The sequence below is a fragment of the Filicampus tigris genome, chromosome 5 (genome assembly GCF_054856515.1).
Source record: "Filicampus tigris isolate MCC_2025a chromosome 5, RoL_Ftig_1.0, whole genome shotgun sequence".
Classification (NCBI taxonomy): domain Eukaryota; kingdom Metazoa; phylum Chordata; class Actinopteri; order Syngnathiformes; family Syngnathidae; genus Filicampus; species Filicampus tigris.
The window spans coordinates 21,140,535-21,212,156 of record NC_141221.1 but is presented as its reverse complement, the minus strand read 5'-3'; the positions used below and the strand labels follow the sequence as shown (position 1 = coordinate 21,212,156).

Sequence of the window (71,622 nt, the reverse complement as noted above, 5' to 3'; positions counted from 1 at the left end):
CGCTTCAGTCCTTAATGGGTTAAAGGGTGTTTCAAAGCTAAAAGAGCAAATGGGGGTCAGTCTACTAGGATAGTGGTTAGTGTCATGGCAAACCTTTCTCCTTCTTGCCAAGTGAGGCAAGAGTTGGGATGGTGTCCAGCATCATCATTATCCTGTCTTGGCAAAGTGCCTGTCTAAGCCTACCCCTCTACACCAAATACCCCCCAGCATCCTTTAAAGAGGGAGTGTACGCTTGATTGATGGAGAATTGAGACAAGCACACTCCAGTCATTCTTTCTGAAAGCGCTATCTCTGGTGAGAGACACCTCATAATTTATTCAGCTGTAAAGATGCTGTGCTGTCCCAAAAGGGCCCATGACTCACAGAAAGTATAGTGTGTTATCCTTGTTGCTGTTTTTCCCTCCTCCCCTTTAGGTGTTCTTAAAAATAAGAATGAATGACTTTCTTTACAGTTCCATTTTGAAGTGGGACTAACTGAGTCAGCAATGTTGTGGATGAAGCTCTGCTCTTTTGACCTGATGGCACATCACCAATGAGGAAAACCACTGCAAATACATTAAATGAAGTGGATAGTATTTTGTATGTTGTATAATGGAACCTTTAAAGGCATTTTTTTTCTCTATTTGTACAACCCAAAATGTTAGGAAAAGGCGGATCTCCAATTGCAAGACATGTCATGCAAGGGATGCAAATCTCATCAGAATTCTGCAGAGTAAGCATCTGTAATACAAGAAATTTGCACAACCCACGAGTTAGCCATCTATTTCCTCGAATGGGGAAGTCAAGTTATTCAACCCACATTTCACCTGAGGCTTTAACAGAACTTGGAAAGAGCAGGCGAGAGACCGAAGCATTTCTTTGGCTTTGCTGGGCTGAAGCTTTTGAAACATTGGCAGTATTTAGAAACAAGGAAACCAATGCTTGTAGGAAAGCCGCCAGAATTTTAAAGTGAAAAGAAAATAGGCTACAAATGCAGAAATGGCCTTTCTTGCAAAAAATGAAGATTTGTAAAACAGTGTTCCTGACTACATTTCTATTGTGTCTCATGAATTACTGTAGTGCCTCCTTTTTGCTGCTGTAGTGAAGCCTAACTTTAGTTAAACACTTCATTATGAAATACTGAATTTGTTCTGTAGCAGCTTGACTTGTTCTATGAATTGCTAGCGTGTTCGGTATTGTGTCTACTCATGTGCAAGTTTATACACAGTAAATTTCATAGAGTACATTTTACTCTATGCCCTGCGACTGGCTGGCGACCAGTTCGGGGTGTAGTCTGCCTTCGCCCATTGACGGCTGGGATAGGCTCCAGCAACTCCCCGTGACCCTATATAGGATAAGCGGTTTGGAAGATGACATGACATGACATTTTACTCTAAAATGCCTATATTTGGTCCCAGTCTAAACATAGTAAAAATTACACTTGGAAGAGAATAATAATCTGAGTATATTTTACACAGAAAAAAACATTTGGAGAGTTATTTACTTGAAAAAAAACGATTAAAGTTTTTTTCACTCAGAAATTCGAAGTAAATTTGAGTCAATGTAAAATGAGAGTAAAATGTACTCTCCGAAATTTACTGTGTATACAGTGTTATGATAAATGTCAGTGTGACAATCACATTGTAAAATGTAACTTTAATGACAAGATTTTGGCTTGTTAAACTGTAATTACATTTGATTTAGTTATGGGATACTAATCAAACCAGAGTTACAGTAATAAAACCAATAAATTGTAAATATTTGAATGGGCCACACACCAGCACAAGTGGGGTCCCAAAGGTTAAGAGCCCCGATCTAAATATAGTAAACTAAATCATAAATCAAACAGAAATAATGTGTATGTTCTTTGTTTATTGTAAAGTTTTACTGTACATTGTTTGACTTACACTGATGCGCTATAATGGCTAAGAATGTTACAAAGTTTGATCAATGAAGCCAGTTGCCTTCTCAACCCATTCTCCTCTCACTCACCATGTTTCGCTTGTGTCACACATGTTACGATATGTTGATTTGTTTCCCCTTGTTTTCACCCCCTTGCATTTTGTTTCTGGGTTGGATGTGACTGAAGGCCTCTCTTACACTTCCTTCCCTGCTGCAGAACGGCCTAATTGCAATCTACATCCCCTCTGCTGTCCGCCAGATCATTATCTTACCTCAGTATATGAGGTTTATATTAATTCAGAAAAGAAATGCTCAGTTTCCTGCATGTTATTACTGAATTATCTCATCCACCCGACTTCAACCACTTCAAGATCCCTTGTCCTCCTCATGCCTTCCTCCATGATCAACTCCTGATTAATTTCCTTTCTTCCCTTTCCTCCTTTACATGTACTGCTTAAATTAATAAATCAATCTGCCGTTGGTTCCGAGTCTGCATTCAAGGGAAAAACATCTTCAAACGGTATCAAAGGCCTTTTTTTGTCTTGTATGACAGGTGAAAATTGCCTAGCCAGTTATAAAGGATGTATGGTGGAGAATGTTTGAAGACAGGATGAAATAATTCCAACACAATATCAGTGAAATCAGTGGAACAACTTGTTTTGACATTACAACTAAGTGGAAGACTACCAGTGTCACAGAACAGATTGTGATGGACGTTATGAGATTCATGCTTTGAGCTAGTTATTTCTTGTCGGGGTAAGAGGTAATGCTCTGCCTTTTAATGAGAGGTCCTCAGGGACACTTGTGGAATCTTTACAAGAGAATTCTCAAAGCCACAGCTTGCTTTCAAGCCTTCTCACTATATAGTCATGTGTATGCTCTTTAATATCAAGACAAAATACGGTATAAAGGTCATGTGCAATTCAACCAGTCTGAACATGAAACATGACCTTCATGATGTTATTTTTTATTCAGCCTCCTTACAGACAAATACTCTATTTTAAAGTACATAATGTAAAACATCTTGAATAAAGAAAAGAAGAAGGAAAAACATCTGACTGTAACGGGCAGTTAGGACTGTAAAAAAGACCATCGATACCCTACCGACCCACTCTCGCATGACGCAAGAATTAAGACAATGGCTGGCAACATTTTCTCCGACCGTCGACGTCCTGTCACCACCTCTTCCAGATCCTTCCCTCCTTCCCTCAGGTAGGAGCTATCAAACTATGCACACTAAAACCAGCAGACATTCCAATAGCTTCTACCCTCTTGCAAGTAACTCCCTAAACCAGCGATGGGCAACTGGCACCCCGCAATTTCATGTATTTTTATTATTTTTTTTCAATATGCATATATTCCTTTGTTTGTTTGTTCCTTTTTTTGGGGGGGGGGGAACATTTTATTGCTGAATGTGTATTGGAGGTTTATCAGTGTATTGTGTAGAATCATTTTGGTTTACTCAAAAAAATCCCCAATGCATTTTAAAGCAGAAGTCAACCCAAACATATTTTTTTCAAGAATATGTTATATGCAAGCCCACTAGTTGAAACAAGGCATTCTGATAAATATTGCCTTTGTGGAATAAGCGTTAATCCACCCGATTTTAGCCAGCTCTGGGGGCAGCCATTTTGTCACTTCTGTCGACTGAAAATGACATCGAAGTTGCTCAGGACTCTGCTAACGACCAATCACAGCTTTAGAAAACATGCGACCTGTGATTGGTCGTTACCTGAGCTCTGGGTAGTTGTGATGTCATTTTCAATCGACAGAAATGACAAAATGGCCGCCCCCTGAGATGGCTAAAAATGGGTGGATATTGCTGGTTAACTCCTATTCCACAAACACAATATTAATCAGAATGCCGTGTTTCAACTAGTGGGCCTGCTGGGAACATATTCTTGAAAAAAATATGTTTGGGTTGATTTCCATTTGCGGCATGGTGGTCGACTGGTTAGCACATTCGCCTCACAGTTCAGAGGTTGTGGGTTCGAACCCAGCCCCAGCCTCCCTGTGTGGAGTTTGCATGTTCTCCCCGTGCCGGCGTGGGTTTTCTCCGGGTACTCCGGTTTCCTCCCACATTCCAAAAACATGCTTAGTAAGTTGATTGGACTCTCTAAATTGCCCCTAGGTGTGATTGTGAGTGCGGATGTTTGTCTCTGTGTGCCCTGCGACTGGCTGGCAACCAATTCAGGGTGTCCCCCGCCTACTGCCCGAAGACAGCTGGGATAGGCTCCAGCACGCCCCGTGACCCTTGTGAGGATAAGCGGTATCTATAATGGATGGATGGATGATTTCCACTTTAAAGGGCATCATTTTTTTGCAATCAGTCAGGAGTTGTGAACATATTTATTGAAGGATTGAACAATTGCGCATCTGAAAATTTTTTTTGTCGCTTGTGACAAATCTGAAGACAGGTAACACAAAATTACCGGACTGACATTGCCCTAATGGCCACGGCCGGAACCAGGAGCCCGAAAATCTTTTTCCTTGCCCTCCTGAGATCAGGGGATGTCGTTAATATTTGTCAACTATGGGCATGTGAAGCCCTTTGAAACTTTCTTGTGATTAATTAAGGGCTATATAAATAAATTTGATTTGACTAATGTGGAAGCCAGTTGAATTGTAATCAATAAATCAGATTAAAAATGAATGCTAGCCTCATATACTTAGCCATGCAAGTCTAAGTACACATGCCCCCGTAACCTTCCAAGCCTTTGTATGATCGCAAGGACTCAAAACAATTATCGCTCTTCTCCTGGCGATTGAAAGGGATCTGTAATGTCCAATATGTCTGGCTTGCACTAGTACGGCATTTCATTATGTCCTTTTTATCAAAGTAAGTTATCAAATCCCTTGGACAGAATGTTGACTGATAAAAGCCAATTTTATCATTGTGTCATGTTTGGTCTGTTTTGGTTTTTGGTTTTGTTAGTTTCATGTTTTGCTCTGTGTCTCGTCATGATTACTGTGTCCACCTGTGTGCTAACCAATCAGCTCCCTCCTACCCTCTGTGTCTTGTCCAGGAGTTCCTCATTGTATCGTCAACTTGTCTGTATTTAGTGCTGCGCTTTCTTTCAATCCTTGTTGGTTCGTTTTGGTTTGTCTTGTCTTGTCTTGCCCTAGTCAAGTCAAGTCCAGTCCAGTCCAGTCATAGTCATAATAATAGTCATAGTTCTAGTCCTAGTGTTTGCTTAGTTTGTTTTTGGTACTGGTTGGGTTTTTTTGGACTTCAACAATTTTTTGGTTTGGTATTATCCCAGCACCTTGTTTGCCTTTTGTTTTAAATTAAATACTTTATATTGCACACCATTTTGCCTCCTCCTCCTCCTACATATTGCTCTCCATTGTAAATCATCCTGCCAGCGTATACAAATGCACACGGGGATCAGTCACGTGATGTCCGGCACTCTATAGGTCAAAGTTGAGCAATTCTGGTGACGTGTTTCCATATACATTCAATGCCATCTGCTCAAAGCAACCCTAGTGTATATTTATACCCACGAATAAACACACAGGCGAAACAGGCGGTGCATGGTTCCGTCAATGGTCAGTAATGAAGGTTAGATGCTGCCTCATGACATGTTGCGGCACATATGGCAAACTGTATTGATACAGTTGATAAAAAAATGTCTCTGAAGATGGTCATTTTTCTACAGTACAGGATTTTGTCAGATTTTCTAAGAACATCAGAATAGAGTACAGTAAAAAAAGATAGTCCAGAGTGTAGTTCACCGTCAAAAATTTTTGGACCCGTTTCTACAGTGTGCCCCTCTTCATGTAATATCTGTACCTTTTGACAACAGTTAACGTTCTCTGAATAAGATTAACCATTTTCAGCAGTAGCCACTGTGTTAAATCAGCTGTAAAGGACGATAAGGAGGGGTGAAGGCTGCCTGTCAGAGCGAGAGATGATGCTGATCCAAAAGGTTCTAAAACGAAATGCCCCTTGTGACTTCTCAATGGGGTGGGGGGTTGGCTTGGCGTATTGATGCCACTAACCCCAGGCAAAACGAAAGGTGTTTATAGCCAGAGGAGAGCAATCAACCTGTCATTTGTCGGATGATGGAGCATTACAGTCACACATCCACATATATCATACCACTCGAACATCCTACACTTCACCTTGGCACTTGATCCGCTGACGCTTCAAAAGAGAAGAATAACACCAAGGACACTAACAAGGAAGAGAATTTGTGAGGGGATCCGTGGCTACACTCTAAGCACTTCCTCTCCCTGTTCAAGTATTTTTACTTTAATGAAGCATATTTTTCAAGTTTACTTGCAATGACTATTTAGACTATTTAGCAATAGTAAGGCCAGAGAAAGCTGAAACTGAAGGTGAAAGGAACACAGTGATGAAAAGATTATACTGTGAGTTAATATCCCAAAAGTTATAACTCTGTATTGGTTTAAGGAGGTGTTGTTATTATTACAACATCAATAAATTATTTCATGACAACCTACCATCCTATATTTGGCCTAATACCTGGACCACATACCACAAATGCTGCTTTTCCAATATCCCTAAACAGAACTACACCAGAGCACTCCACTTAGCCTATCACTGCACTGCACAGCCTCCTTTGCTTTGCAGGATCAACTGAACTGTGCAACTAGCAGTCTGTGGGGTTCTGCTGTAACATTGAGTGGCGAGTTTCGGCCACTGTTTTCGCAGTGATTCAAAATATGAATTGCTGTTGCAAGATATGTCGATGTCGCAAAGTATTGTCCCATCAAATGCACAGAAACTTTCACATCACAAAAAAATTTCATTTTCATTTCCAGTTTTAAGCCAGCGAGACAGCCGTCCGGATTCTGTCAATACAAAAATACAGTGTACGCAGCACACACATTTTGTGTTTTACATCTACATTGAACCATATTTACATTGTCCTATATACCATGGATGAAATTGTGCGATAGTGAGAGCTCGCCGGGTCCTTTCATTTGAATGATCGATCAGATACAGAGCGGGGCATCACCGCTCACCTGGCCCGACGCTCATGGCTTCCACCTCGCGGATGGCAGCTTCGGGTGGCAGCCGGTGGGCTTCGCACTCCAGAAAGTGAGGACAATGACCAGTTGACTCGGAGAGGCGGTCAAATGAATGAGACTGAGCCCTCCATTCAGTATGAATATGAGCTGGCAGCGAGATGTGCGTGTCGCTTACAAAATGTTTTATCCCAAAGCTTCAAATATTCATTAATCAGTAGATATGGAATTGTAAATATGGTTCAGCATTGTTGTAAAACTCTATTATGCTTTTTATGCCTTTGGCAATGGACAGCAGCGGCTCCCTCTCGCTTGCATAAAAAGCAGGAAATGGGCGTGTGTAGCAAGTTCCTTGCTGCATCACTGTCGGTCAATTAGCTCAGTGGTCGCCAACCTTTTTTCTGCCACGGACCGGTTCATACAACCCTTTTACTAACCCTAACCCTAAGCTAGCTAAGGTAGCCCCACAATTTAGCTCGGCATTAGCTGGTCAAATACTTTGTGTGTGCATTTAATTGAGAAGCCAATAAAGCGGCGTTGAATGTGTTCCCTTCCAACATTTTCAAATAAAGACCTTTTGACTTCAAGGTTGATGCGCTACTCCATTCTTTATTGCTATTGCAATGCGCAAATTGAATAAATTATTTAAGTCACAGTGCATGTTTTTAAAACATTTTACAGTGTAGCTTTCTTTTATAACCACTATATTATCATTCCAAACTCTTATTAAGCAGCTAATGTTATGGTATACATAGTTTATGCTTTGAAAATAAAATTAGGTTAAAGAAGATCCTTGGTGGTTTTAATTTGAAGTTGTGCTCCAGACAGTAGTGCTTTGAAATAGCCTTGGGTGTCCTTTAAAGTCTGGTCCTGATCCCAAATGCCATCTGTTGCTGTGTGAAATTCATTGCATTCAGTTATAAATTCTGTTTAGCTTGAAACTCATTAGAAATGTATCTAAAGCTGATGAAGCCTCAGGGAATGAGCAGCTTGCGGGTTTGAAGAAGTGAACAAACAATCTAGTCTTTCTTATGACAACGCAAGAAGTCATCATCACTACAACTGAGTGCATATGAAATAATCTGTCACTTCTAAAGCAAAAAGAAAACAGCCTAATCCTTCAACCCTCTAATCTTATTAAACAATTTCCCAAATGTCCTTGATGGGTCAAAAAATGTTTGAATTTTCTGGGCTGACATGACAGTCTTGGCTTCCACATGAACCCATTCACAAGAAAAAGGACCTTATGAAAGTGTACTTCTTAAATAACATGCATGATTACGTACAATTGACACCCCGGTGACCTTTGAATGTGTAATCAGTCTGTATGAATGTATTCTTTAAAGCTTAGCACAGTTGGCCAAAGATCACTGGGAGCTAAATCAGTACAAAAGAACAAGTGACCCTGTTATAACCCTAAAAAAAGTGCACCACCATTCCAGAATCCTTTAAACCTGAGAGGTGGCAAAGTGGTTGTCTGGAAAATGTAAAATTAGTGGTTCAACACCGGCATCCTTGAGTAAGATACCAAAAGCACAATAAGAGATGCGCTTGATGCTGCATCATCATTGTGTAATATTGTGTGTGTTACGGGTTACGTGTGTGCGTACGCGAGTATAAGCTCTAGGAGACTTCACTTTGAAAATAGAGAATGGACAAGCTCCTCGACCGGGTGTGGAGACAGCTCATGCAGAGTTGAGATGTGACTGCATTATGTTACTACAATTTACAGCAAAGCCTGTACTCACAGGAATAATATGCCAAACAACATTTATGGAGGGTCACTGATGGTGTAGTGGTACACACGCCTGAGTTCTGTGCTGGCAGCCTGGGAACGGTTCCCGGTGACTGACTGGTGACCAGTTCAGGCTGTTCAGGGTGTAGTCTGCCTTTCGCCCATTGTCAGCTGGGATAGGCTCCAGCACCTCCCCGCGACCCTGTACAGGGCAGGATAAGTGGTTTGGAAGATGACACATGACACACATTTATGGTAAAATGTCATTTATGTGGAAAAGCATGTAGTTGTGTATTGACACTTTTGTTGAGGGAGGGGAAGTGCAGTCCAAATATAATATAATGCTGAATGCAAATTCGAATCAGTTAACAAATGTGGACAGGAAGTGAAACCTCAAAGGTCAAACACAATCCACTCCAAGGCACGTCTCCTTTTGCAACAATTTTCCCAAAGGAAATAGTGGAAGTAAACTTGCGATCAAATTCCAGTTGTATGAACTTACGGAGATTTGGGTTGGTTCATTGTATATTTATATGTATTATTTATTTGTTTAAGTGGAAATCAAACAGATACTTTGCCAACAGGTGTATGGGGCGAAGGTGTTTAATGGTTCTCCTTTGTGTAGTATTTACATATCCAGGTGTGTGTATTGCCAGGAAAAGCCACGTAGAGAGATGTTGAATGTGAGGGTTGAGAGTAGCCCATAATTTGTCACACCAGTGACGCATCATGAGGAGGAGGTGGAAGAGAAAGCTCATCTAGGCTGCCAGCCAACATCCCCAAGGCAACATAGAACGCTGATGGACTCGATAAACTGGGACTTGGGGCTCAACAGCCCACTGACCGAGCTCCAGTTCTTTGGAGGAAAAATAAACCTGGCTGACACCATCTGAGTGCTTTCTGCTCCACAAATTTGTGGAATAAACCGGACTGGCTTAGCTGATGCCCACACCTTTTTTTCACCTTTTGCAATTGTGAGGAAAGCATTTGATTAGTGACACACTATGGTGCGCGTTTTAGTCCAGGGGTACATGGAAAACTGTACCACTTTAAAATAATGGTATTGTTCATTCACAATACAGAGATCCTCTGTTCATTACAGAGTTCCAGTTCCGTTCGACGGCGATGATGTAACCTGAATTTGTAAGTCAATATGCATCATTATTCATCACCAACCAAAGCTAATGCAGTAGGAAAGCCGTAATTATCGAAGAAATTGGTATGAAATATTAACTAAATGAAAAACAGTTAGTAAAACATTAACTGAGTGTGCTGTGTGATGACGTTCTTTACGCCGCTGCTCAAAAATAGTATGTGTGTCGTTTGTAACTTTGAAATCTCTTATTTTGGCAGGTGAAATTCAAAAGCCAAATAAATCTTTTGTGAGCTGAGCTGCCTTCTTAAAATGTGTCTGTGAGCTTGCCATTCAGAATATGTACGGTATACAATTTACATAAAACCACCCTTACTGGTACACTGAGCATCATGTCAAAGCCAAAAGTTAACAAGAGATGCAATGTTGGTGTGAGCCAACAGTGTTATCTGCGATATGTTCTGATAACTCACATCGATTCAAATTTTTGCTTCTACCTTGCCGATGTGTGGGTGGGTGCTATTTATGTTTGGCAATGCGTTTGGTGTGTTCGCCTCATGCATGGATGATGTGGTGGTGGTGGTGATGCCGCCATAGGCCAATTTTTTTTTCAGTACCCACACATACAATCATTCCATTTTGGCATTGAATTTCCTACTTTTTAACCCAGGAGGAGGTAGTAGCAACTCTAGACATTACATTCAATATTTGATGAGACCCTTACACTTGGTTTGGATAGTGTAGCATCTCTCTGTGTATGAACGTTGTCTTCATTTTGACACTTTGACAACTGGCTGGTTGGCCAAACCTTTCATCATGGACATGGATTCATCACCTGACAATTGTTCAGATGTGGTCTTGCAGAGTCTTTGGGCCACCTTCAAAATTACATGGCAGCCATGTTCCCGCAGTGTACTTTCCCTCTCCTCCTGCCCCTCTCCCTCCACCTCACTGCCGACGAAAACTACTCCAAGATCCACTCTCCCATCACCCAACCCAGTCTGCCCACTACGCCCTCTTTTTCCTCAGACCACCCTGATTATTGGCGACTACACCACCCGAAATCTTCTATTCTTTAATTCAACAACACACTGTTTCACCAGAGCCATTTCTTTCGGAATATAGATTCCGCACACAACACAGCACTGAAACCGCCCTACTTAAAATCACTAACGGCCTCCTTCTCTCCTCCAACTCCGGCCAACTCTCCATCTTCATCCTCCTTGACCTTACCTCCGCCTTTGATGGTGTCCATCAACCACTCCATCCTACTCTCTTGCCTGCAATCTGTCAACATCACTAACAATGTCCTCACTTGGCTTCAGTCATTCCTCACAGCAATTCATCCACATCAACAACTGCTCCTCCTCCACTGCCCCCCTGTCCCATGGTGTACCTCAGGGTTCTGTGCTTGGTCCCCTTCTCTTCATCCTCTACCTTCTACCCCCTCGGTCAAATTATCCACCATCACGGTCTCCACTTTCACTGTTATGCTGATGTCCAATTGTACATCTCTACCCTATGTCCATCACCTCTACCATCCACTCCATTCTGTCTAACTGTCTTTCCGATGTTAAATCCTGGATGCAAACAAACTTTCTTTTTCTCAACTGCGTTAAATATTACCTTTTAATTATTCACCCCGAACTCCCTCACCCAAACTGCCTCCAACTTTAACCTCACTCTTGACAACTCCACCCTGTTCCCCTCCTCTCATTGTCGCAACCTTGGTGTCCTTTTTGACAATAATCTCTTTCGACCAACACATCACCCAAATCACCCAAACTGCTTTCTGCCACCTCAGGAACATCTCTCGCCTCCAACCGTGACTTTCTTTCGCTGCCGCTCAAACCCTCATCCACGCCTTCATCACCTCCCGCCTTGACTACTGTAATATCATCCTCTACGGCACAACCTCCAAACTCCTTAATAAATTGCAATACATCCAGATGCCACCCACCTTCCCGTGACCATATCACTCCTGTCCTTAAAAACCTCCACTGGCTCCCCGTTCCCCTGCACATTCAATTTAAACTCCTCCTACTCACCTATAAAGCCCTTCACAATCAGGCCCCCTTCTATCTCTTCAACCTTCTCCACTCATGCAGTCCTTCCCCCACCCTCCGCTCCTCAAATGCAAACATCCCTTGCCATCCCCATGACCAAGCACAAAACCTGGGGGACCGGGCCTTCTCTGTCGCCGTCCCCACCCTCTGGAACTTTCTACCACAACACATCCGCAACTGTGCAGACCTCCCATCCTTCAAAACACTTCTCAAGACTCACCTATTACGTCATGCTTTTAACATCTCTTAATCTTTGTTACTCTTTTCTTGCTTTGTTTTTCTTTTCTTGACTTTAGTGTGCTTTGTAATTTTTGTGGGGGGTTTTTTGTTTTAAACTGTAGGTTTTATTCATTTATTCTTGTTGTAAAGCGTATTTGAGTGCTATGAAAAGCGCTTTCAAATAAAATGTAAATGTATTATGTTGGACTTTACCATGAATCACCTTCTCCACAGAGGGCAGAGATTTTAATCAGCCAAAGCAAATGCGTCTGGTTCTCGAGGGGTCCAGGGAAAAGGAATGTGTGAAGGTGAGAGTGGATGCATAGGTCAGGATGAGGCTTCAGTCAGTGACAGTGATGGGCCTTTTTCTATTTGCCAGGTTGGGTTAAATGGAGGTAATCTTTGCTTGGAATGTCCTGCCATAAACTCTATCACAGTGTCTCCCAATCTGAAATGTGATGAAGAAAATGACCAGTGGGTGATGTAGATTGTTTCAAAATAAACACAAGTGCTAATCAATATGGGCTGCTGTGCTGCCAAAGAAACACAAGTCTGCCTACACTCACCCACTGCTTACTCCACGCTCAAGTTAGCTGCAATCTGCCTGTGTGTAATTTATGATGAAGGTGTCATTTTCAGAATGATACGCCATGGATGAGGGAGCCCAATTCACAAGAAAAATATAAATGTTCATCCCTATAAAGAAAAACACATTATTCTGGGGTTCTGTGCGCTTTCATTTGCAAGTTGAGTGATCTGAGGGATGCCATAAAAGCTAAAACCAGATTGCTGCATTCAAGTGGTTGTGACAGATTAAATGAATACAATATTTTCAGGCCACTGTTATGAATTATGATGAATGATTTATGAAACAGAATTAGAATGCACTACATAAAGGTATTGTTTGGCATTTGGGAAAGTGCAGATATTTGTGTGAAGTACAGTTACACTACAGCGAAATCAACTTCATACTGTGAATTAGAGCTGCAATCCAGCTCTAAGACTGATGTAACAAAGTAGAGAAAACGTCATAGTTCACTTTATTTCAATACACCATTTTATTTTGATAAAATATTTAATTTGGTAAGAGGAAGTGTGCATCTTCTCTGTCTTACTGGATTTCCCTTGGGTAATGTCACTTAGGTGATAATGTAATTTCTAATTACCATATTTCCTGGACTATAAGCCACACCTTTATATGAAATGCCCCGGCTTATATAGAACACCCCGGCGTGTTCTATATTTAGCAACTGTCCCGCATGCGTGACGCTGGAACAGTTTTTAAGATCGGCATGCCTTGTGGTCGCGAAAATACGTTAGTTTTAAAGTTAAGCTCCACAACATGCTGTTTTGATATGCTGCCTTCACAATTTTTCAAAAATGTTTTTGAGTGCATAGCACCAAATGTATTACTCATGGTGAATAATTCTCTTCGATCAGGGTAGTTTCCCCTGGCCTTAAAAACTGCAGTAGTAAAAACACTTATTTTAAAAAAGCCTGTGTCATCAATAAGTGTCTATCACAGCCCATATCAAATCTTCCATTTTGGGGAAAAATCATTGAAAGGGCTGTTTTTCACCAGATTCACACTTTTATGATGTAAAACAATCACTTTAATGCATTTCAGTCTGGATTTCGACCGCACCACAACACTGAGACTGTACTTAATAAAGTCTTAATGACACACCTGAATAATGATGCCTTCAAAAACACCATATTGGTATTGCTTGATCTCAGTGCTGCATTTGACACAGTTGATTATAATATACTGCTCGGCAGGCTAGAACAGTATGTAGGATTTACTGGCATTGTGTTGAATTGGTTCAAATCTTAGTTGCAACATAGGGACTAATTTATCTTGATTGGTGGTCATGAGTCTGAGTGAACAAAGATCACATGCTGGACGTACTGCCATTTTGGGGACGGAGGACGACAATTTTTTTTTTTTTTTCAAGGACGGACTAAGCAAGGACAGAAGTGTGCTTTTGTCCGTCCCTGTAATCGTCCATAACCGGGTCAAGTAGCGACTGACATGCTATGTTGATTTCTTTTATAAAGAAAGACCACTGTTCTCTTCTGCGATACCATGGAGCCGCCTGCCTGCACAACAATGTAGAGTCCTTTTTTTTTCTTTTTGATGTGCGTTTTCTGCAGTAATGTTGTTCTCATGGGCATAGTTTGTCCTCTAGTGGTTCAACACAGGATGCCCATTTCACTGACAAGCAAAAAGATGGACAGGATAGCAAATTTGTTTTGTTAACTGCTAACAATTAGTACATACCTTATCCCTTTGCATGCAAAGTATGTCCTTGTCTGGGAAATCTCTAGAACGTAAAACACTCTCCAAGCCGTCATTCATGCTCATCCAAGTGCCGCCACACACTTAAAGCCCGGAATGACCCGGAAGTGGAAGTCTTCCGTTGTCCTCCTAAAATAATAATAATGTAGCCCAGTTGTACTTTCTGTATTGTGTTCTGTTTGTGCATTCTTGTTTGTACTTTGTTATTCTTCTCTTCGTATTAAGATCTCTGTTTCCGGTGGTTACTTCCGTGTTTGTCGTGCGGTCACGTGTGTAGCACGTTCAAACCGATTGCTTAAATGCGGAAGCGATTGTCCACTGGCCGAGGAGAAAGTGACGTGACATATGTGGGGGATTGTTGCTGCGGGTACATTGCCGTATACAGGTATTATCGATTTAAAATCACAATTAAGTTTCCACTTAAATAAATAAGGGTCTAATCCGTAAAGAAACTACCGTGAACTGTAGGAGCCGACTGTCTAAGACGAATGCTGAGTGGGTGAGGAAGCGGAGTGGAGTGTATGCTCTATTGACGGAATTGGTGAGTGTGTCAACTTAGTTTGTCAACTTGTCTTTCTAGGCATCTGAAAATCAGTTTAGTCTTGCAATTTGATGATATTTTGAATGCCATGTTTCTTAAATATGAAATATGATTGAAACTGGAATGCAATGATGCACTTATGGTTGCCTACTTATATTCAATATAACAAGTATTATATTTATATATTGTACAATATTGGATTAATTGAATTGAATAATTGAATGTTGAGGCTATTTATAACGCAATTGTGTTATTTGAATAAGCTATTTGATTGTGTATACACGGGATCATATGTAGACCTGTTTTATGCAGGCCAGGTCGATGGCGAGCTAGGAGCCAGGATTGAGATTTGGAAATTACCTGGAATAGAACTGGACCAATCGGAATCATCCCCGCTCTGGTCGGGCTGCATAGGAGGCTGCATTTTAGTCAGCCGATTCACTTCATTGAACTGCTATCCTACACAACTTTTTCACAGCTCATCCACTCATTCACGCCATTTCCTGCCCAACTTTGGACTTTCCCCTATACACCTACAGTTGAGCTGTTGGATTCAATTGTCAGACTGAGGAACTGTATATGGATTGATTAGTACACAATATTAGATTAGTAATTTGAATTATTAGATTATTCATTCAAAATATTATATTAATAGATTAATAGTTTATAAGAGAAAATTTAAATCGAAATGCTTATTGTTTTTTTCATTTATCGTTGTCTGTGATTAGTGTTGTCTGTCTTTATAAAATAATAATTCTTGGTGCCAATTCAAATTTCATGGTGTCCAGTTCTTCATCTCCGCTCCGAGAGTAGAACCTGTGTCTTCTGATTCTAAATTCAAAGCCATGTCGCTATTTGTACATGTAAATTTGCTACGTGATACATTCATATAGGATAGCGTGCATGCTACATTGTGTTATTTTGCAATTTTTTTTATTGCAAAATAACGCAATGAAGCTGAAAACGTATTGCGTTATAACGCAAAGGTTTTGCAACAAAACACAATAGTATTGCGTTATGAAGCAATCTTAAATATTCTGCCTGTAGTGATGTAGTGACAGTTCTTTTAAGTGAACTGAATCATTAGAATCAGTTCATCAAAAAGAACCAAAAGATTTGCTAAACCAATCATCCCACCCACCCCGACCCTGAAGTTGCAGTTATTGTAATTTGTGTGTTTTTTCTTATTATTTTTATCAAAAACGTTGCAGCTATAATGTATGAACAAGAATGGCAGTACAGTACGTTCACTCACTGAATCGTTGGTGAACGGGAAATCGCAGCACGTTCACTCACTGAATCGTACATGAACAGGAAACGTAGTACGTTCACTCACTGAATCGATGGCAAATGGGAAATGGCAGCACGTTCACTCAAAGGCTCGTTCATGAACGGGAAGTTACCTCACTTATTCGTTTGTGAACACCAATGGTGTGGCAGCATGTTCATAAAATCCCTCCTCCATCTGACACTGGCTGCTGATTGGTCATTTAAGAAAATTGACGACATGCACGTGACTGAGTTCAAATGAACTGAGATAAAATCACAATCACTCTGTTCTGTCTTTGTTCGTTGCTTGAATAAAAATATATTTAAAAAAAAAAGAAGAACGAATCACTTGAGGAAGTGATCCATTCACTCACGTTCACTGAAAAGATTAGTTTTTGAATGAATCATTCACAGACGACCCAACACTACTCCCCTGGTGGGCTCCGTATTCTGACGACCGACAATGGTTGTGTTGGCAGCTAAATGCTATCTTGGTCGACACTTAAACAGTTGTAAACAATTCAATCCAGTCACGATAGTCTCATTATGAAACCTCAGCCATTAGCATCCCTCCCACGGCGTCATGCACAGACGCTTTTTTTTCGTGAGACAGACTGACGAAATGTAAGGACAAAGAGCTTTAAAAGGACGAGGACAGACAAGGTTGGAGGATGATTATTTTTATGAACAAGGACGGAGCGACAATGACGGAAGGGTGCCAGGTTGGTGACTGAGAACAGACAACGGATCGGCAAAAAAGGGTAAAAAGAGCCCATCTCTGTTTATTTCAACCACAAACGGTATGGGCATACTCATGGAAAAATAAATGTAATCTATAAGTGGTTACCAAGGCAACGCAGCAGCAGCGAAATGTATTGATCAATAATGAATATCTGGCAGATCCTACCTCAACAGGAAGAGAGTCAGGGTGAATCATTTATTTTTCACTTGACAAATATATGTATTTATATACAAATATATTCCTTTGCACTGTGAATGCCAGGAAAGGATTCTGACGAATTGTCAATATTTCAGGTCAATTTTATTTTTGGGGGGGCTTTGGGGGAAGAGGATTGTTAAAATGATATACATTTTATCAAAGAAAGCAGTAAACTGATACATGAGGACTTCCAGTCATATAGGGAATTTTATTTGCGCCAACAATGTAGACAGTCCTCTCGAACAGTGCTGACCCAGCAGGCTCCACTTTACATGTGCACTGAATGTATTCTACTTTATTTATTCATTCATTTCCAAGTGGCCAAGTGCTGTCACTTTGATGAATGGGAGCTGGAAGTAGCCAATTGTTTCACTCGACAGGACAAGTCTCACCTGCTCTGAACTCAAATGTCCTCCTTGCCAGAGGAGCTCTGTCATCATTGTGGTTTTTAGACGCTCATGTCATGGTGCTATTGTCTTCACACACACTCTGCTGTCACAACCCCAACCTCCCCACCCCCATGGGGGAATTGCATTTGCAATTAGAATCTACCAGAGGAATTGGGGCTGTTCACTTCAGTTTGATGTCCATTTCTCTGAATGCTTCGTGCCAGGTGGTGATTATGTAGTCGGCTCCAGTGTTTCAGGAGAGTGGTGAGGACCTAAGAAGCTGCTGTGACTGGCTCTATTTTTGACATTTGATTCAAATGGTCAGATGGTGATACATGAAACTAAAATCGTAAATAGCCCCATTTATTGTTGTTTTTTAGGCCCTAGACTGATCTTGTATTAAAATAACTGTTTTAGAATTAGAATTAGGATGTAGAGTACAAGTAAAAATAGCCCACCCAGCACTGGACGTCTTCTGGACATTGGATTTGGGGATAAATCTGGTCAGTCCGTCTTGGACTTGATTTAGCCCAGAAATAGTCATTGAAAATTGGGCTGTGTTTGGGTCATCCAAATATGTCCAAATTTAGTCCAAAAATAATCATTGAAAACTGGGTTGTGTTATAGCACCTCCAACATAGTCGAAATTTAGCCCAAAAATAGTCGTTTAAATTTGGGTGGTGCTTAGCCCGAACAATGTGGTCCCAATTTAATCCAAAAACAGTTGTTAATAATTGGGGTTTGTTTATCCCCTTCATTGTGGTTCAACTTTAGTCCAAAAATAGTCATTGAAAATTGGCTATTGCTTTAGCCCATCCAATGTGGTCCAAATTTGAATCCAAAAATAGTCGTTGAAAACTGGGTTGTGTTATAGACTGTCCAATGTGGTCCAAATTTAGTCCAAAAATAGTCGTTGAAAACTGGGTTGTGTTATAGCCCGTCCAATATGGTCCAAATTTAGTCCAAAAATAGTTGTTGATAATTGTGTGTTTAGCCCGGTTAATGTGGTCCAAATTTAGCCCAAAAACAGTCATTTAAATTTGGGTTGTGTTTAGCCGTCTGTGTTGTTGTGTTATTGTTTTTTGTGAAGTTGTTTGTTAGAGTTGCAGCTGTTGTGAAATGCGCTATATAAATAAAGTTGTATTGCATTAAATGCTGCATGATGTTAACAAACTATCGTCTCAAAAATGTAATTTGTCTTTGCTATCGTAATTGGCATTTATTAAAGATATTTAAAATATATGTCACTCCCGCGCACCATTTTGAATGGGGATGGACTTCCTGGCTGGCAGCCAATCAGAGTGATTGTCACTGACACACTTTGCAGACTGATGTTGGTGTATCATGCATTCAATTCATATCCAAAAAGTACCATGACACAAAATATATGAATTTGCCACAATTCTAAACACATGCATTCTACTTTATGAAACCATGACTGAGCCACAACAAACAATGACCTCCCTGCCATGTTAACATACGCACATCACCGAGTAGGTTGAGATTGGCTGCCTCGTGACCATGTCACGCGCATGAGGGCCGATTAGTGGGCCGGACTAAAATCCACTTCTGCCCTTACTTAATCGAGCCCTATTTTTCCCCAAATGTGTCCGGTCCGGCCCTGGGACGGACTGCCCAGCTCTGTTTCAATTTTCAACCAAATTTAGACTGTGAAAGGATGTCTTTTTAAAGACGTCTTTTCAACAACATGAAAATGACATCTTTTCACCTTTCACTTTTCAACCCAATTTAGAGTGTAAAAGGATGTCTTCTCAAAGATGTCTTTTCAACCACATGAAAATTACGTCTTTTCACCTTTCACTTTAAACCAAGTTCGGACGTTTTGTGAACGGACACAAGTGACGTATTTTCTACGTCTTTTAAACCAATTTTTGCTGTGTGGGAGTGTCACTGGACCTAAAATTAAATGTGCTCCTGACACACTACTAATAACAAAGGTAATTGCCAGTTATATTACTATACTAAACTTTTTTTTTCTTAATTCTAAGAGGAACTGGCCATTTCAGAAACAACGTAGGCATGGCTGCAGGCTATTAAATGTACGGACCGGAGTGAAGACACCATCAGGAATACCCGCGTTTGCGGTGCTCATTTCATTTTTGATAAGTTGTCGTGGCCATTTGGTTTAATTTAACCTCTCGGTCTTGAAATGTTCAGTAGGCGGTCAGGAATTGTGCAATAATGGCAAGGTGTGTTTGTCACTACTTCTAGCACGTAACTGGTAGCTAACTCATTTACTGTAGCGATGAGCTTCCGTACACACTTGCTCCAAGTAACTAAAGCTCTTAATTCATTATCATTACTGTTTGTGATGCTTATTTTAGCCGTTTTCCCCTTTTGACTTGGCTTATGTGAAAGTATGTGACACTTGACTTGTTTTCTACATTTTCCACGAGGCCATTTTTATGTGATCACGTTGCGCAGGTATGTTTTGCGCTCCTCTCAGAGAAATGCACTCCTCTCCGAAAAATGTGCTCTGGCTTGTTAAAAATGTGTTTTCAGCATCTATTTTTAGGTATGATGTACAGTGCAATCTCTTGTTCGATGCAGAAGAAAATGATACTCTGCCAAAATTTTTGTTGCCTTACTGTGACTGGGGGTAGATGCAGGGGAGCCATCTGTTGTCTTTTACAATTTAATAACTTGCAGAAGGTCTCGGAGCTCAGCTTAAATAAGACCTCAGTTGTGACACGTTTTCAGGTCTTGGCGCCCGCAGTACTTCTTCAATCTTGTCTTGTGATTTGTGTAAACCGTGCTTGTCGATAACGTGGCCACAGTATGAGATCTTGCTCTTGAAAAACTCACACTTGTTTCTCTTTGCACGTAGGCCGTACTCGCTCAGCTTAGCAAGCACTTTGCTTATGTTTTCCAGGTGTGCATCGTTGTTCTTTCCAGTTACGATGATGTCATCAAGATAAAACTGTATACCTGGAATACCTTGAAGCACTTGATCCATTGCTCTTTGCTAGATTGCCGGCGCTGATGCAACACCAAAGACGAGCCTGTTATATTGAAACAGTCCTTTGTGGGTGTTGATGGGGGGGTTTCCTATCTGACTCCTCGACCTCCATTTGCAGGTAGGCTTGGGCTATGTCAATCTTTGAAAACGTTTCTGCTCCGGCCAATGATGTAAGAATGTCATCAATTTGTGGCAGCAGGTACTGGATGGTACATAGCGCAGGATTGACGCTGACCTTGAAGTCTCCACAGATGCGAATAGCTTCAGCCTTTCCTTTCTTGGTCACAGGTACTATAGGTGTTGCCCAGTCACTCCATTCGACCTTGGACAGGATGCCTGCAGCCACCAAGTTCTGAAGTTCAGCTTCCACCTTGGGGCGCAGCGCATATGGCACTGGCCATGCCTTGTGGAATTTTGGAGTTGTGCCTTTGTCCAACTCAATTCTCGCCTTTATCCCTTTTAGTGTTCCAATACCCTGAGTAAATACATTTTTATGTGTGTCAAGCAGCTGCGAGAGTCTTAGCGTGGCCTTGTGTGAGTGGCCATCTTCTTTTCGTGCCACATGTAGAGCCTTGATGGTGTGCCAATCTAGTCTGATCTTCCTCAACCATTCACGTCCAAACAGTGGTGGGCCTCCCTTTTTCAGTACATAGAGCATCAGTTGTCGTGTTTTGACTCTGTAAGTAACTGTTACCTTTAATTTTCCTACAGGGCTCACCCTTTCACCCGTGTAGATCTTGAGTAGGATCAAGGTCCACAATAGCGGTGGGTTGGGGAACAGTCGTTTGTAGTCTGCCTTGGAAATGACAGATAGGGCTGATCCTGTGTCTAGCTCCATCTTTAGTTTAGTGCCAGACACATCTGGTGTGACCCAGATTACTTTCCTGTCGTCTTCCTTAGTTACATCATGTAACTGTAAGCAACTCAATCCATTATTGATTGAGTTCTGATGTTGATTCGCTTTCACATTCGGTTACATTGTGGACATATTTACTTTTGAATTTTTGTTTTCTGCCCTCTTTTCTTTCTTGCTTATTGCCGATTTTCTATCGACACACTCTTTCAATGTGCCCGGGCCTGTCACATTTTCTGCAGTTCTTATCCTTAAACCACCAGTCATTTGCATTATGAGATGTTCTACCACATCTGTAGCACTTTTGCTCTTGTTGTTTAACATCGCTCACTGTCATCTTGCGTATGTCACTGTCCACGGCCTTTTTCTGTAGCTGCAGGGCATCTTTAGCTGCTGTCTCCATTGATACTGCAATAGCCATTGCTTTTTCCAGTGTGAGATCTTTTTCTGACAGAAGTCGTTTGTGTGTGCTTTGGCAGTGCATGCCACAAACTAGTCTGTCACGTAGTGCATCAGATAGTCCTGCTCCAAATTCACAGAACTGAGTCAACTTACGTAGTTCAGCAACATACTCTGCAATGCTTTCATCTTAGGACTGATTTTTGTTGTGAATACGAAATCTCTCTGCTATCACAAGGGGCCTTGGATTCAGGTGTTTTTTTAATGTGTTCACGATGCATCGGAAAGTCTGTGAGGAAGGTTTCTCGGGAGCTAATACGTTTCTGAGGAGGCCATATGTTTTTGAGCCCATCAGGCTGAGGAGTGTAGGGACTTTCTTTTCATCTGTCACATCATTTGCAGTGAAATACAGTTCAATTCTTTTAATATATGAGTCCCAGTCTTCATTTGTACCGTCAAACTCCTCTATCTTCCCGATAAACGACATGTTGTGTCCACTTCCTCACCCCCTCGACAACTTCGACGGCGCTGGTAGCCGTTAGCCTTTAGCTTAGCTCCCGCACTCACGATGCTCCTTCGAACATTCACTGCAGAGCTCCGCCATCACCTCAACATGCAATGCTGCACGCGTACTCTTACAGGTTAGACGGGTCATTCTCGTTGCCAATTCTCGTTGTTGTGTCTTTCACAACTTAACAACTTGGAGAAGGTCTCGGAGCTCAGCTTCTTTTTATAATGTAAACGGCATTCATTCACAATCGAGTTGAATCACTGATCACACTTGAAATTATATCACTCCGCGCATGTCGCGGTGCACTGAGGAAAGCACAGGGCGAATGATTACGCCTGGAAAAGTAGGTCCATACACTACACCGTCCACCGGGATTAGCCAGCCGTCCGTTGCCAGCAATGGTGTGGGAATCCGGTAGCCAAACAAACAAAAGTCAGACGGGGGTTGCCCTGCCAAGATGGATTTTATGGCAGTTGTAATTGCTGTTGTTTTATGGTCTGTACATGGGCACACTACATCACATATTTGTAAGTACCCAAAGACTTGTCGGCTCACAGTCTCTCTCTCGTGTACACAATGGGTGTCTTCTCTAAGTACAGGGGTTCGTTTCACAAAGCAGGTTCAACAAACTCTGTCTAATCCTAAAGTCTGAGTCGATCTACTCTAAGATAGGAAACTCTGAATTTCCGGTTCCAGAACAGCTGATTTGGATCAGTTTACTCAACTCGTAGTTTCTTCACCTGGAGTTAAGCGCTTGCACCACAACTATGAAAAGACAGCATCAATGGAGCCCCGATTCGACGAGTCACCATGGCAACGGGGAAAAGACCGGCTGCGTTTTTCAGCCCACTAGAACTTGAAATATTAATGCGTTCATACGGCGAGTTTGAACACATTTTGAGGAAGAAGTGCAACACCGCTGCAGCTGCTAAAAGAGGGAGACTGCATGGGAGAACATTGCTGCTCTGGTCAATGCCTAGCTTTCAATGTAGTCCTTTGCAATCACAATAATACACTCTAAAAACAGTTGGGTTAAAAATAACACCATTTTGGGTAAAAAAAATGGACCGATCCACAACGGGTCAATTTGACCCAACTTTCTTTCTTTCCAAAAAATGTATAGTTATGTGAAAAACAACCCCCCAAAATGGGCTGATTTGTACAAAAGAAATGCAAGAAAGTGGGTCAGATTGACCCAATTTGTGTATCGGTCCATTTTTTACCCAAAATTGTGTTATTTTCAACGCAACTAGAATGTATTAGAGAGGAAAACTGCTTGAATGGAAGGCTATTTTATTACATTTAGGTGCAATATCGCGGGGGAGAAACATACTTGGCAACAGCTGAAAATGAAATATAAAAACGTTGTTCAAACAGTGAAGACCTCGGCATAATCTATGGGGGTACACTGAATGGAAAGTTGGGTGTTGAATTTACTCAATTTTATTGTGTCAAGCGGTTGTACAAAATTAAAAAAATGTATCTGGATCCAAATGTATCTGGAAGAAATGAAATTCTTTAAATTCAACAGAAACTTTTTTCAGTGTATGATGGACTGTCACGTGAAACAGTACTGCTCAAAAAGATAATTATCTGGAAATGCTAAAACATCGCTGCACGGTATGATCTCCCAATAAATATTAAATTCTCTGCGTATATGTTCCACCTTCATCCACAGGTTCATTATCAAAAGGGCATGCCACCTATACTGAAAAAAGTGATGAATTTACTCACTTTCATCAAGTGGTTGCACAAAATAAAATCATCTGAATCCAGACATTTATTTACTAGGTGTACTTAAAATAATATCTGGATCCAGATGATTATATTTCATGCAACCCTTCAAGAAATAAAATTGAGTAAATTCAACAAAAACTTTTTTTGTGAGATGATGAGTTTGCCATCTTGGGGAAAAAAAACAGGATTTGTTTTGTACTGTAAAAGCAACGTTCAGTGCACTCTTTATACGCTAATTTTGCCTCATCCATTTCGCTTCTTGTGCTCTCTCAATATTTTAAATGTGTTTGAATGTGTTTGTATTGTTTTAATGTGTTTAAAGTCCTTTAAAAGGAAAAAGTACCATAAATGGAACAAAAATATGCCTAGGGAGTATTTAAATATGGTATTTCAATATCACTTATTTTTTTGTGCAATGCAACCCCAGCGATGGAAGTGGGTTTACTGTAAACAATTCATTTCTATCACATGGCTGAATTTGGCTCCAATTTAGAATTTCAAATTGAAAACACTTATGAACAGTAGGCTGAGAGTATTCAGTTTATTTAAAAATAATGATAAAAAAAACATACATTCATTATCCAAGCTGCTTATCCTCATGAGGGTCGCCGGGATGCTGGAGCCTGTCCCAGCTGTCTTTTGGCCATAGGCGGAGCCTGAATTGGTTGCCAGCCAATCGCAGGGCACACACAAACAAACATTCACACACACAATCATAGCTAGGGACAATTTAGGGCATCCAATTAACCTACCATTCATGTTTCTGGAATGTGGGAAGAAACTGCAGTACATGAAGAAAACCCACGCAGGCACAGAGAGAACATGCAAACCCCACACAGGAAGGCCGGGGCCGGATTCGAACCCACGACCTCTGCACTGTGAGATGGACGTGCTAACAAGTCAACCACCCTAATAAAAAAACAGGAGGAGAAAATGATACAGATCTTGGTCATTCAAATCTTATTAAATATAAATTATCTTCCCTTTGGAAGAACATCTCTAGACCATATCTTGGTCGGTTTTCCTGCTAATGACTTTCAATGACCACTTTTGCAGTACTTACTATGGGACAACTTTTCAAAAAATGAATCAGACTGAGTTACTACATAATGGTGGCTAATGTCCATCTTTCAAATGAGAGTGCATAATAGCTTTAATAACCACCCTGCATATATCAGACCAGTTTTAGTGGCGTTCTTATTCCTAGACAGCTAGGTCCACCCTTGTTTGGATGCATTTTTATGATGTCACCTTTAGCTATAGTCCACCACTATTGGCTTGAATTAAAACAATATGATATGATTAAATTGTTGACGCTTACATTTATTTCCGTCATCTTTAGCACTCACATCTATCAATAAACATTAGTGAGCCGTTCCTGTGTGCAGTAATTCATGCCCATGCCATCAGACAGCATGTTTGACACGTAATGTGTTATACTTTGGACCATGAGAATTTACTTTCCATCAGTATACTCTTCTCCTATCTTACACAAGTTGACCTTTCTCTCTGTCCAAATAATATGATTCCAGAAAATGGGAGACATTGTTGCTGTATTTATGTTCTTTAAAGTCTCATCTGGCTTCCCTGCTCTTGAATGTCAACAATGTCAACTTGTGTTGTAAAGCCTATATATTTATAATCATGAGTACTGTATGTCTCCTGATTGTAGATTTGGATAATGATACACCTACTTCTCCAGCATATTGTTCTGTTGATATTGCGTTTTCTTTCAAAGAGAGAATTCTGCCATTGTCCACATGTTTTCCCTAGTTTCACAGGCATTTTGATATTGTCTAGCTCAGCACTACTGTCTTTTCTTTTTGACTGCACAAAACTTTTGCTTCGACCACGAATAATACCCTAAAACTGAAAACGACTGATAAACAAGCAGCAGGTGAAGATGGCTGGAGTGAAAGTCTGACATGCATCTCCAGTGACAAAACTCTGAACCACTGACCACAAGGATCACACATCTACTCTTCCATTTCTATGGTTTAAACCATTGAGTGTCACTGGTAAGTGGAAGCTTAGCCCAGATGACTGTGGGTAAGGTCAGGATGCATTCTTGACTGGTTGTTAGCCAATTGCAAGGCACAGTCAAACAATCATTCACACACATTCCGAGCTCTTGGCGATTTAGAGACTTCCATTCACATGTTTTTGGACTTCGGTGCCTCATTTTCATACAAGTATTATGCTAATTTACAGCTGTCCACATTGACAATCGCATATTGTCCTAATACAGTCCACACATGACAAATACATTTCCGGTACTTGTATAGACTTCACAGTACCTCTACGAGCACTTTCACAACATTGTGATCTATTGTATTATTATTCATTTTAAAATGATTATCAAGCAACTGCTTGCTCTGTATCTTAAAGCTGCTTTTTAAAGGTTGTTCAAATATTAAAGTTCAAATCCATGATTTTCTCTAAAACTGCAATTATATGTACATTCAGTTTGTTTGGTTAAAGTGCACTGAATAAATATACTATGCCCAATATTTATGTGACAGAAATTAAATGAGCTGTTCCATTGGTTTTAATAAATGATTACATTTAATAAAAATGTTGGTGGCTGATGATGTCTTCTTAATGTTGGATTGAGTTATCTTATGAGTTAATTATTGTTTTTTTATCATTATCTGGTTATTAAATTTGGAATATATTTTGGTTACCTATTTATTGACATTTAAATGGTGCGCACATAGCCAGAAAGTCATACTATAATCATCATGTGACAAAATATCACTTGAAATTGGAAATAAGCATGCATTCGCACACACACGTGCACCCCCCCCCCCCCCCCACACACAACAAGAAACCAAATTCTTCAGCATATTCTCACAAATTTTCATCCAACTGAATCATAAGTTTTCTCTTCACACCGCCTCTGAAATCAGGCTTATCTGTATGCATGAATTTTGCAAGGGCCATTGGGAATGCAAAGCCTTCTTACCTATCTGATGTGATAGACGAGAAGGGAAGAACACATTCTCAGTCTTTTTCAGTGTTTTCCCCTCATGTTGCCAGTGTCTTGGTTACCATGGTGAGGCCCTCAGAGTTAAGGAAACTGCACACACTGTCAGTCAGGAGAAACAGCTGTTATCATCTTTTATTTTCTTGTGAAGTCACAGAATGAATAAAGAGAACAGAGGGCCTCAGCACCATACAAAATCGCTTTGTTGAGCAGTGGTGCATCACACCCAGACATTGGTTCTGTCAGCTGCTGCTGGTTCTGCCACATTTAATCAATTTCAACAAATGTCCTAGTTTGAGTACTGTAAGTTCAAAAGCGTATGCTTATAAAGTTTAGAAAAAAAAAAAAATAGACAGTTGTCATACCAGTATAAAATGAAGCACTGTGTGTTATAATGACAAAGTTATCTGCACATGTACTTATTGGGACCTAAGTCTGTTTGCAATGGCTGTGTGTAGGAGAGGAATGGCAAATGTATAAGCAATGTATTTATTACATCAAGGGAAATACATGCCTACTGCCCAAAGACAGCTGGGATAGGCACTCCAGCACACCCCGTGACCCTTGTGAGGATAAGCGGCGTAGATAATGGATGGATGGACATGTGGAGTGTTGTATTGGAGTAAAACAAGTTGGTTTCAGCTGTCATTAGATTGAATAATACTGTTTGCCCTACAAAAGAGACCTAAAAGAATGGCAGATGGACAATAAAATAACTTATTAAATCTCGTATTGTGGACCACGCAAACTCAGAACAGTAAAGCCAGAGCTGATACTCAAACACCAAACCTCAGACCTCTGACGTAGACATGCTAACTATTCAACCACCATGCTTATCTAAAAAAAAAAAAGCACATGTGAAGTAAGTCCTAAATCCATATTAATGTTGCATTAACAGGTATTATGTTGTACAGCTACATTACAGGTATCAGACACTGAAGAGAAATGGTTTTGAATGTGAATGTTTTCAGCAATGCTAAGTAAAGCTTGACAGGCAAGTCATCTGACTTTTTTTTTTTTTTTAAATCCATCCACTTTAGGGAGGATGTTTAGGCATGGTGGAAGGTGTTGTGGGAATTTGGAACCCCAGCTGCACTTTGCAGATACACAAGCAAGCACATTGCTGCCCAGACCCATCAACATGGTGCTGCCTGTCCACTATCTCCTGGGCACGCCACAAGCGCTATATCAGGGATTACGCCTTTTATGAAGCAGTTTAAGGGCCAGAGGTGTGATGAGTAGCACTTATTTTTTGCCATTTTTTTTTCCAGCAAGTCTGGACTTTCATTTGCCCAATTCTTGAAGCTCAGTCTGATATTTTTCTCGATTTGTCTGTACAAGAGACATGGTGATACCTTATAGAAGAGTAATGTAAAAAATAATGACAACTGCAAATGTAAGTTTTGGTTCCGATTATTCCATTAAGAGGAGACAAAGTACTAAACGGGGGGGCGATTTTTGTTGTACCTCTTCTCTGGACAGTTGTTATAAAATATGAAAACAACTATTTTTGCAAAGCGTCTGCTTCAATTTGTATCTACCTTCACTGATTTTGGGGGTTTTACATTTATTTTCTTATCAGCAGCCTACTTCTATTTTCCTGATGAAAATCCTGAACGAATGCCATCTGGATACAGGGTGTTACAGCATTTGCCCATTTGATGCACAATATGGGACAATTAACAATCACTTTGACCCATGAGTGAATAATTGCATTTGAGGGAAGCCCATTTGTTTGGACCTTATCTCTAAGGCTGCTCAAAGGGGATTATCCATTATCACGCAGCAATAGAAACGAGTAAAATCCAAACATAGATGAGCGTTTAAGATTTGTAAAATAGTGTTCACCATTTAATAGAAAAGGAGAAGACAAATGCTTCGGTTATTTGCCCACAACCATACACAATGATTGATTCCATTCCCAGTTAGCTCTTCTGCAGTGCTCTGCTGCTTTATTTTTATTTTATTTTATTTTTTTAACCTCTAATACTTTTATGAACGCTGTCCTCGGTGCTGACCACCGTCGCTTTAACCTCTGCGTGATTACTGCCACCCAGTGGCAACTTTTGTTCCAGTAGACACAAGAGGAAGAGTAAAAAAAAAAAGAACATCCGGAACCCACTGCAGTTCATGTTTCTGCTCGATCTACATGCGCGATGCACACTATGTACCCGTGCGTTTACATCATCTAATCTCTTTTGGTAAGATTGACACCTTTCAGTTTTTGTGTACAGCGTTGCATAAAAATGATTGAGCTATGTTTAACTTGCTCTCATGATGATGACACGCATTACTGAAAAAGCGTTTGTTAGCCGCAGCTTTCTTCAAGGTGCTAGGTTACGACGTACTCTGAGCGTGAATTTAAAATAAATGCCTAAATGTTCCTTACATCGTACTAAGTGGATGTCATGCTCAAACACCGCTTAATGTATAAATCTGAAGTTAACGGGCCGAATGTTAAAGTTAATTTACTAACTATAAGGTTCACACTGTACACAATCCCGTGTATGTATTGTATATGTATCCCGGTATGTAACGTTAAATAATTGTATTATCATGAAATGTTAAGACTAAATAAATGTTAAAGCATGCAGTTGTTGGAATCACCAAAGCTATCTGATGTGTCATAATTGCATGTATAAACACAATTCATAGTGCATGCATTACATGCAAGTTGTGTAATACTACAGCAGGGGTCATCAACAGAGACGACGTGAGTAACCTAGCTCACCAGCGATAGGGCATTGTTATTTATTAGGAACGTTGTGGAAGGGATCATTTCAAAATGTCAACGCTTTAGCGTATATATTGATATACAGTGGTACCTCTACTTACGAAATTAATTGGTTCTGGAAGATATTTCTTAAGTAGAAAATTTTGTAAGTAGAGACGCGTTTTCCATGTAAATGCCCTAATCTGTTCCAAGCCCCCCAATATTCAGACATAAATGTTTTATAAAGCATAAAAATGCATCAAAACATGTAAAAGAATACATGTTACAATTAGATTACTGCACAATAAATGAGAGTTGTGCATAATGTATAAAAACAAAGAATAGAGTAAAGGGTAAAAATGATGGTCGTTGACCTTTTAATTGCTGTCCTCATCGCTTTTTGCCCTCTTTGGTTCATGTTCTCTCTCAGAAGTGGTTTTTGCCTGGCGTTTTGTAAAGAACTTATTTAATAACGTGGCGACTGTTGATACATTATGGTCATATTCTTTGGCGAGATCAACCAGACGCACCCCCTTATCATGCTTTTATATTATCTCTTGCTTTGTTTGTATGGACAAGAAAACCGATTTTCTCCTTTTTTTCTTTTCCTCGTTTTTAATTCACGTAAAACTATCGGAACACCTCATGGCCCGAGGGGCGAATGACGAGGACGCTGCATAGACATATCTATCACATATCTATCTGTCTACCTGTCTATCTGCACACATAGACACATACGGTCGAGATCCCTCTTAGCCAATGGAATGCCAGTAAGATGCTAGGCTAGCCAATGGCAGAGCAGCTATGAGTATGTTGCGTTCAGAATACTCCAGAGCTGCAAGTGGCAGCCCATACAGCATTTTTACCTTTCGTATCTTGAGAGGCAATACTTTCCTGTTGAGGCGTTTCGTAACGTGAAAATTTCGTATGGACAGACGTTCGTAAGTAGAGGTACCACTGTACTGTATAGTGTTGCATATTGACATTTATCCGTTTCCTACCTTGTTAAATCATTGTGAGAAATTATGAACATGAACAGTGACTTCACACGGGTGAATATTATTTATTCACATTTAATTACAAGATAAACTGAGCAAATATTCATTCAGAAGTGTGCATCACACTGGTGGCCTTTTGAATTAATTAGAACTCAAAAAGTTGCTCTCACTTTTAAAAAGGTTGGTGAATCCTGCACTATGGTAATTTGCAGAGCTGGGCACTTGACCCTTTTTTGCCGGTCCGGCCGCTACCCTCCACCCTTATTCATAAAAATTGCCCAGCTCTGGTAATTTGTCTCTATAGTTGTACTTCTATCCACTTCAATGGACTGACATCAGATAGCCAAGATGCTGAAAGATCTTCCTCGAGAGGCTCTGCTCCGGCCATTGACCAGGAATGAGGTGGTGGGCATGCTGTTGAGGCTGACGATCTTTGGGGCAGCCACCTACTACAGCATCAAATGGATTGTGGAAGCAATGGACCCTACTGCTAAACAGAAAAGCCAAGCCAAGAAAAGGGTATTTATCTTGCATTTCATTGTTAAAACTAAAACCAAGTGTGCTACTTTAGCAGCATCTGCACCAATATTAATCAACCCTTGTGCCCCCAGGCGGAACAGCTTATGAAGAGGATTGGTGTTGAAGGGGTCAAGCTTACTGAGTATGAGATGAACATCGCATCACAACTAGTGGATCCCCAAACAATGAAGGTAATGGTTATAACCCTTGTCATTAAGAACGAACACTCTTTTTTTTTCCAGAATATGTTCTATGCAGGTCCACTCATTGAAATATGGCATTCTTCTGATTAACCTATTAAGGCCTAGAGCGCCTGGCTCAACAGCTCCCCAAAAACTGTTTCAATCGGATATGTAAAAATAAAGTGTCAGTGCGAGATAAAAATCCTATTTTTAATGACAAAAAAAAGTTGAATAGAAAATCCATTCTGTTACAAACTGTTACAATATTGTCATTGTCTCCAAACATATGTATTAATCATATCACGTTCGACTGGTTTAAAGGCCTCAAGCGCGTATATCACTGCGGTTACTCATTTGTGTTGGTTTGCGGTGTTGTTGAACTCCTACTTTTTTGCTCCAGTTCTGAGTAGGGCTGAAGAATTACATAACCAAAATCTAATTGCGATGAACTACAAAATAGCAAAGACTGTGATTTGGGGGAGAGAAGGAAAAACAAGAAAACGGCCGTAACATTGCCCGAAAATCAAGCTACTCATGTCACTACCTCCCCATATACAGCTCTTTCTCACAATCTCTGTCACACAAACACACTAGCATTTCCCCATAGTAGCAGAATAAGATATGTTTTAGTGGACTGGCCCCTGGTCAGGCATGACCTATACACACTTGAGAGTAGCAATAAAGTTTACGGGCATGCACACAAATACGCACTTGTCTGCAAGAGCATACGCACACACAAGCATGCGTCAACAGAGGTTGCCATAAACCTTTTCACTTCTTGAACATGGCTGGACAGGTAGGAGTTGAACCATTGAAGAGGTGTGTGTGTAATGCCAATGTTATGAAGTCTGTTAAGGAGGATGGTGTGAGAAAGCTGCAGTCAAATCGAGGAGGATGAGAATGGTAGGTCAGAGTCGGCTGCCAGGAGGAGGTCGTCGGTGATCTTGCTGAGTGCTGTTTCTGTACTGTGGAGGGGGCGGAAGGTTATTGGAAGCAAGAGGGGAATGGAGCAAGGAAGCAACGGTCTTTTCCAAAATGTTTGGGAAGAAATGGTAGGTTAGAGATAGAACAAAGGTTATTGAAATTATTAGGATCTGATCCGTTTTCTTTTTTGTTAGTTTTGGGGTTATGGATGCTGTTTTGAATTCTGTAGGAACAGTACCAGTGGAAAGAGATGAGTGAATGATGTTAATGATAAGAGGGACCAAAGTCGGGAGGCAAGCTTTACTAGTAGATTATAAAAACAATTTAAAACGATGTAGGCATCAAATGAGTTAAATTTTTGTAATGTAATTCCAGAAAACTGATGAGTGCAAGTAGGAGGGAATGGAGTCCGGTGGATGTGAGATATTGTCAAGCAGGGAGAATAGTGCCTTGGAGTTGCCTTCATTTTTATGTATTAAAGTTGTGTAGTAGGTAGACTTTGCTTGAAATACAAAGTCGTAGTGATTGAGATGGTGAATGTACATGTCCTGGTGCACAGTGAGTCCGTTTTTCTTATAGAGGCATTCAAGTCGACATCCTTTGGATTTTAACTGTCGTAAAGAAGCGTAAACAAGGGTGTGGATGTGGTGAAAGCTACTGATAAGATTTTAATGGTGCAAACATGTTGAGGAGATGATTAATTGTGATTTTTAATTGTTTTTATAGAACATTACCCCCAAAAACATGAAATAAATGAACATACATATCTATATTCTCAATTTTGTCTACTTCAGTACTAACACCATTTTATGGAAATAACACATTTGGCCAATAAATAACACCAAAATCAAGCGCAAAAAACACAGTACCAGCAAACTGTGCAAATTTCATTATATTTAACAAAGAAAAAAAAAGGACAATTGCACTGTGCCTCTCACCCCAAGTCAGATAGGTTTGCTTCAAGCATGCACGCGACCTTTGTGAAGGAAATAATTAGCTTTTTCTTTACTTAACACAATGAGGTTTTCTTATTTACATCTACTAGTTTCGGCTTCAAACTGTCGTCTTCTTTAGGGGTTTTTAAGTCCTCTTCAGATGATGATGCTGCACTGCCGCATGGTCGTTAATGAGTTCATCTTGGCTTCTTATATATTCAGAGTTTTGATGTCGAAACTAGTAGAGGTAAATACCAAAATCTCCATGTCTTAAAAAAAGAAAAAACACAAATTATTTAATATATAAGAACACAAGATGAACTCATTAACAACTTTTGAGGATAAACTGTTTGGAGGATGGATGGACAATTGTGTATAATAGTATGAACCAGGTAAACAAACATCCATCCATCCATCCATCCATTATCGATACCGCTTATCCTCACAAGCGTCGCGGGGCGTGCTGGAGCCTATCCCAGCTGTCTTCGGGCAGTAGGCAGGGGACACCCTGAATTGGTTGCCAGCCAATCGCAGGGCACACAGAGACAAACATCCGCACTCACAATCACACCTAGGTGCAATTTAGAGAGTCCAATCAATTTAGCTAAACAAACATGGTCATTAAAATCTCATGAGCATTGCTGCAGTGGCAGTATACTAAACTTCAATGTTGCACAGAGAAAATGTTTCTTCATAAAAGGGATACCAAGTCCCCATTCTGCATTACTCAGCAGTCAAACGGGACAGGTAAAAAAAAATGAATGAATAAAAATTGCATGTTAAATTGCAATCACAATTGAGGGAAAACTTGGAAATGCAATTTGATTATTTTCCCAAAATCATTCAGCCCTAGTTTTGACCAAAATAAATTAAGAGGCCGGACAGTTATACAGTACCCCATATCGTAATTGCTCTTGCAAAGACAAATGCTCAGATTTTAACTGAACTTTGTCTCGCTGCAGGTGTCCTGGAGAGATATAGCAGGTCTAGATGAGATAATCAATGAGCTACAAGATACAGTCATTCTTCCCTTTCAGAAAAGACACCTTTTGGCTGGATCCAAACTATTTCAGCCACCAAAAGGTAACTCTTTCATGTTGTAAACATTGTATTGTATTGTATTGTATTGTATTGTATTGTATTGTATTGTATTGTTATACAATTCAACACCCATGTACAGAAATAATGTGGCTAAAGGCTATTTTACATCGTAAGCTAGAAGCACACATACAGTATATAAGTGCAGAGCAGAGATATAACGAGATATTTTCGGGGAGGGTACATCTCATTGTAAGTCCAGTTCTGACAGGTTTGCCCTTGTCTTGTTTCAGCTTTGTAGGCTTTGCAGTTCTACCACTTAAGATTCCTGTCCTGTTGTTGTTACACTTTGCTTTATTCCCTTAAGAACAAAGCAGGAAAACAAACACTTTGCTGAATCTTAAAATGAGTATATACGAGGCTGGATTTATACTCTACTGCAGGTTTAAGTGCCGATTTCCCATGTAATGCCTATAGCCGAGTGTCTGTGTACATTTCAAGTGACACCACCGATATGGTTGTGTTTACATTGCTGGAACGCATGAAACCTGCATGCGCAGATGCCAAAATTGCATGACAAGCATCAACACAGGGCAGTGATAACATTGAACAAAAAAATAAAACAAATATGTGACATTAAAAACCAACCGTATTTTTAACAAGCCAGAGGTGGAGCTAATCTGCCCGGGGGATAATCTCTGTCCTTTCGCTCCTTCGCCTTCCCAAATTCTAAAATTTGGAAATTCATGGGAGCGAGTCTTTGCCTTACAAAATGCGAGTGGATTTCACCAGCACTTGTAAACTAAGCCGATCATATCACTGAGACACCGGAACAAAGCATCACTGTTTTGATCATGCATGCAAGGTAGCACAAATTTATTAGAGGATTGTCCATGAGTGTGCAGCTACACCTCCTAATCCACTTGTTCTCCAAAATGTATTTTGTGCCTAAAAAAACGTTCGTCACATCTTTCGGATCCAAAGTAATATCTCACCTTATTCAGGGTGTGCAGAGGGCGGGGCCAAAGGGGCGATGGAGCCTCATCGATGTTAATATATTAGATGCATGTTGATCAGTGGCCCAATAATACAATATGAAAATCATGCTGTGATACAGGGGGCAAATACTTCGAGAAAAGTACATCCAGCCCCCCAAATATGAAAACTTTTCGGGTTGTATATAACAGAGGAGAGCTTGTTATAAAGGCTGACTTCGCATATCTTCTAATACGATTGTAAAGCAAGCTGGCGGCCCGTGCTTTTTTTTAGCTCAGCTGTTGGTGCACTGCGCTCGCGAGCCAGTCCCCAAGTTGGGTGGTCATCAGCCGTTTGCACCGGGGAACTACTGTGATTCGCACGCCCCTGATCTTATTTCATCCTGTTGTCTTGAAACCATAAGGCTTCATTCTTCCGGGATTAATGCTAGATGCATTCCATTCGGCGTTGATGTGTATCATTGTGCAAGCTTGTCCAATATTTACACACGTGATGGTTATCTAATGACGTGTTCATCATTTTCAGTTGATGCTGAGGAATGCTCAAAAAACACAGTTTTGTAACATTACACAGATGAACAGGGAAATTGGAAACAGGTTAGTGTATGATTGGCTGTAAAAGGAGCATCCCTGAAAGGCGCAGCTGTTCACAAGCAAGGAGACGTGAGGTTCACCACTTTGTGACCAATCATGCGAGCAAATAGTCCCACAGTTTAAGAACAATGTTTCTCGATGTACAATGGCAAGGAATTCAGCGATCTCTCCACGTAAGCAAAAACCAAAATTGAATGCCCGTGCCCTTTGATCCCGCAGGCGGCATTGTATTAAAAACCGGCATCATTGTGCAAAGAATATTGCCACGTGGGCTCGACACATTTTGTTGCTACATCTACAAAATCCAAGGTAAAACTTGACCATGAAAAGTGAAAGCCATGCATCAACAACACCCAGAAACACCACGGGCATCTCTGGGACCGGGCTCATCTGAGATACAATACAGTTTTATTTATCTAGTGCATTTCCCAACAGCTGCAGCTGTAACAAAGCACTTCACATATAACATAAAATACCAATAATACAACAATAAAGACTGCAAGAAAGTAGTAAATTAAAACAGAAATTAATGATACTAAAACACATACGGTAGACACCAGAAAGCAGCAGAACACTTCAGTCTCATGTTGGGTCGAAAGCCAAAGAATAAAAATGTGTCTTCAAACGAGTTTTAAAAGTGGACAGAGAGGGGGCTTGCCTAAGGTTTAATTAAAGGTATTTCCAGAGGGAAGGACTAGCAACAGAAAAGGCTCAATCCTTAGTCCTCTGCACCTCCAGTAGAGCCCGATCCGCAGACCTGAGGCACCAGGCAGGTGCATAGGGGTGGAGGAGCTCAGAGAGGTATGATCGGGGGACGAGGCCATTTAAAAATGTCAAGACAAATATCAGTACCGTATTTTACGGACTATAAGTCACTCCGGAGTATAAGCCGCACCAACCATAAATTGCATAATAAAGAAGAAAAAAACATATATAAGTCGCACTGGAGTATAAGTCGCATTTTTGGAAGGAATTAATTGTGCTCTTAGTACACATCATTTCCACCGAGCTACAATGGTAACATTTAGCTCACATTCAAACATGTAGCATACAAGAAAGTTACGGTAAGATAACTTTAAACTCACCAAAACGGTTGTAGATCGATTAAATAAGTCTTTTATTTATCCCCGACAGTGTAGAATGTTTCCGAGTCTCCAAAAGTATTTATGTATTCGATCGTAATTATGTCTTTGTTCTCTTCCCCGCTCTCAGCTCCATATGTGTGGCTGATGCAAGACCTCAGCCAGTGTCTTAAAGCAACAGTACACTATGTTGTATGGATGTATATTGATAGACAGTCAAATTGTCTTTATCATACTATTTTAATTAATTATCAAAATATTAGATTTTAACCGTTTAAATTATTCATGTATTTTAATAGCTTTTAGGAAACTATGAAAAAAAACTGCGACTTATAGTCCGGAAAATACGGTATCTTAACGTGAACCAGGAGAAGGTAGGCCAGAATTGGGCTTATGTGCTCCCTCTTCCAAGTTCCAGTTAGAAGGCGAGCAGCAGCATTTTAGACCAATTGGAGACGCTTGAGCGAGGACTGGCTAACTCCAAAATAAAGTGCAAAATAAAGTGCATTACAGTAATATAGCTGAGATGTAAGTAAGGCATGTAGTACTGTTCTGTTGTGTGTGCTGTTGAGAAAGGAAGGGCTTTACCTGAGCCAGCTGCCTAAAATGAAAAGCTGGATCCAACAACAGTACTGATTTGCCGGTCCAATTTAAAATCACTGTACAATTTAAAACCCAAGTTTGAGACTGTTTTTTTTTAGTTAAGATGCCAGGGGGCCCAAGTCAATGGAATGTAGAAGAGAAGGGCCACTGGGACTGAACTTATGTTTTCTTTTTGAAATTTAAGAAATTCAGTGACATCCAGGCTTTGATTTCCTCTAGACAGGACCAAACTATCTTTTTTGCTTAGCAGGACATAGATCTGTCTTTCATCCACATAGCAGTAGAAGGAACTAGGGACATAGGAATTAATACAAAGGGGAAAAGTATGTCCATATTTCAAATTGTATTCGGAAATCATGGATTTTGTGTCCTCTGAGCCAAACAGGAAATGTGCCATCCGGATTGTTATTAGCACAAAGTTCGTTATTAGTGCAAAGTTCAAAAGCCAGCATCTGCGATGGTATGGGTGTGTGTTCGTGCCTATGGCATGGTAACTTGCACATCTGTGAACGCACCATTCGTGGTGAAAGGTACATACAGCTTTTGGAGCAACGTACTGTGTGCTGCCATCCAAGTAATGGATTTTTCGGAGATGTCCCTGATTATTTCAGCAAGGCAGTGCTGTGACAGTGTAACTTCATAATAAAACAGTGTAAGTACTACACTGGCCTGTCAACAGTCCAGACCTGTCTCCCGTTGAAAATGTGTACCCTGTGCAGTATGGAACAACAATAGAGGCTCCGGACTGTTGAGCAACTATAGTTGTATATCAAGCAAGAATGGGAAATAATTCCACCTACAAAGCTTCAAAAATGTGTGTCCTCATTTCCCAAACACTTATTGAGTGGTGTTAAAAGGAAAGTGATGTAACACAGTGGTAAACATGCCCCTGTTTTAGCGTTTTTGGAACATGTTGCAGGCATAAAAACTCAAAATGAATGAATGTTTGCAACAAAACACACACACACACAGAGTTCATCAGTTTGAACAGTTAATATAATATTATATAACAGAAAATTGGTTGAAAAGAATTCACGTTTTAGACAACGTTCCAACCTCACTGGAATTGGGGCAAACCCCAACATGATATTTAATGCCTTGGAAATTATTTTGACCCCTCTCTTGGCTTAAACCTTTGAACACTGAGATACCTCTGATGCTGTGGAATCGAACATGGATTGTGCTGTGACTACAAAAATGTCATGAAAGGTGCACTACAACAACTTAACTTCATTTTGAGGTCAACTGAGACATTTTAATGATTGTGTGCTCAATTAATGTGAGTTTGAATGAGACTGGTTAATTCTGATCACAGTCACACATGTGCAACCACATTGTCTCAGCTAAATTGTAGGTGGAAAAAGTCACACAATTATCCTCAACCTATTTTTACATCACAAAAGCCTGGCATTTGCACAATGATGTGTAGACTTTTTATATCAACTCATGTCACTGTGTATGATTGGGATGGTTGGAATTTAATGAAGCCCTTGCAGCGTTTGTCCAGTAGATGAAGCTCTGACTCCATCAATAAGCAGCTTTCCTGAAACAATGACATCAGTGGCAACACAAACACCGCCAGCAATAATGCTGGATTACCAGTTTACATTGCTCCTGAGTCATGGGCGTGATATTGCTTTTACAGCATTATCTTCTGCTTCTCACCATCACAAACAAGTGAAGATGGAGAGCAGTATAAAACATGTTCTTAAAGCGGAAGTCAACCTAAAAATGATCTTCACATGAACACATTCTATGCAGCCCCACTAGTCTAAACACGGAATTCTGATTAATATTGTGCTTGTTGAATATGAGTTAAGCAGTAAAATCCACCTGTTTTTAGCCATGTCTGGACGCGCCATTTCACCATTTCTGTTGACAAAAATGACATCACAGTTGCTCAGGGCTCAGGTAACGACCGATCGTGGCTCAGCTTCAGAAAACAGGTGAGAAGTGTTTGGTTGTTACCCGAGCCCTGAAAAACTGTGATGTCATTTTCATTCGACAGAAAGTGGCAAAATGGCCGCACCCTGAGATGGCGAAAAATGGGTGGATTTTACTGCTTAGCTCATATCCCACAAACACAATATTAATCAGAATGCCGTGTTTAGACTAGTTAAAGTGGAAGTCAACCCAACCATATTTTTTCAATTATTATTTCAAGAATATTTTCCCAGCAGGCCCACTAGTTGAAACAGGGCATTTTGATAAATATTATAACCTATAAAAAGTGAGGGAACGCTTTATTCACATTTTCTCTTAAATAACAGTGAAGAACTCAACAGAGTAATAGTAAATTTGTAAAATGACTAAGACCTCTTACTGTTTTTTCCTTGCAGGTGTTTTATTGTTTGGTCCTCCGGGCTGTGGAAAAACCATGATTGCTAAAGCAACAGCCAAAGCTTCTGGCTGCAAGTTCATCAACCTGCAGGCATCTACGCTGACCGATATGTGGTATGGCGAATCACAAAAGCTGACAGCTGCTGTCTTTTCGTTGGCAGTCAAACTACAGCCGTGTATCATTTTTATTGATGAAATTGGTGAGTCGATCAAACAGGATGACTCTCTGCACATTCTTTTGAATGCATATATATACAGTGGGTACGGAAAGTATTCAGACCCCTTGAAATTTGTCACTTTCTGAATACTTATGATCATTTGATATTTGAGTTTTTCTTTTTTAATAAATTTGCAAAAATGTCTACATTTCTCTTTTTTTCTCTCAAGATGGGGTGCTGAGTGTACATTAATGAGAAATAAAACTAACTTTTTTTATTTTGGCAAATGGCTGCAATGACACAGAAAGGGAAACATTTCAAGGGGGCTGAATACAGTACTTTCCTTACCCACTGTACACCTGAATAGTTAGGATTTATAGTTAAAAAAAAGTTATATTCTTAACCCTACTTTTCTGAATAAAGTCTTTAATTGGGATTTTATTAAAGAGAGCTACCACAATGAGTTATTTTTCAAAAATACTCAAAATACACAATTCCAATACACATAATCGTTTGACTCTTTAAGGCCTAAAGCGCCTGGCGAAAAGCCTAAGGACGACTTCAGAATCACGCTCTAAAAAAACAGAGGTTTTCCCAGAAATACCTCCAAAAACAAAATAACTAATAATCTCAGCTGATTACCATCCTCTATTCTGTAATGAAGCCGTCGATATGTATTGTCATTGTCTATAAACATATCTTTTTGTCAAATATGTTTTTATTTTTTTATTGAAGGGATTTGAACCACATGAGACAGTAAAGCAACACATTTTCATTTTCAGTGAAGAAAGCAAATATACCTTACAAGAAATGAAAATATGTGTGTATATATATATATATATATAAATATATCTATATATACATATATATATATATATATATATACACACACACACAAACACCCCCAATCTGCTCAAGTACTCATATTGTTGTCAAAATTGTCATGGAAACCAGGAATAAAGGTCTTTAATCAATGAATGGAACCATCATCTCGTAGGTGGCGGACAAGGGGCGACCAGACCTTGTTGAATTGCGACTCACAGTTCTTTAAGGCGAACCTTATCTTTTCAAGGTGGATAGTATTAAATATTTCACTGAGGCACAACCGATAAGTAGGGGCCTCCTTCTTCTTCCAGAATAGAAGAAAACGTTTCTTCGCCGTCACCATACCATAGGAAATAAGTTGCCTCTGCGCCTTCTTTAAAGTGGATATGGAGTCTGAATAGTTGAATACAATTAAGATCGGGTCTGGTTCCAGATGAACATTCAGTGCGTCAGAAAGGGTTCGAAAGATGCGCATCTAATACCTCTCCAGATTGGGGCAAAGAGCGAAGCTGTGGAGGAGGGTTGCCTCCGCTAGGTTGCACTTGTCACATTGTTGTGAAATATCTGGGAAAAGCTTATGGAGTTTTGATTTTGAATAGTGGAGCCTCTGAATGACTCGAAATTGAATGAGGCAGTGTCTCGTGTTAACAGAGCAGTCATTAATTTCGTTAAGGCTTTTGTCCCAAATCATATCAGGATCTGCATACCCATCTCAGCCTCCCATGCAGTTTTGATTACGGTCACAGAAGGTGGGTTAATAGACATCAGGAAGTCATAATAACGTGACAGTTTTCTACCAGAGTCCATTAGTTGCAGAAGGCACCGGTCCAAGACAGTTGGGGATGCTCTTTCAAAAGAGGGCACATGGGTGCGCACATAATTTCAAATTTGTAAGAACCTGAAGAAGTTATTCTTGGGGAGATTGTAAGTATCTTGCAGTTGTGCAAAAGAAGCAAAACTGTCGCCCAAAAAAAGATCAGCTATTCTGCAAATGCCAAGCTCGCTCCATTTAAGGAAAAACCCTTATCGAGTTGTGAAAGGAGGGATTCCCAGCCGCTGGAAGTAGGAAGGACAGCCAGTCAATCTCCAAGTGTGTCTTAATTTGTTTCCAAATTTTGACCATCGAATGTATAATCACGCTGCCGCCATGGACAGAGCTATCCAAAGGAGTTGGCGACAAGACCACTGCATCCAAAGCATGAGGGCTGCACTGCTCCCTCTCCAACTGCAACCAGCAAGGGGTTACTGTGAAGTCGGTCATCAAGATTGAAATTACTTTAAGATTGAAGGCCCAGTAATAGAGACAAAAATCGGGGAGACCAAGCCCACCAGCGGGTTTCGGTTTAACAAATGGGCTTTCCTGATCCTAGGAGCCCTATAATCCCAGACAAAAGGAAGAATGATCGAGTCTAATTTTTTAAAGAAGGATTTTGGCAAGAAAATAGGGATGCACTGAATGAGACACAATAATTGTGGGAGAAACATCATTTTAATAGTGTTGATCCTGCCAAGGGCGGCACGGTGTTCGACTGGTTAGCACGTCCGCCTCACAGTTCAGAGGTCGTGGGTTCGATCCCGGCCCCGGCCTCCCTGTGTGGAGTTTGCATGTTCTCCCCGTGCCTGCGTGGGTTTTCTCCGGGCACTCCGGTTTCCTCCCACATTCCAAAAACATGCATGGTAAGTTGATTGGACTCTCTAAACTGCCCCTAGGTGTGATTGTGAGTGCGGATGTTTGTCTCTGTGTGCCCTGCGATTGGCTGGCAACCAATTCAGGGTGTCCCCCACCTACTGCCCAAAGACAGCTGGGATAGGCTCCAGCACGCCCCGCGACCCTTGTGAGGATAAGCGGTATAGATAATGGATGGATGATTGATCCTGCCAATCATAGAAATAGGGAGTGATCTCCAAAATTGAATGTTCGACTGTAATTTGGCCACAAGAGGGAGGTAATTAGCTTTCGATAAAGATGAAAAAGTCTTAGTTATTTGAATCTCAGCAAGGTGCTCCATAGCCAAAGAAAATTCTCTTTATCAAGAAGATGAATTCGCTCCTCTAACTCCTTGAGTTTAGCCGTATTTCTCTTGTTTCTTTGCCCCATATATGAAATTACACAACCCCTCATATATGCTTTTAAAGTCTCCCAGAGTAAGCCTGGGGAGGGTTCCGGCATATCATTAGTGTCGAAAAATATTTCCAATTGTTCCTGGAAGTATTGCAAAAATTTGGGGCCGTTAACCAATTGAGGGTCCATCCTCCAGAGAGGCCGGAAGGAGTGCAAACCATCAAAATTAAGCGAGAGTATAATGGGGGCGTGATCTGAGATCAATATGTCATGATGTTTACAGTCGTAAATTTGCGGCAGTAATTTAGAATCTATCAAGAAGCAATCAATGCGAGTGTATACAATATGGACATGCGAATGAAAAGAGCATTCCCGTTCCGTTGGGTGGAAAAATCTCCACACAGCAGATAGGTTGGAGTTGTCAATGTATGCTCTTAGAAAGTCCCTGGTATTAGAAGATGAGGCACGTTTCGTAGACGAGCTGTCCAAATAAGGGTCCAGCGTGCAATTTAGGTCCCCTCCTATAATCAGATTAGTTTGTGAAATATTATTTATCAAGGAGAACACAGCCCTGAAGAAGGCAGGATGATCAAAGTTAAGACCGTAAATATTAACTAAAGTTATGGGAACAGAGTAAATTTCCCCTGTCACAATAAGGTAGCATCCTTCTATGTCCTTCTATGTCTATGTTAGTTGAGTGGTGTCTAAATGGGACGCCCTTACCTCCACCTGCAGCGCAATCGAACTTGGGAGTCATTTTTAGATGAGTCTCTTGTAGAAATATAATATCGGATGACAGGGATTTCAAATGGGCTAACACTTTACCCCTCTTGACTGGATGGTTCAGCCCCTTCACGTTCCAAGAAGTGAAAGTAAGGCCCCCTCGTCCGCCACCTAGGATCACACCACTATCCTGCATCGGAGTGAGAATCCTGGTGAGGTCTTAAGCTTCCCATGACAGCAAGTCTAGTGTTCACCATTGAGCAGATTTCCCACCCTCTAAACACCAACATAGAACCCCTAAATGTCTTGCCATAGCTACAACACACTGCATGGCGCGACTCCATAAATGAAGGAAAAAAGCAAAAAGTAAATGAATAAATTGAAATAACAAAATTTAAAAAACAATGAAAAGAAAAAAGAAAAAAAAGAAAAGATGAACAGAAAAATAACATCTTACAAAAAAGAAAGTCAATGTCAAAAATGCAAGTGTAGAACAACTTCTGGTTGCTAAAACTGCAATCTAATAGCAACAACCAAGTCAATACATAGCAAAAGTAACTCCGCAGTCAAAGCGTACATACAGAAACAAGACAGGTGAGCCGGATCCCAAAAATGACACACCCGTGCACCTGAGCCTATTATTAAGGTCCACGTCGTAAACTGTAAATACAATTTTCTCTATTAAAGTAAATCACCAAAAAATTGGCACATAACGACATTAACATTATGCAGTGGTGTGCTGTAACACTGGTTGAGAATAGTCTGTCGATAGACAACGAACCGCACAGCCTGCCATCGCTGTGCCAAAGAGCAAGTAGAGTAATTTAAACTTCAAAATACAGTAAACACGCATCCAAATAAAAGGGCATGAATGAATCAACATCCAGAGAAAATAGAAAGGAGTGTCGTACCGGTAGTTCGTGCCATCCAAACATTCCACACACCAACCGTTAATCAGTGGAGGCAGCCCCGAAGTGCTGCTCGGCGAACTCCGTTGCTCTGTCGGGGTCCGTAAAGAAGTGTTCTTTGCCGTTAACGGTGATGTGAAGCTTAGCAGGGTATTGCAGACCAAACCTTACGCCCGGTTTGTCCTTGCATGGGATAATGCATATAAAAGTCATTTTCGCGCATATTGTTTAAAAATCATGACTTACTTAAAGTCCCTGTAAGTGAAAATAAATATGTAATGTAAATTTCATAAACCGCAGAAAAAAAAAACTTACGCAGAAGATTACAAAAATAAAGCTCGGTCCCAACACTGCCTGATAGCAACAGCACCTTTGATGCATGTCAGAAATAATTGTGTTTGGTTTGGTTCCAAATTGTTATCACTGTCCTGCATGTTCGTGTCAGATCTACAATTGACTGACAAATGTAATCACACACATTTTATTTATGTAATATTCAAAATGTTACCCAATTAAATTAGAAAAGGATAGGAAAAATCATGAAATAATGATCTTACATCATGGGTGTCCAACACAAGGCCTGGTGGCAATATCTGCCCCATTTCATCATTTTGTGTTTCCCCACTAAAGAAAATATTGTGTGTATGCTTAAAGAATTCTAGCTAGATGGATTTTGCTATTATAATTTTAGCGGAAATCTGTACCAAAATTAGGGGTGTCCCGAGCCGATATTGATATCTGTCCGATATCAGACCAAAAAAACTACCGGATTACATCGGTCTACATCCAAAATCTCGGTTATTAGCACTCATATACCAGCAAGCAATTCCAGACTCCGTTCCCATCCATATACTGAATTATATATAATATATCATATAGTATTAAGATATATAATATAATATTATATAATATTCTTTTTTATAATTTCTTTCTTTTTATCATTCTTGCTGATATCGTATCAGGTCATTATCGGACAGTACTCAAGGCTCCAATATCGGTATCGGAAGTGAAAAGGTTGTATCGGGACATCCCAAACAAAAATTGCTATTTTCTTTAGTTTAACCTGTTATACAAGCACTTATTTTCACCAAATTCATTCTTTGAAAATAAATTGGACAATAAAGTGGTGCCTTGAGCTACGGCAGTAACCAGTAAGTTAGTATATTAAAACACTCATGTCTGAAATCATCTTTCTCCATTGAAATGAACGCCGGCTGGCGGCCGTGGTGGCCAGGAATGGCCCGGAAATACACCGACCATTCTGGAAAATTCACATATTTTCCCCAAATTCCCAATGGCCACCCCAAGTTTTTTAATCTATGAGAAATAAACTGAGAGTAAAAAAAGAAGAAAGGTTGCACCATATGCTGGATCTGGTGCCCCAAATAAAGAGTTGGGTAATTCTTACTGTGTACTTGAACACAAGGGAAAACCCTCCCAAAGGACCTCATTATAGTCCCTAAATTGTCAAGTTTAATCTTCCAAACTGCTATTTTGAATCACTGCCCACACAAAACATAATCCAGAATCCAATAATGGTTCTGTCTAAATGGTAACATTTATTTTAATCCCACTTTGATGTTCAGATGTACATGTTATTGATTTTGTGTTTGTCAGACTCATTTCTCAGGAATCGCTCCAGCCTTGATCACGAGGCCACAGCCATGATGAAGGCCCAGTTTATGAGCCTGTGGGATGGTCTGGAAACTTCCTCAGCCACTCAAGTAAATACCAGCACTTGCTCACACTCTGTGACAAAATCTGCTTGTGTCTCTTTGGAGTTGCCTTTACAATGCTACCAGATCTTTGTTGTTGTCTATCAGCAGCTACTGTATGTAGCTGTTAGCTCTTTGTACTAGCATGTGGGCACAGATTCATTGTCTCCATTGCAGGTGATGGTCATGGGGGCAACAAACCGACCACAAGATGTAGATCCTGCTATCCTACGCAGAATGCCTACCACATTTCACGTTGGCCTTCCTGTAAGAACGTCCTTGCAAAAGCATTTTCAATCTGTGAAATATTGTATGTCCGCAGGAATCTTGTACTGTATAGTTACTGTAAAATACATATTAAAATACTTTTACATTGTCCACCTTTTAAGACGCCTTTCATTATGTAATGATAAAATGAATACTTCAGAATTAACGGTTGATTTCAGTTGTTGCCCCGCCTGCTGAAAAATAAACAACTTTGGACAATAACTTTTTGAAACACAAACTCGAACAAGAACCATGATGGCCAGTGTACTTTAAAATGTTCATCGTGGTGGTGTTCATGTACAGCACCACTCAAACCATTTAGCTTTATTGTGCTTTTTTTGCAGAACACGAAACAAAGACATGACATCCTGCGGTTGATACTGGCGGAAGAAAATGTAAGATGATTTATGCATGCTTAAAGCACAGTGAAGACTGCCTTACAATTATTGTCATGTTACCACCTTGCTTTTTGTTGGGCAGCTGAGCAGCACTATTAATCTGAAGGAGATCGCCGAGAAGACAGAAGGCTACTCAGGCAGCGACCTGCGGGAACTTTGCCGCGATGCTGCCATGTACCGAGTTCGAGACTACGTCCGCAAGGAACAGATGAGGCAGATCGCCCAGCAATTAGGAGAGGTCCAGGAAGACGAAACGTATGAGCCACACCCACAACATTTCAGCTAAGCTTCTATTAGCGTAACAGTCACACTCTCAAATTCAAGCTTGACACTAGAGGAGGAATCATGAATCGGGAATTAACTCATAATAAGGTTTATTATAAAGTTCAATGCTCACACCTTGATGTGTTAGGTTTTCACATTGGGAGGGACAAGTGTTTGAATACATAGAGAACATGTTCATAAATACAAATACTCTATTCATACATACGCACCTGTACACGCATACATACAGTGGCTACGGAAAGTATTCAGACCCCTTGAAATTTTTGTGTGTCATTGCAGCCATTTGCCAAAATCAAAAAAGTGCATTTTATTTCTCATTCATGTACACTCAGCCACCCATATTAACAGGAAAAAAACTTAAATGTAGAAATGTTTGCAAATTTATGAAAAAAGAAAAAACGGAAATATCATGTGTCCCGTATTAGCCGGGACGTCCCGTAATTTGGGCTAATTTGCTTTGTCCCATACGGGACCTTAAATGTCCCGTATATTGACTATCAACTCTTGCAAATACAGAAAACTGCAATCTACCGATCCTGTAATATAAGATGCTTTTAGTAAAGCTTTGGATGGCGATCGATTGTCAATAATGACGGACACAGACGGGTTGGCAGCTCAATGTCTTTTACTTGTATACTTTGCTCGAACATACATTGCTGGTTCTTAAACAGTGATAGCACATTACAGCACTCCCATTGGAGACTCTCGGTACTACACATGACAGATCCTAGATCAGATAAAGCGTCAATCTCAGAACAAGCGGCAATCACTCCACCTGTCATGTAAGGACTTCTCTCTGGCTGCGCAAAATGACAGAAGACTGCTTGAGTCAGTCTGTGCACCTGTCCCTTATTTAGGAGTGAGAAAGCTGGCAACCCTATCCACGGCAAACCCAAAAGGTAACCAAATAAGCGATTTCGACTTGCCGAGCTTGTTTACAAGTCGTTCCTGTGGCGAGTCTTGTGCCATTTGTAGGTGTGTTATTCTGTTAAAACATTGAGCAGGAGCGTGTGCAGTGTGACTTGCGGGCTGGCTGGCTAGATAGATAGCTAGCTAGCTTGGAGAGGGCGACGCAGTGGAGTAACTCATGTGCGCATGCCTCAAAACAACTCAAAATTAGTATTAATAATGTTTTTTTACGATTATGCCAATTTTGTAATCGTGGAGTGTAATCATCAAAATTTGATTAATTGCACAGCCCTTATGCGTGTTTTGAGGTACGAGAGCCTTCATGGAGAAAGTTGAACTTGTAAGTCAAGGCACCACTGTATTTCACTTGGTGTAGTAAATCGCTGAGTTTCACTTTTTGAATTACTGAAATTACGTTTTCCATGATATTCTAACATTAACCATGTGTCCACACCAATGTTCACTACAGCCACAAATACAAAAATACATTGTTAAATATATTTCTGTCAATATCGAGCAAATGTTATCTATGTAAAGGCAAAATATTTATTCTCAAACAATAATGTGAACCATTCATATCTTTGTCTGCATGTTGTCAGTAACTTTTCATGTTATGTGCTGCAGACCCGTGGATGAGGATAGATTGCGTCCAATCACCCAGCTCGACCTCCTCTTTGGCCTGGACAAGATGAGGGAGTCCAAACGGGGCACGGCGACCATGTTACCAATTGTTCCTGAGGTTCCACTGGACTGAAAATCTTTTAAACTAGTGGGATTTCTTTTTTGTCCTCCGTGATGTTTGTCAGGTACATACTCCTTTTTGTCTTGACCTGTTTCTTCTTTACAATGAACAGGAGGCAGCACTGAGTTTGTGGCTCTTCTCTCTCGAGTTATGCAAGGAAACTACTATCAGAGCCATGCGCAAACCTTCATCATTTGCTGTGGCTCTTTGTAAAAGACCATGTATTCTCAAACCTAAATAACACAATATAACAATCGCAGGCGGAGTTGGGTGGGGGCGTGGGGGGCTGGGGTTGGATTAGGAGGCCAAAATATGCTTGGACCCCCACAGCTGCCCGGCCAGATAATTTAATTTTATTACGTATTTTCCAATCAAATGGGCATTTTTTTTCCTCCACATTTCCCCCCGTCCCCTGTAGGGTACAGTTAATTAATTTTTATCAGCGTTTTCTGAAGAATTTGGGGGGGGTTTATTTAAAAAAAAAAAAAAAAAATCCTAGCTCTGCCAGTGGCAACATTAGCAGCAGTACATGTACGTAAGTGTGAAACTGCCAATGTGGAGTGAACATTTCTGACTGGCAAATGCGTTCGAACGCATTTGCAAATACCTTTAAACATATTTGCAAGTACATCTGAACATCAATACATTCAAACGTATTTGCAAATACCTTTAAACATATTTGCAAGTACATGTGAAAATAAATACATTTAAACGTGCTTGCAAATGCGTACTTGTAGGCTAAATTCTAAAAACATTTTTTCCCTGTATTGCCATGGAGTATTGACTTGTGCATGCGCAAGAAAAAAGAAAATCTCATTTATTTGTTTAGCATTGCCCTACATTATGCCAATATGTTCAAAAATTAAACAAGTAAACATTGTTTAATCATACATTTTATGATTTCTTATGTCTGCACTGCTTGATTTCCGTTCTGGATTTTTTTCCCATAATGCAACGGGGTATTGACTGCATTTCACAAATCTACACATACTGTACGGATGAACTGTATAGCAACAATTATCAAAGTATTGCACATCAATTCCCATTTCTTGTCCCACTGTATGGTCCCACATTTATTGTCTTTATATTCCAGTTTGGGTGTTTCATAGTCCTTTTCAGATATCCAACATTGAAATGCCCATCAAAGAGTATCGGTAGATGTTAAGGTGTTTACTTCCAGCCATCCATCTGTTATCCAAGACGCTTATCCTCACGTGGGTCGCGGGTGAGCCGGAGCCTATTCCGGCCGTCTGCGGGCAGTAGGCGGAATACACCCTGAAGTGGTTGCCAGCCAAACGCAGTGCACACGTAGACAAAAAAAACCATTCACACTCACAACACAACTGGGGACAATTTAGAGTTTTCCATTAAGCTACTATGCATCATCAATACAAAAACACTATTATATTTTTAAATGTCTTTGTCTCAAGTGATCAAATGATCAAATCAAGATATCATTTAACATCTTAAAATGTATTTCTGTAGATTTAGTAATATGGCTAGCGTTACACGTCGTCCCAAATTCCAACTCAAATTGGTGTACTCTTTTAAAGGGACACTTGGACGGGCTGAACATTGCCACTTATGTAATAGGTATGCGCGCAAAAATGACATCAGTACAAAAATTCACACCCCTAAAAGACTCAGTAGTGATTTAAGGGCCTTTTAGGATGAGATTCACGACAAATTGACACGCCTCCTTTTGGAGCTTCCGTCTCAGCCGTCTACGTCACAGCAGGGAGGCAGGCACATTGGCAGTTCCACACTTACGTAGAAGTACTTGCAACATCATGCATGTTTTTCAGAGACCCTCCATCGAGGCTGTTGGCACAAAAATAAATTCTTCACACCCGCATTTAGTCATAAAAGCTCAATGTAGAGAAGTTGATGAACGTTGATGCATATGAATGAGCCTGCTGGTTTCTAAATAGTGAGTCATGACAAGAACTAAAATACACTGCATTATTTCCGATATGCCAGTGCAGTGATTTTATGTAAATTATCCTGGGTGAATCACATTAGGAACAAGCAGTGTTGGAAAAAATAATATCCTTGGTGACAGAAGGACAATGTTAAACAAGATTTTGCCTGCTGCTCTATACCAGCAAGACAAATACAGTTGGAAAAGTGGGATTGTTGTTCCAAAATGGACACCACTCAGAATTTACAATTACAGAAAAAGGGTGGCATTTGAGATGAAAGGTTTTAATATCATTTCTTAGTCACAAAGTATTTTTAAATTGCACATTTCTTTTAAATGTCACATTGAAATTGTGTTCCCTTGTGGTCAAAAACTCACTTTTACTCACTTCTAACAGATATCTGTTGATTGTTCGCATGTTCCCTTACATTCCAATTTATCTTTTTTTTATTTATTTTTTTTATCCATAGTTGTTTTATCAGTTAACCATTGTTTCCCGTTTCGTCTTTTAAATCCGGCCAGCTCAAATATTGTTTTCCTTGACATAAAATGGCAAAACAACATTCAGTACTTTCACAAAACAAAAGCATGTCCTATCCAGAGCTTTAGATATAAATTCTAATGTGCGTCGGTAAAAAATAAGTTTACCCTTACATTGTGTAAGTGTCCGTGTTTATATACACATATATGTGTGATACATTGACACACACATACACACAGCTGGGCATTTTACTAAAATGTTTATTGCCTTCCGCCTACAGCCGCGGTACCCTTCCGCCGTCTGTTTATCCGTCCGGAAAAAAACGTACCCACCTATGGGCCAGTCCGCCGATTTTAAACGGGCTTCCGTTAGCGTTTCCCACTAAAAACTCAGACAAGCAAAATTACATAGACTGGAAAAATAGGCTTCCAACTATACTTCTTCCCAAATATATATATATATATATATATATATATATATATATATATATATATATATATATATATATATATATATATATATATATATATATATATATATATATATATATATATATATATATATAAATATACATATATATATATATATATAAATATACATACATATATAATATATATATATATGTGTATATATACACACACACACATATATACACACACACAGATTTATATGCAGTGGCTTTGGCCCCTTGAACTTTTTGACCTTTTGCCAAATTTGGCTTCAAACATAAAAACAAAGTTATAAAATCAACGCCAAGTGTGACACAATTGTGAAGTTGAACGACATTACAATACAATATTTTAAACTTTTTTAGACATAAAAAAGCCCTTTCTCATAGACAACCATAAAAAGTGCCATTTGAAATTTATTTGCCAAGCCACCTGGGAGACAATACAAACTGGAAGAAGGAACTTTCGTCAGACGAGACCAAAATTTTACTTTTTGGGCGAAACACACAACGTTATGTTTGGTGTAAAAGTAACACTGCACATCACCCTGAACACACCATCTTAACTGTCAAACACAGTGGTGGCAGCATGGTTGGGGGCTGCTTTTCTTCAGCAGGCACAAGATAGTTAGAGTTGATGGGATACAGATCACATTTTCTGAACAAATGGCCCCAGGTGCTTCAATGGCCAAGTCGAAGTTCTGACTTGAATTCAATTGAGAATCTGTGGACAGATCTGAAAACTGCTGTTCAAAAACACTCTCCATCCGATCTACCTGAGCTAGAGGTGTTTTGCAAGGAAGAATCGGCAAACATTTCAGTCTCTAGATGTGCCAAACTGATATACAGATATACCCCAAAAGACTTGCTGTGATTACAAGTGAGAGAAAGTCAGATAAGAACTGAGAAGAAATAAGGCTAGATCTGCTTAACTAGTTTGGATATCTTGTCAACCTCTGAGCAAGCCGCTGTCTCCCATTATCACTGCAAGATTAGCTCTATTTAATATTAGATCACTAGTTAACAAACTACTGATTAATGACATCATTATATATTACGATCTTGACTTAATTCTCCCCAGCGAAAAAAGGCTAACAGAAGGTTGCCAAAACATTGTTATGAATGAGGCAACACCAATAAATTTTAGTTTCCTGAACAAATGTCGCAGTGGCAAAAAAAGCGGCGGAGTTGCTGCCATTTTTAAATCATCATTTCAGTGTAAAATTGTATTGGGTGATTTTAATTCATTTGAATATCTCAGTTTTTTAGTGAAAGGTGAGCCAAAGATTATTGTTGTAATCATTGATAGACCTCCAAGACAAAAATACAAGTTTATGGAGGAATTTGAAGAAATGCTGTCAGTAATCTGTACTGACTATGACTACCTGGTCATAGCTGGTGACTTTAACATTCATGTTGACAACAATTTGGATAGAAATACCAAAGAACTTTCTACTGTACCTGATACCTTTGGTCTCTCACAACATATAAAAAGTCCAACACATACTCAAGGTCACGTTCTTGATCTCATTATCTCGAAAGGTGTTGACATCTCATCAGTTGATGTTAAAGATCTGGCTATTTCAAATCATTTCTGTGAGTTCTTTGAAGTACAAATAATCCCAAAAGTTCAGTCAACATTGTGTCACTAAGAAAAGAGAACACAAGCAATATGTTTATGAAAATTATGGCTGCCTCAACAACTGTGAATGCAGGGACTGTTGATGAACTTCTGGATTAAATTTACCTGCAAATTTACCTGGATTAAATTTACCTCTCAAATGTCCTGGATGCTGTGGCTCCTCTCAAAACCAGGACCATTTCATGGCGACCTAAAACACCTTGGAGGTGCACTATGAATGACTTTGAAATCAAAGTGCAGGAAAGCGGAGCGTAAGTGGAGAAAACATACATGTTTAATTCTTTTATATATGTTAGAAACCCACTTTTATTTTTTTCTTTTAAATGTTTTTAAAGTTTTCTTCTAATGTGCTTAAATGTTGTAGTTTTGTTGGTTGCTTTTGTTTTCTCTACTTTGCTTTTGAAATGTTGTTAACTGTTGTGTTTGTAAATGCTTGTAGGTGTTGTCTTTGCTTGTGTGAAGCACATTGAGTTGCCTTGTGTATGAAATGTGCTATATAAATAAAACTGCCTTGCCTTGCAGTTGTAAAAGGTGGTCTACAAATTAGTCCGAATAAATTTGCCCGCCCCACTTTTCAGTTTTTTATTCATAAAAAAAGTTTTTAAGATATCGTATGAATTTCATTCCACTTCATGATTGTGTCCCACTTGGTGTTGATTCTACACAAAAAAAAATCCAATTTTATCATTGTTTGAAGCATGAAATGTGGCAAAAGGTAAACATTTTCAATACAATACTTTCGCAAGCCACTGTATATGTAATAATGTGTTAATGGTAAACAGTGAGCAATTGATGACGCGTTTATGTCATCAATGTTTTTACAAGTTGTGAACTTTTAATAATAGGTCTAAAGTTAAACTATTAGGTGGCAACTCATCACTCTGTTTTATGTTTAGATTTGGAAAGGAAATGCCAGCAATTTAAATGGGTTATTTCACAAATTCAGATATTCACTTTTATGTTTGTTCATAACGTATCATTTCATTTTTGCATGTGTTTACAATCTCGTTACAAACATTTTCTGGAGACCATTCATGAACGTGGCTCCATGAGAGTGTGTCTCGAAGTAAGCACCCGGGGGCGCTATACTGTAGCTGCACTGCTGCTCACCAAGACAGGTTGACATTTAGGCTGTTTTTTTTTTTTGTATTTTTTTTTATGCCTCTTATTGCATTAAGGTGACAATGAGACACTGCATTTTATTATGGAATTTATTTGATAATTGGGTATTTCTGTGGCTAGAATACTATAGATGACATGTTAAATGTCAAAGTGTTACCATGTAAACCTGTAATCGAGTCACTGCAAATACTTTTCTTCGTAATACGCTGTACATGCTCATCTTGTGCAGATCATGTTTGTCATGTTGATCACGAGCTGAATAATGTATATATTGATTACATTTTCAGAGAGAAGAAAAACATTTTTCTCCCTTTTAAGTCATTGCTTTATGAATATATCAAAGCCGCATTCTTATTGATTGAACAAAGTGTAAAAATAAACTGTGGCATTGTGATCACTCATCAAATAAACTATTGGAACATCAGAAGTGAGGATTGTGTGATTTTGTTTGACTGTTTGTAGCATTTTATTTGCGCCGATGAGTTCTTACTTCTGCATTGTTCCATTCTTAGTCCTGTTTAACAAAAATCACACACAGTCCAAATAGCTCAAAATTACAGTCTAAGGCTCTAATAGCAGTCTGGCTACATGGTCAAAGGTCATGAATTACTAATTACCTGCGGATTAAAAAATTACCTTCCAGGAAGCAAAAGCTTTACACATGGCGGCAGCAGCAATTTGAGGTTGATAATGGCTCCTCCTCTGTTCTCCCATCTCTTCTGAGTGTCATGAGAGTAAATTAGTTTTATCAAAATCAGTTTTGGCACGAACAACGGGCAATGGGGTTGATTGCCTTTAAAGCTACAGCAGATAATCACGTTCTTGTTCAAATTAATTCATGCAAGTATTAATTTGTTTGTTGATTGAAATCAAATTGAAAATGATTTTTAAATTCACACCATCCCCAGTGTGAGAATGACAGGCAATTCTTGCAAAGGTGATATGCCATGTTACAGAGGTGTGGTAGCACTTTGTGACACAGGCTAATGTCTTCTTTGATTGACAGCAGCACATTAAGACTGGCTTTGACCACGAAGATCCTCTACAAGGGGCTGTTATCATGACACCTGCCTTGAAAAAGTAAAGACATGAGAGTTTACTAGTGACAATGCTCTGTTTTTATCGACAATACCAGACCATTCATTTATAAATGTTGTTCACTAGCATTTTTATATCTAAGAAATGTTGGGTGTAATGTATAAATAACCAACAAGTGATTTGCATCATCATCCATCTGCCTTCTATCGTCCATATGCAAAGGAATGTTTAACCATGTGTAATGTTTAATCGGAACCAAATTGAATGCTTGATTACTTCTCTAATGGAGCACTCTAATTCCCATTGGTCATAGCCTATCACCATTACAATAATCGGGAATAATCGAGGCTCTATTAAGTCTTTCTAGGTGTTTCCATGATGAACATTTCTACTGTCTGTCTACAGCTAATTCACTATCTGTAATGACATAATGCGGTTAATTGTGTTGACGAGCCAAGTGCCTTCGCATCCTCAGCCCCCAGGCTGCATGTGTTGGAATGATGAATGTGTAAGCTTGTTGCATGGACAGATGGTAAGATGATATTTACACTTCTGTCTTAAAGGAGGCAGAGTGCAATGTTTTTCTCCACATACGTTCTACAATGTTGTTTCTGATCTTAAATGCTCAACCACCGTTACTTTTTCATAAAGTATCATGGAGTTATTTATATACAAGGCGTGACCGTTCCATTCCTACACTCACGCGCGCACGAGAAGATGGCACCCAGTCACTGATGGAAGGATTTTTCGTCTATCACAGCTGGCTTGAGATGTCATCACAGCTCTGGAGTGGAAAGCTCAGATTCTGATAGAGGCACTTTTGTCTCACCATAGTGTATCTGGACATCAGCACTCAGCCCTTGTCTTACAGCTTCAATCTTTTCTTCCCCATCAGATCTGAGGACGAAGAGAGCATAGAATGTCCCCTTCTTAACTTGATGACGGTGTTCTATAAGCAACCTGCTAAAGATGAGCTTTTCTGTTTCGTGTGCCTGAGTTTTGTGACACTATAGATGGGCACTTGACCCTTTTTTCGGTGGGTAGGTAGAGTCGCCAGCCCGGAACGGCTCCGGAGGGACCTCTCTCCGAGACTCTAACTCCGCGGCGCTGATTCGCCAGAGAGAAAAACAAGTGAGTGGGTGATTTGTCCACTGTTGTTCAAAACTTCTGTTTTTTTTTTTGTTTTGTTTTTTTATCATCACTGTGATAAAAATGCAACTAATGTGCAATAATGTATCTGGCTCTGTACAACCACCCAAGCGCTTGGAGGAAAAATTACGATACTGAAAGCTGACAGAAAAAGAAAGAAAAAAAGCCAACTCTTTGGAGGGCAAAATCTGAAATGAGACATTTTAATTCAATCGTTGTCACGCTACGTTCATCACACCCTGTGGATACGTCAATGTCAGAACAAAAATACATTATTCTACACAGTTATTGCTCAGTGGTGCAGTGCCCTGAAAGGTTGCGCTTTTGTACTCCGGACACTTAAGTCCCTCTCTGATGGTGTCAATCAAAACTGAGTAAAGACTTTTTGATAGAGCATTATTTATAGAGACTTGTTGTGACCCATGGCATTAATTTTTATTAACATTAATGCATCCTGGTGCATCCTGATAACTCATTGTGCGTGGGTGCTGTATGCCACCCCCATTTAGAAATCCTGCAACCTGAGGGCACTCGCAGCAACCCTTTTGGGTCAGATTTGTCATCTGTAATGTGCAAATTATTTATTTTTTGCCCTACATTAGCCTTCCTCAGTAATCTGTGTGGAATCTTGAAGGTAGTCTTTCATCATGCTTGGCTTTGCTTGTTCACCTTTTTAAAAAGTATCGATTCTGGGTTGACATTGGAATTAAAAGATGACCTTATTGATCCTGCAAACTTTAAGAAATGAACAACACTCCTTCAGTTCATTGTCAAATTATTAATGGAATAATTCATTGCTGTTTTCCTTTGAAATATAATTCACAGGTGAAAACTAGGCCGTGGCAAAATAAAGTACACATAATGTATTAGTGTACTTACCGTGTTTACCCAAGTGTTTTTAAAGTGTACACTCTAAAAACAGTTGGGTTATTTCATTAACCCAATTTTTGGATTGTTTGTGTTGGGTCAAAATTTCTTATAAATTAACCCAATTTTTGGTTCAAATTAACTATATGTTTTGTTATATGCCAGTAATGTTTTATGTTGGGTCAAAAATCAACCTTACAGGCCCATACACAGGTGCCAGATGTACAATTGAATTAAGTATGACTGGAAGCCATGACAGCCACCGACATACTGTTCATGTCGACACATCGTGGTCAAGTCAACGACACTTTTGACATTTGGATTTCTTCATTTATCACACTGTTTTGGTGAGTACTTCACACATTGTAATGTTTTGAAAACAAGTTGCTTGTAACTGAGCGTGTGTGTTGGACAGGACGAGTGCTGGGGAAAAAAAAAAGGCATTAGTCTGCTGCCATTGTAGGATGTGACACTTCAAAAGAACTGTGCATTGTCCAAATAATCTTCCATATTAACTTTATGTGTTTACTGTAATCCACAGGAACATTTCTATGATTACCAGAGTGGCTCTGGTTACCCTTCTTGGAGATTGAAAGCTGTTGAGCGCAAATCTCCTCAAGAGATCAATATATCTCAACACACTTTTCAAGATGGACCCACAACTCATCACAGACCGTGTGAAAGTGTGAGGCAGTTGTCTGGTGATGACCGCAAGGAAGCAATGCTTGGTTTAAAGAACTGAAATAAATTGTATACCATTTTACAAATGTATCTATCTCATGCACTGATTTGCATTTCCTGGCTGACAGCCAATCAGAGTTATTGTCACTGACACCACTTTGCAGACTGCCGTTGGTGTCCTATTCATTCAATTCATATCTAAAAAGCACCATGGCACAAAATATATCAATTCTAAAGACTACTTTTTAATTTAGATTATGAACATGAACATGTATGCATTCTACTTTATGAAACCATGACTGAGGACCGCACAACAAACAATGACCTCCCGGCCATTTATCAAAAGCATGTCACTGAGTAGGCTGAGATGAACTTTGGCTGCTCATGAGTCGCGACCATGCCACACGCCTGGGGACCGATTAGTTGGGCCGCACTAAAATCCACTTCTGCCTTTGCTTAATCAAGACCTTGGAACGTGTCAGCTCTAAAAATGGGCCCAGCTCTGACCAAATGTACATCATCCCCTACTGTTTTTGTTGCTGAAATTATGTCGATGTCACGAGCGATGTACCTGAAGATAAATACACTTTTTTTTAAACTTTCACTTGTTATTAATATATTTTTGGGGAAGGGGCAGTATCCTTAGCATGATAAATAAAATGAATAAATACATAAAATAGTGGAATAACCCAATTATTTGCATTGGTTTGACCCAATTTGTTGTGTTCATTTAACTCTAAAATTTGGGTCAAAATGGAATAACCCAATTTTGAAAACAATACAATGAAACATCTTTCAAGGTTCACAGGAAACATGACAGTAAACTCACGTTTATTTGCAACAAAGCTAGCACATGCTGTATGGACGTGACAAGCCGAGACACACACACTCTCTCTCACCCCTGCCTCTCTCCCTCTCTCTCTCTCTCTCTCTCTTAAAATAATTGTTTGATTTTGCACTATACAGGAATGATTTGCGGAGAATGCATTGTCTTGTTAACCTTGCCTGCAAGCTAAATTCTCGAGGCGTTTTTGAGTTCACACAACCCCGAGAATCCATCCTGTCCTGAGCCTGCTGATTTTCTATCAATCAGGGACTGCTCCAATGTGATCTGCTCGGGAAAGGCGTTCAGCACAACATGCGCTGATTGGGTGAAGCGGCAACTTGTGCACGCCTACCAAACTTTTGTTTTGACCAATCCTGACAACGGATAAAATGTCACTGGCATGCACCTTGTTTTGACCAGCAGAGTCCTCGATGATTGGCACAGATGGCATCATGGCGAATACTGATAGTTGTGGTTTTTGTAAAGTAAATGTGCGGAAAAGCAATCTTAAAAAACGCAACATTGATTTTTCAGTCAACCAAGAAAAGTTTTCATCACAGCCGCATATCCCGCTTGTGATTGGTCCGCACCACCAGAGATGGACGTTCTGTTCCAGGGACAGAACGGTCCGGCAGTCCTTCTCGGATGGACGCCCATTTTGGTGACGGAATACAATAACGTTTTTAAAAAGGACGTACTAAGCAAGGATAGGAGTGGGTTTTCGTCCGTCCCAGTAGTCGTCCCTAACCGGGTCAAGTACGGACGGATGTGTTGTGTTGGGTTCTGAAAGACCAGATGCTTTAATGAAACCAGTCTTTAAGAAATGGCCGCTATTTAGCATCGTGGGGGTATCTTGACCTGGCTCTTGGATGCCACCTTTGTCCACACTCCCCCACTCAATGACCACTGCTTTGCTTTCGGGTCCTGACGATCCAGCTGGCAGCCCAGCGCCACCTTGTCTGCAGAGGCTGGGGGTTCGGGTTTCATAGCAAATTCAACATGCGCACAAAAAAGGTTCGGGCGAGGGACAATTAAAAATCAGAATCCACACAAAGACAGGCAATTGCTCCAAGGGATGGCGGATGGCAGTAGTTCTGGAGGGAGTAGAGCAAGCAGGTTGGCAAAGTCGTATTTACGGAATCCGGGCTACAACGAAACGCTTTAAAAAGGTTTTAAAAGAATCAGCTTTAAGTGCTATCGATTCTCACCTGATCATATCGGAAAGGAGAAGGGAGTCAACCAATCGAGTACGGGGGTTTCAACCCTCCAATCTTCTCTCTGTGTCATGATCTGTCTGTCTTGTTGGCTTTTTTTTAGTTTAAAGGTCAAGGAGCAAACATTGAAAACGTTTCTGTAGCCCTCTAGAACTCCTTTACAATGCATAACTGTCATTAAAATGTGATTAGGTCGTTGGTAGACAGCAGTTTAATCACTAAATACAATTCAGAATGTGTGTTTTGCTGTTTGAAACTCGCGCCCCCTCATCTTGGGCTTTTTTTTTGGGAGGATTCAGTCACTACTAATCATAAACAGTCTAATAACACCCACTTCTGTTGGCTCGTGTTTCAAAATCCTCTCATTCCAAAACATCGCTCGCTATTGAATGTGCTGTGTTTGTAGCGCATGGAAATTGTACAGTCTATGGCGTATCCAACGGTTTAGCAATATCTACGTCACTTCCGGTGGCTAGAGCCACAATTCCTCGAGCTTCCATGAGGTTCGGAAACACTTGGAATGAAAAGGGAAGCCTATTTTCTAATCGATCTGTGGTTGACCACTTGCAGGAAATGACTTGTATGTGTTATAAAACCTATTACCAATGAGAATATGAATTTTAAAAGACTCTGAAAAATGTTTGCACCCTGACCTTAATGTTTTTCTCAGTGCTTCTGTCTGTTTCGTTATGATTATTGTGTCCACCTGTGCTCCGTCCACTCCCTAGTGCTCCCTCCTACCTATCGTGTCTTGTCCAGGTGTTTCTCATTGTCTCGTGAGTATGTCTGTATTTAGTTCACAGCTTTCCTTTCAGTCCGTGTCGGGTAATTGTTGTTGCTGTTGGTTGTTGTTGTTGTGGTGTCAATATCTGTTGTTGTCACAGAGTTTCCTTTTGTCTAATCAAGTCTAGTCAACTCTCTCGCCAAGACATCTCTTTTTTTTTTTTTGCCACGCCAAGTCCTCTCCCTCAGCCACGCCACATCTTGTCAAGTCAAGCCAAGCCTCTTCACCACGCCGAGCCGAGCCTCTGCACCATGCCAAGTATCAGGACCCGCTATCACAGCAGCTGCTTGTCAAACCGCAAGTACCGGTAGTAGAAGAGCCATTTGTTACAGCAGCTTCAGTTTCACAGAACGGTTTATTTCAGCCCAGAGCGAGGGTCCATGACAGTTTTGCTGGCTTGACTATTTCCTGTGTTTCATTTTGCGCTCTGTCAAATGTAGTGTGACATCGTAGTGGACATTAATGAAAATAAGGAATAAATCCCATTTCGTATTTGTTCAATACAGGACGTGAGAGTTTAACTGCCAAGTAAGGAACAATTCTGTATTTATGGGACAGGTGGCAAATAAATGGAATGTTATGGAATGGTCAAGTCAATTACCTACCACTGGTTTAAGTCGCTGGTGCTTGGTGACGCAACGTCGCAGATCTAATCGCCAATCAAAAATGCACATGAGTGTTCACACACAAAAACCTAGACGTACAAGTACAGTAAATAAAGTATCCATATATTGTGTTATACAACAATGTAAAGCTATATAATTTCATATGTGCCTGTTGATGAGATAGGAAATGTGAATTTTCTGTTGCCTAAATGCATGAGTGATGTATGAAGCACTCAAAGTACAGTCAGTTAACAGGGCGAGGCGCTTAGGCAGCCATGCAAAATATCCACACCCTCTCCTTTATTCTCACCCATTTTTATGGTTCAATAAATGTAATACAGTACAAAATACAGAATGTGAAGCCTCAAAACTGGATACAGTTTTACACTGCAGTGAGTCAGTTGACGGGCAAGGCTCAATTGCTCGATGTTCAGGTGGGAATCGCCAACTGTCATCTTCAGAGATGGGCATTCCGCCTCAGGGAACGGTCCGTCCATCCGTCCCGGACTTTTAAAAAGGGCGGACTAAGCAAGGACGGAAGTGGGTTTTCATTGTCAACCCATGCATAAATGGGAAATTTAAAAAAACAAACTGTTGTCTCTGTTCTCTGGGCAGACGGTATGTAATATGTTGTAATTAAAACAGAATACAAAGAACAATTGCAACTTAGTAACATAAAATTTGAAACTGTGGCACATACTTGGATAAGATAATGAAACCATTGTTTCATTTGGTCTCAGAGGGAAGACTTTCACTCTGACTGAAATATAAAGACAAGATGAACTAATCTGAAAAAAGTACATATTGGTTGCTTGACAGTAAAAACACAGACCGGAATTGGCCATAAAAGGCAGACGAAATTCCGCCCTGCGGTGTAGTCGGTAATAGCCATAGCGACGCCCCACGACTTGGAATGAAACTGTAACACATTTTCAAAACAACGCGTGTGGGTTGTGCGTGAGTATAAAGGCAAACTGCGCGCAGCACTGCCGCAGTGATGTGCTCGCGGATGCTGGCTGCGGGACTATAAAGAAGCCTGAGATGGGCAAACGATAAAAATTGCCTTCAAACACTTCAAACGCACCACTACTTGGCCAACTGCGCGTACTTACTTGTTAGGAAGCGTCTAAATCTCCGTCCATCCATCCATTATCCATACCGCTTATCCTCACGGGCGTGCTGGAGCCTATCCTAGCTGTCTTCGGGCACTAGGCGGGGGACACCCTGAATTGGTTGCCAGCCAATCGCAGGGCACACAGAGACAAACAAACATCCGCACTCACAATCACACCTCGGGACAATTTAGAGTGTCCAATCAACCTACCAAGCATGTTTTTGGAATGTGGGAGGAAACCGGAGAACATGCAAACTCCACACAGGGAGGCCGGGGCCCATGACCTCTGAACTGTGAGGCGGACGTGCTAACCAGTCGACCACCGTGCCGCTGAGAGAAAGAAACCAAGCCTTCAATTTCCTAATGTTGCATCATCATAGTGTAAATTACTCTCCTAAAATGTGCCACCCCCGTCAAAACGTGTTCCACCTTTTCCACTCGAATTCACCTCTCGCTCTATTTTTCTTGTTCGCTCTGGAAATGCTCTGTAGCAAACCATCTCAAAAAGGAACACATACTTAAACATGATAAACGTACTCACAACACAATATTGCAGCATGTTCGAAAAATAATAAATACAAAATAATATATGCAATCCCAAAATTAATATACAAAAATGAAAATATCAATTGGCAACTAAATCATATATTACACTTGCATTGGGAGCCCCAGCGGGAACGCTGTGCACGTTCGGTCTCTGTACGGAGGGGAGAAGAGAAGGAAGGAGAAGAAACAGACGAAGAATTAGGAGTGCTGACGTTTGGCCGCAGGAAATTTGAAACCTGGGTAAGGGAGAGCTTTGCTTGGTAGAAGATGACGACAGTCAAAACAAAACAAAGGTTTCGACATCGCAATCAAGTGGCCGACACTCCCCTCCGTTCAGACCAACGTGTGCAGTGCACAGCATTCCCGCTGGGGCTCCCATTGGAAGTAAGTATGCGCAGTTGGGTAACTACTTGTGGCGTGTTTGAAGCATGTCCACAGCGGGTTTGAGTAATAAATTAGCCAGCTAATGAGCTTTAAATAAACCTATGCCGTGAGCATCTCTCCCACGGTGCGTTTTTTTTTTTTGGGTGGGTGCGGGCGTACATAAGGACGGAACCGCTTTATAAGTACAAGGATGTAAGGGGTCGGAGGACAATAATTTTTATGAATAAAGACGGAGGGACGAGGCCGGAAGGGTACCCAGATCGCGGACGGAGGATGGACCAGCAAAAAATGGTCAAGTACTCAGCTCTGGATATTTGAAATGAAACAAAAGTCTCACCACGTGGTCTCACTGCAGCATGCTCCATGTCCGGCCGGACTAAATCATCTCCATTGTGGTATTGCCCTCCCCCTCTTGTATGACCCAGCAGCAGGAGGGAAGGGCGGTGTTAGTGAAGTCAGAATGATGGAATACAGATACGCTTGAACGCACACTACTGTCTTGTGTCTCTTTATAAACAAACAGCCTCACCGCGGCCATTGAAGCCTCATCGCAAAAATAGACTATAGATGATTACTTGAACAGAAAGAGCGACTCACTGTGTCATAGAAGCCTGTTCACAGCCCTGGTCCATCATTCAAATCTGTCCCTCAGGAAACTAAAACTATTGCTGCTCACCATGCTCGCCATGGACATCGAAGCCCCACCGCGAAAAATACTAATGACGGACTACAGACGAATGACGGATTAAATAAAGGGGCTTCTGACTATGCTTAGTCCGTCTATTTTAAAATTTTACCCATCATTCGTCAACCGTCAGCAAAACGGGTGTCCGTCAGTGACGGATAGACGGACCGGTCCATCACATAGGCGAAACGCCCAGCTCTGGAAATGAATCTGTAAGAATATTTTCTGCAGACTTCTTTGCTAAGTGCATGTCCTCAAGAATGGCCTTGTCATTATCTTGTCTTGCATTATATAGTTCTTTCCTTCTCTTTCCTTATCTGATACTCACCTGTGATTTTTGACCCTTTTAAATTCATAGCTTCTACTTTAATTGCTAGCTTTATTACATCTATCAGTAGTTCTCTAATAAACTGTTCTTGACTGCAGAGTTCACTGCGCTTGAGTCATCCACATGGTTAGACAGAACATGCATTTTATGGCACCTTGATCTCATATTGAGTAGATAACATCTGAGGCATCATTAATGGAGGACTTTGCAGTGGTAAAACTACCAGCAAAATTTCAATGTAGCCTTGTCATTTCTTGCCAACAAAGGTGACCAAACATTCGATCTATTTCTTCAAGTCTTTGTGCTTGATCGTTTCAGGTTCTGTGTGCGATGAGAAAGACAAACAGGAAATGCAAGAATTTTGTTAAATGTGTTTATGGTAATAATAAATTATTAGAAATGTATAAATCGCCCTTTTTCCAGTGTAACTCACATTTGCAAAAGTACTGAGACCTAAAAAAAAAACAACAACAAACAAAAAAAACGCATCTTTCTGTGATTAACCATGTTTCACTTGACATCAGCTCATCCAAAGTGGAAGTGAGTCACACTATCTTACGCCTGTATCGGTGGAGAGAAGACGAACAGCATGACAGCCCCCCTCTACAGAATGAATAATTAGTCATCATTATCCCATCTCCGTTCTCGCAGTGGCTGCTGCGCTTTTGTCCTTTTCTTTATGATGTTTGCAAGATGGGCCACTTTTGACGAGACTCTATACAACATGAGAATCTGTGCTGAGGTGGTCCGGCACAGATTCAGAATGGATCGACATGGTCCTAATGTTTCTTCTTCCTGTGATGAGGATGAAGTGTGAAAGCATGGAGGGAAGGAAGGAAATGTTCTTTGGGTAACATGCCATTAAAACATGAGGGTTTGGGTAATGTTCCTTCTTCCATATTTGAGTGAAGCATGGTGATAGAATTATTCATTATATATATTCTACTGTTATATTAATGTTTTATAAGAGTAGTAAAAATACTAATAGTAATCATAACAGTAATAATCACAATGGCCGGCTGGTTAGCACATGTACCTCACAGTTCAAAGATTGTGGGTTCAAATCCAAAACATGGTAGGTTAACTGAAGACTCTAGATCAGGGAAGGGCAACATAACCCTTTGAGTGCCAAATTAGCAAAATTAACAACATTTATGCCTTTATCTCAAAACATGTTCAAGCAGCAAACTTTTGAAACAACCTTTGATTTAAAAACTGAATATTTTATAGAAAAAACTCTTGCGCCTAAAGAGTTAAGTAAGGGAGGGGGGGCCATAACACAGCATGTACTTCCTAACCAGATGTATGACAAATATTTTAAATATGAAAAAAATATGTCCTAGCCCACAAATGCCTATTGAAATGCATTGGGAAAAAATTAGCCCCCCAAAAACCTTAAAAAAAAAAGAAAAAAACGCTGACTAACCTCCATTATGCATTTCCCATGAAAACCAGTGGTTCCTCCCCTCAAAAAACACTACCCCTAAATATATATATATAGCTCATATATATATATATATATATATATATATATATATATATATATATAGTTCATATATCCATCCATCCATTATCTGTACCGCTTATCCTCACAAGGGTCGCGGGGCGTGCTGGAGCCTATCCCAGCTGTCTTTGGGCAGTAGGCGGGGGACACCCTGAATTGGTTGCCAGCCAATCGCAGGGCACACAGAGACAAACATCCGCACTCACAATCACACCTAGGGGCAATTTAGAGTATCCAATCAACTTACCATGCATGTTTTTGGAATGTGGGAGGAAACCGGAGTACCCGGAGAAAACCCACGCAGGCACGGGGAGAACATGCAAACTCCACACAGGGAGGCCGGAGCCGGGATCGAACCCACGACCTCTGAACTGTGAGGCGGACGTGCTAACCAGTCGAGATATATATATATATATATATATATATATATACATACGTACGTACGTACGCACGCACGCACGCACGCACGCACGCACGCACGCACGCACGCACGCACAGAGCTGGGCACTTGACCCTTTTTTGCCGGTCTGGCCGAGACCCTCCACCCTTGACCTGGGCACCCTTCCGGCCGCGACCCTCCAGCCATATTCATAAACATTGTCGGCCCCAGCTATTAAGACTCCTTCATACACTATAACTTCATATTGTAAATGTGGACCATTTTGGACCACGGTATAAGATACCTTCACTTATCGGATGATGACACTAAATGAACACTTACAGAAAGAAACCTCATCATAAGATGTTTGGAGCAATGTCAAGACAGTTTCACTCAAACCCAGCAGCTGCCCTAATGTCATTGGGATTGATTCTGAAAGATCAGCTAGTGTCTGCAGCAAATGTCATGCCGTTCCATCAAACTGTTGCTGAGACAGTCCAGTCCAGAGGGACACAGGAGCAGTTGGCAATGTCATGTCAATCATTCACTGGCAGGGCAAAGGCACATGAGATGTCATGTGAACACTGTCTAACAAAGAATTACTGTATATATGAGTGCAAGTCACTTTAAAGAGATTTAACTTTCATTTGAAGAGTTGAGAACAATGCAAACAATAATTTAGGCCTGTGATAATGATGGTTATTGATTTATTTTGTTTCCTTAGTACAAGCTACTGGACACTGAGCAGCAAATGATTGCTTTTATAGCCTTTTATTAAAGTTCATTTTCTTTTGGTAGATAACAATGCATACTTGTCATGAATTTGTTCATGATTTTTATGTTATTATTTGTTTTTGAAAAAGTCCTTATTAATTCGCGGAAACCTTTTCCTTGAAGGAAATGAATCAGGATGAATGGGAGAAAAAATGTCCACGGGTCCCATTAGGATGAATCATGCTGTTTGTCAAGGTGGCATTTGGTCAAGAGCTGAAAACAGGGCTACAGATGCAAATGAAAAGTGAAGCTTCCATCGAGTTTATTTACAGTAGGTCAAGCACATCCATTTAAAATGTCATGTCTATGGGAGAAGAAGAGGAGCTACAACTTTTGCAATTAATTTCCTGCCAGTTAAATAATCTTCCTTTCAGCCCTGCCTCTGTGAATTAAACAAGCTAATACTTTTTGAGGTTAAGTAAATGGATAGTTATGGTTCATCAGCCTCAAAAATGACGGCAAGTCACCCCCACATTTCATTTCCTGAGTCTTTGTTCCAGCAATTTCTTATTAATTTTCTCCCATGCCCCTTTGTCTGCCTTTTGGACGTTCCATATCTTATTTTCTTAGGACTTGCATTCTATTTAAATCTCTGCTGCAAAATAAGCGTCATTGATGTTGTTTTTCTGGTTCGTGTCTACCTCCTCGTGTGAGGGGACAATACTGACTGAGCTTGTCATCGATTTGACCCAGCAGTAGCGACATATTCAAACTCTCGCACCATGTTGCCCATCTCTCCACGCAGAGTTTTTGCGGGTGACAGTACACAAGTGGGATCAATGCAGGTCGCATCTGATTGATGGGACACACTCATCAACTGCTGCTGAGAGACTGCAAAAAAGGTCACCAGAAAAAAACGAAACACAATAAAAGGTGAAGGCTGCGGAGAAACAGCCTTCACATCGCCTGCGGGTACCTTCTACCAGTGCCGTATATAAAAAGAGTCTGGCCAACTTGCTGCGACAGTACATGTGCCGGTGCGCATTTCTTATCCACGCCCTCAATAATCAGAATTTCATCATGAACATTATTGTAGACATAGACTGAAAGGCAATCTTTCCGCTGGTTTACTGCAGCCACCCTCCGACTCTGCTACAGTGTTGCGAGCTCTGCAGTTGCCCTCCGATTCTGCAACAGAGACGCAAGGCCTGCGTCCGCTTTCCAACCCAGCTTCGGTGGGGAAAGCTCTCCAGCCACCCTCCGATTCTGCTACGGCAGCGCAAGCTCTGCGGCCACCCTCCGACTCTGCTACGGTGGCTCAAGCTCTGCGGGTTCCCTCCGATTATGCTACAGAGACGCAAGGCCTGCGGCCGCTCTTCAACCCTGCTTCGGCGGCGCAAGCCCTGTTGCCGGTCTCTGACCCAGCTTTGGCAGTGCAAGTCCTGCAGCCGCCATCACTCCCTGTGTGGCCTTCGGGAGGGCCACCGGATTGGCCGTGCCAAGAACCTCTCGTCTGGCCTCCAGGTCACCCACCGGACTGGTCCCGCCAAGATCCCCTCGTCTGGTCTTCTAGACGGCCACCAGACTGGCCCCGTCATGAACCTCTCATCTGGCCCCTGGGTCGCTCACCAGAGTGGTCCCACCAAGACCCTCTCGCCTGGCCTCCTGGACGCCCACCGGATTGGTTCCGCCAGGAACCTCTTGTCTAGCCTTCTTCGATCTGTTGTTGATTATGGTTTTGATTTAAAATTTAATTTCGTATTTTCCTCATGATGTGTCTCTCTCGTTAGGTTATTGTGTCCACCTGTGCTCTGTTACCAGATTCCTTGAGTTAGTCAATCAGCTCCCTCTAACACTTTGTGTGTTGTCCAGGTGTTCCTTGTCTCATCAATTTGTATTTAGTTTCTTGCTTTCCTTCAGTCTTTGTTGTTTCATTGTTTTCTCACGTTTGTTTGCTTTCTTAATCCAAGTCAAGGTAGTTTTTCTAGTGTTTGTGTAGTTATTTTGATTCTTGTTGTTTTGTATTTAACTTTATTTAGTGTTTTTGATTTTTGACCTTGTTTGTCTTTTGTTATTTTAGATTCTGGGCACCGGTGCCTCTTGAGGGCAGAGTACTGTTGTGACTGGTTGTTCCTTGATGTATCTATTTCTCTGGTTCTTTTATGCTTTGCTCTTTATTATGTCATATAGGCCTGATAGGTCTTACAGTTTATAAGATCGAGTGACTGAGTGACACTGCCAGTACCTTCTTTGAGTGAGGATGCCATCTTTCTCACAGTCCGGATCCCTTCAGTCCTGTTCTCTGTAGGTTGATAAAGACATTTACTTTTCAACTTCCGTGTCATGTCTGCTATTGGGTCCGAATCTCCCTCCTCACGTGACAGTAACAGTCTTAACTGCTTTTGTGTTTTTTAAATCTAAAAGTATCATGTACTGTTTGCTTTCTGACTCAAAAATGTAAAGAAGTCGTGAGTGACTAAAATTGGATTTGTGGATATGGAATTATGCTATAATAATTATCAAATCTAATAATGATGACATTAGGGTTGGGCGGCAAGGTGGTCCACTGGTTAGCACGTCCACCTCACAGTTCAGAGGTTGTGGGTTCAATCCCGGCCACGGCCTCCATGTGTGGAGTTTGTATGTTCTCCCCATGCCTGCGTGGGTTTTCTCCGAGTATTCCAGTTCCCTCCCACATTCCAAAAACATGCTTGGTAGGTTTGATTGAGAGTGCGGATGTTTGTTTGTCTCTGTGTGCCCTGCGATTTGCTGGCAACCAATTCAGGGTGTCCCCCGCCTACTGCCCAAAGACAGCTGGGATAGGCTCCAGCACTCTCCGCGACCCTTGTGAGGATAAGCGGTATAGATAATGGATGAATGGACTTTAGTGTTTTTATTATCATTGTTGAAGAAGACAACCAGTACATTTTTCCAGTAGAGAGTAAAGTTAGAGTCAACAGAATCAAATAATTTGTCATTCGGTGTCCAACCATCCTGGTGACGCACTTTCTTGGCCTATATTTTGCTTCTTTTGGCGCCACTGGGAAATTTATGTAAGGCCGCACCTTCGCTGCTTCGTGTATGACATCCTACAGCCATGTATGTGCGTATTTTGTGCAGTATTTGTCAAGTCTTTTAGAAGTTTTTGGCAAGCAAGTCGCAAGTTATAAAATTAGTGACTGGGGTCCCCCACCTCCGAGCAGAAAAATGTATATGTTTCACAGCTCAACGAGTCAGGTCAGTTACACAAGCCATTTTCCCACTAATGCTTAATGCTGTTCATGGAGGGAGACATTCGATGCACCTTTTGTTCGGCAGCGTGGGTATTATTCTGCATTGTTAGTCCTGCCTTTGCATTTCTGGTGACTTATTGGGTCCAGAAAGTGTTGAGGCACGTCTTCTTCAACCCCCGATACTATTTTCACCCCGGTGAGTCAGCGCAGTTGACATTCAGTCAGCAGCCCACTGGCTGTTTGTATTTATCCTCTTCTTTCTTTTCCTCTGGCATTTTTATTTTCCACCTTGTTATTGCTTCAATTGGTTTCGTCTTTTATTAACCTGAAGGAAAAAAGGACGGCTCCTCGATATAGTGCGGATTGTACTAGACAATGCTGTGCAGGAAATTTATAGACCTTTTCACGCTGCAACGCAATCAACCAACCCTTTCATTGTGTATGTTTTGCTGCAGCGCAACAACACAATGCTATGCCACACTGACTGGCAGCGCAAGGTGCACAGCACCGCTGTGACGAAGACATTGCATCTAATAGAAGAGTTGGTGGTGGAGTGATTTCAGAGTAAAAACCAGCACGCTCTGCTGTAGTAAAAGAATGGGGATGGTGGCACTTGAACTGGCAAGAGAGCGCCACACCAGACCCTGGCTTGAAAATGGTTAACTTTGTAGTGAGTACTGTGGTAACTAATATACATCATTTTTCCAAGCAAACAATATTATTTGTAGAGGTACGCTTACCTGTAGCAAAGTCAGACATTTTCCCGGAAAAATACCGACAACAAAATGATCAATTGGTCGAGGTCTTGGTCTGTGTTGGTTTGGGTTTTTTTTATTTGACTTTTTTGGTTTTGTTTTCTGAGTGTTTCTGTCTGTCTTGTCAGTGATTATTGTGTCCACCTGTGTGCATTCCACTCCCTAGTGTTAGCCAATCATCTCCCTCCTACCTTGTGTGTCTTGTCCAGGTGTTTCTCATTGTCTCATCAGTAGGCTTGTATTTCAGTTGCTAGTTTTTGCTCAGTCATTGTCGATGTCAGAGTCTGGGCTGTCCTGTTTTGTCTATGTCAGTCTCTGCTGTCCTAGTCTGTCTGTGTCTTCACGGGTGTGAAGTCTTGTTAGGATAATTGTTTCATCTCGATCTCGTCAAGTC

The 71,622-nt window shown here is 40.6% G+C and overlaps 1 protein-coding gene across 1 annotated transcript; it reads left to right on the top strand.

The window, feature by feature from the left end:
* Positions 1 to 28,988: 28,988 nt before the first annotated feature.
* atad1a (ATPase family AAA domain containing 1a) lies at positions 28,989 to 51,650 on the top strand. The gene is made up of 10 exons (XM_086032030.1): positions 28,989 to 29,094; positions 30,909 to 31,123; positions 31,216 to 31,314; positions 34,127 to 34,247; positions 39,816 to 40,016; positions 46,110 to 46,216; positions 46,385 to 46,474; positions 46,819 to 46,869; positions 46,955 to 47,127; positions 48,691 to 51,650. The coding sequence occupies exons 2-10, from the start codon at positions 30,953 to 30,955 to the stop codon at positions 48,818 to 48,820; spliced, it is 1,143 nt and encodes a 380-aa protein (XP_085888156.1). The 5' UTR covers positions 28,989 to 29,094; positions 30,909 to 30,952; the 3' UTR covers positions 48,821 to 51,650.
* The last annotated feature ends 19,972 nt before the right edge of the window (positions 51,651 to 71,622 follow it).

What these genes read in the sequence shown, in the direction of transcription:
- atad1a (XM_086032030.1), top strand. Translation starts at nt 30,953, where the DNA reads ATGCTGAAAGATCTTCCTCGAGAGGCTCTGCTCCGGCCATTGACCAGG. An exon ending in TGGATCCCCAAACAATGAAG is followed by an intron (nt 31,315 to 34,126) that starts GTAATGGTTATA and finishes GTCTCGCTGCAG; the next exon opens with GTGTCCTGGAGAGATATAGC. An exon ending in TGATACTGGCGGAAGAAAAT is followed by an intron (nt 46,870 to 46,954) that starts GTAAGATGATTT and finishes TTTGTTGGGCAG; the next exon opens with CTGAGCAGCACTATTAATCT.